Raw genomic sequence first — 72089 nt, 5'->3', positions numbered from 1 at the left:
GTTCCCTGGATCAACGCCTTATTAAGGAATCTAGTGTATATACCCTGTAACATTATACTTTTCCAGAAAGGTAGTCAGTCCCCTCTTAAATTTAATTAATGAATCACTCATTACAACATCATACGGCAGAGAGTTCCATAGTCTCACTGCTCTTACAGTAAAGAATCCGCGTCTGTTATTATGCTTAAACCTTCTTTCCTCCAGACGTAGAGGATGCCCCCTTGTCCCTGTCTCAGGTCTATGATTAAAAAGATCATCAGAAAGGTCTTTGTACTGTCCCCTCATATATTTATACATTAACATAAGATCACCCCTTAGTCTTCGTTTTTCCAAACTAAATAGCCCCAAGTGTAATAACCTATCTTGGTATTGCAGACCCCTCAGTCCTCTAATAACCTTGGTCGCTCTTCTCTGCACCCGCTCCAGTTCAGCTATGTCTTTCTTATACACCGGAGACCAGAACTGTGCACAGTATTCTAAGTGTGGTCGAACTAGTGACTTGTTTAGAGGTAAAATTATGTTCTCCTCATGAGCATCTATGCCTCTTTTAATACATCCCATTATTTTATTTGCCTTTGTAGCAGCTGCCTGACACTGGCCACTGAATATGAGTTTGTCATCCACCCATACACCCAGGTCTTTTTCATTGACGGTTTTGCCCAGAGTTTTAGAATTAAGCACATAGTTATACATCTTATTACTTCTACCCAAGTGCATGACCTTACATTTATCCCCATTAAAGCTCATTTGCCATTTATCAGCCCAAGCTTCTAGTTTACATAAATCATCCTGTAATATAAAATTGTCCTCCCCTGTATTGATTACCCTGCAGAGTTTAGTGTCATCTGCAAATATTGAAATTCTACTCTGAATGCCCCCTACAAGGTCATTAATAAATATGTTAAAAAGAAGAGGGCCCAATACTGACCCCTGTGGTACCCCACTGCTAACCGTGACCCAGTCCGAGTGTGCTCCATTAATAACCACCCTTTGTTTCCTATCCCTGAGCCAGCTCTCAACCCACTTACACATATTTTCCCCTATCCCCATTACTCTCATTTTATGTAACAACCTTTTGTGTGGCACCGTATCAAAAGCTTTGGAAAAGTCCATATATACTACGTCCACTGGGTTCCCTTGGTCCAGTCCTGAACTTACCTCTTCATAGAAGCTGATCAAATTAGTCTGACATGAACGGTCCCTAGTAAACCCGTGCTGATACTGGGTCATGAGGTTATTCCTCTTCAGATACTCCAGCATAGCATCCCTTAGAATGCCCTCCAGGATTTTACCCACAGTAGAGGTTAAACTTACTGGCCTATAATTACCGAGTTCAGTTTTTGCCCCTTTTTTGAATATTGGCACCACATTTGCTATACACCAGTCCTGTGGTACAGACCCTGTTATTATTGAGTCTTTAAAGATTAAAAATAATGGTCTATCAATGACTGTACTTAGTTCCTGCAGTACTCGGGGGTGTATCCCATCCGGGCCCGGAGATTTGTCAATTTTAGTTATTTTTAGACGCCGCTGTACTTCCTGCTGGGTTAAGCAGGTGACATTTAATGGGGAATTTTTATCACTAGTCATTTTGTCTGCCATGGGATTTTCTTTTGTAAATACTGATGAAAAAAAGTCATTTAGCATATTGGCTTTTTCCTCATCCTCATCCACCATTTCACCCAGACTATTTTTAAGGGGGCCAACACTGTCATTTTTTAGTTTCTTACTATTTATATAGTTAAAGAATATTTTGGGATTATTTTTGCTCTCTCTGGCAATGAGTCTCTCTGTCTCAATCTTTGCTGCCTTGATTTGCTTTTTACAGAATGTATTTAATTTTCTGTATTTATTTAATGCCTCCTCACTACCTATTTCCTTTAATTCTCTAAATGCTTTCTTTTTGTCCCTTATTGCGCCCCTTACAGCTCTATTTAGCCATATTGGTTTCCTCCTATTTCTAGTATGTTTATTCCCATACGGTATATACTGTGCACAGGTCCTATCCAGGATGCACAGTGGCAAGCTGCAAGCTGGCTATTAGCACAGTGGCGGCTGCAGTCTCCCTCCTGCAGTGAATGGTTTCGCCCCTCTGACCTGATCATGAAGCTTTTCCTCGGCTGCAGTTTTTCTTCACTCTGTGCACGCTGGGATTGGCTCAGGCACGCTGTGTCCTAGTGCCCACACCTTGCATTTCAACACTTCCTGGTCCTGCCTGCAAACTTCATCAGTAAGTGCTGGGGATGGAACTTATTAGGTTTATTAAATTCAGGTATGTCAGTGTTAGACCATTGGGGTATTGTGGGGGCTGAAAGTGAGTGAGGCGGGACAGGACACTGGGGGGTGAATGTAAGACCATGGGGGTGTTGTGAGGGCAGAAGGTGGGTGAGGTGAGACAGGGCACTGAGGGGTGGATGTGAGATGATGGGGGTATTGGGGCTGAAGTGGGGGAGGGGGGACAGGGCACTGGGGGCTGAATATTATAATGTTTTGTTATGATATTATATGTGCTCCATCACAGGTAATATTTGCTGTCTGGGGAGGCTGGAGATGGGGGGTAGGGGGCTTTTGATACGTACCACCTGGGTCTTTTATGAGTATTAGTATAAGGAGCCCCCATACAGTAACCAAGAGCTGCATCACATTTACAGCACCACTCCAGCATTATTTTTTTTATTTCATTGCTGGAGCGGTGCTGAAAATCCCCGTCCCCTGCCCCCTGTCTGATACTCACCTTCTGTCGTTTTCATCTGTTTTTGTCTCCGCTCTGCTCCGTCTCCTGCAGTTTGTGACCTGTCCGAGGCTCCAGTGTTTCATGGAGCAGCACAGAGGTCACTGATCAATGTAAGTCTATGGGAGCCTTGATCTGGCCTCTCTCTTACTCTCAGGCTATGTGCACACGGTGCAGATTCACAGCAGTTTTCCATCTGGTTTACAGTGCCATGTAAACCTATGGAAAACCAAATCCGCAGTGCCCATGGTGCGGAAAATACAGCGCGAAACGCTGTGTTGTATTTTCTGCAGCATGTCAATTCTTTTGCGGATTCCACAGCATTTTACATCTGCTCCTGTATAGGATTCCGCAGGTGGTAAAACGCAGGTGAAATCTGCACAAAAAACACAGGAAATCCGCGGTAAATCTGCACACGAATCCGCAACAAGTGCACATAGCCTCATAGTCTTACATTGAGCGCTTGTGACATAGCTTCTAACTTCTGGCCTGTCAGAAGCTGCGCTCACAAGTTTGAGCAGCGGCACTGCAGCAGTGCCACAAAATAGTGAATACGCCGGAGGATGAGTAAATGACCGGGGCATCCAAATCATGACAGGAAGCTGTGCACACATCATACTGTGTATATGGGAGCTGTGAGTCCATCATACTGTGTATAAGGGAGCTGCGGGTCAATCATACTGTGTATAAGAGAGCTGCGGGTCCATCATACCGTGTATAAGGGAGCTGCGGGCTCATCATACTGTGTATAAGGGAGCTGCGGGCCAATCACACTGTGTATAAGGGAGCTGTGCACACATCATACTGTGTATAAGGGAGCTGCGGGCCCATCATACTGTGTATACGGGAGCTGCGGGCCCATCATACTGTGTATAAGGGAGCTGCGGGCCCATCATACTGTGTATAAGGGAGCTGCGGGCCAATCACACTGTGTATAAGGGAGCTGTGCACACATCATACTGTGTATAAGGGAGCTGTTGTGAATTTGCTTTTTGCTCCCTCTAGTGGTTACTAGTTTTTTGACTCTGGTTTTTCTGTCATTCCTTTTATCCGCACCTGGGTCGTTAGTTAGGGGTGTTGCTATATAAGCTCCCTGGACCTTCAGTTCAATGCCTGGCAACGTAGTTATCAGAGCTAGTCTGCTGTGCTCTTGTCTACTGATCCTGGTTCCAGTTATATCAGCTAAGTTTGCCTTTTGCTTTTTGCTATTTGTTTTGGTTTTGTATTTTTGTCCAGCTTGTTCCAAATCTATATCCTGACCTTTGCTGGAAGCTCTAGGGGGCTGGTGTTCTCCCCCCGGACCGTTAGACGGTTCGGGGGTTCTTGAATTTCCAGTGTGGATTTTGATAGGGTTTTTGTTGACCATATAAGTTACCTTTCTTTATTCTGCTATCAGTAAGCGGGCCTCTCTGTGCTAAACCTGGTTCATTTCTGTGTTTGTCATTTCCTCTTACCTCACCGTCATTATTTGTGGGGGGCTTCTATCCAGCTTTGGGGTCCCCTTCTCTGGAGGCAAGAAAGGTCTTTGTTTTCCTCTACTAGGGGTAGCTAGATTCTCCGGCTGGCGCGTGTCATCTAGAATCAACGTAGGAATGATCCCCGGCTACTTCTAGTGTTGGCGTTAGGAGTAGATATATGGTCAACCCAGTTACCACTGCCCTATGAGCTGGATTTTTGTATTCTGCAGACTTCCACGTTCCTCTGAGACCCTCGCCATTGGGGTCATAACAGGGAGCTGCGGGCCCATCATACTGTGTATACGGGAGCTGCGGGCCCATCATACTGTGTATAAGGGAGCTGCGGACCCATCATACTGTGTATAAGGGAGCTGCGGGCCCATCATACTGTGTATAAGGGAGCTGCGGGTCCATCATACTGTGTATAAGGGAGCTGCGGGTCCATCATACTGTGTATAAGGGAGCTGTGCACACATCATACTGTGTATAAGGGAGCTGTGGGCCCATCATACTGTGTATACGGGAGCTGCGGGCCCATCATACTGTGTATAAGGGAGCTGCGGACCCATCATACTGTGTATAAGGGAGCTGCGGGCCCATCATACTGTGTATAAGGGAGCTGCGGGCCAATCATACTGTGTATAAGGGAGCTGCGGACCCATCATACTGTGTATACGGGAGCTGCAGGCCCATCATACTGTGTATAAGGGAGCTGCGGGCCAATCATACTATGTATAAGAGAGCTGCGGGCCCATCATACTGTGTATAAGGGAGCTGCAGGCCAATCATACTATGTATACGGGAGCTGCGGGCCCATCATACTGTGTATAAGGGAGCTGCGGGCCCATCATACTGTGTATAAGGGAGCTGTGGACACATCATACTGTGTATAAGGGAGCTGTGGGCCCATCATACTGTGTATAAGGGAGCTGCGAGCCCATCATACTGTGTATAAGGGAGCTGCAGGCCCATCATACTGTGCATAAGGGAGCTGCGGGCCCATCATACTGTGTATACGGGAGCTGCGGGCCCATCATACTGTGTATAAGTGAGCTGTGGGCCCATCATACTATGTATAAGGGAGCTGTGGGCCCATCATACTGTGTATAAGGGAGCTGCGGGCCCATCATACTGTGTATAAGGAAGCTGTGCACACATCATACTGTGTATAAGGGAGCTGCGGGCCCATCACACTGTGTATAAGGAAGCTGTGCACACATCATACTGTGTATAAGGGAGCTGCGGGCCCATCATACTGTGTATACGGGAGCTGCGGGCCCATCATACTGTGTATAAGGGAGCTGCAGGCCAATCATACTGTGTATAAGGGAGCTGCGGGCCAATCATACTGTGTATAAGGGAGCTGCGGGCCAATCATACTATGTATAAGGGAGCTGCGGGCCCATCACACTGTATAAGAGAGCTGCGAGCCCATCATACTGTGTATACGGGAGCTGCGGGCCCATCATACTGTGTATGAGAGAGCTGCGGACCCATCATACTGTGTATAAGGAAGCTGAGCACACATCATACTGTGTATAAGGGAGCTGCGGGCCCATCACACTGTGTATAAGGAAGCTGTGCACACATCATACTGTGTATAAGGGAGCTGCGGGCCCATCATACTGTGTATACGGGAGCTGCGGGCCCATCATACTGTGTATAAGGGAGCTGCAGGCCAATCATACTGTGTATAAGGGAGCTGCGGGCCAATCATACTGTGTATAAGGGAGCTGCGGGCCAATCATACTATGTATAAGGGAGCTGCGGGCCCATCACACTGTATAAGAGAGCTGCGAGCCCATCATACTGTGTATAAGGGAGCTGTGGGCCCATCATACTGTGTATAAGGGAGCTGCGGGCCCATCATACTGTGTGTAAGGGAGCTGCGAGCCCATCATACTGTGTATAAGGGAGCTGCTGGGCCCATCATACTGTGTATAAGGGAGCTGCAGGCCCATCATACTGTGTATAAGGGAGCTGCAGGCCCATCATACTGTGTATAAGGGAGCTGTGGGCCCATCATACTATGTATAAGGGAGCTGCGGGCCCATCATACTGTGTATAAGGGAGCTGCAGGCCAATCATACTGTGTATAAGGGAGCTGTGGACACATCATACTGTGTATAAGGGAGCTGTGGGCCCATCATACTGTGTATAAGGGAGCTGCGGGCCCATCATACTGTGTGTAAGGGAGCTGCGAGCCCATCATACTGTGTATAAGGGAGCTGCTGGGCCCATCATACTGTGTATAAGGGAGCTGCAGGCCCATCATACTGTGTATAAGGGAGCTGCAGGCCCATCATACTGTGTATAAGGGAGCTGTGGGCCCATCATACTATGTATAAGGGAGCTGCGGGCCCATCATACTGTGTATAAGGGAGCTGCAGGCCAATCATACTGTGTATAAGGGAGCTGTGGACACATCATACTGTGTATAAGGGAGCTGTGGGCCCATCATACTGTGTATAAGGGAGCTGCGAGCCCATCATACTGTGTATAAGGGAGCTGCAGGCCCATCATACTGTGCATAAGGGAGCTGCGGGCCCATCATACTGTGTATACGGGAGCTGCGGGCCCATCATACTGTGTATAAGTGAGCTGTGGGCCCATCATACTATGTATAAGGGAGCTGTGGGCCCATCATACTGTGTATAAGGGAGCTGCGGGCCCATCATACTGTGTATAAGGAAGCTGTGCACACATCATACTGTGTATAAGGGAGCTGCGGGCCCATCACACTGTGTATAAGGAAGCTGTGCACACATCATACTGTGTATAAGGGAGCTGCGGGCCCATCATACTGTGTATACGGGAGCTGTGGGCCCATCATACTGTGTATAAGGGAGCTGCAGGCCAATCATACTGTGTATAAGGGAGCTGCGGGCCAATCATACTGTGTATAAGGGAGCTGCGGGCCAATCATACTATGTATAAGGGAGCTGCGGGCCCATCACACTGTATAAGAGAGCTGCGAGCCCATCATACTGTGTATACGGGAGCTGCGGGCCCATCATACTGTGTATGAGAGAGCTGCGGACCCATCATACTGTGTATAAGGGAGCTGCAGGCCAATCATACTGTGTATAAGGGAGCTGCGGGCCAATCATACTGTGTATAAGGGAGCTGCGGGCCAATCATACTATGTATAAGGGAGCTGCGGGCCCATCACACTGTATAAGAGAGCTGCGAGCCCATCATACTGTGTATAAGGGAGCTGTGGGCCCATCATACTGTGTATAAGTGAGCTGTGGGCCCATCATACTGTGTATAAGGGAGCTGTGGGCCCATCATACTGTGTATAAGGGAGCTGTGGGCCCATCATACTGTGTATAAGGGAGCTGCGGGCCCATCATACTGTGTATAAGGAAGCTGAGCACACATCATACTGTGTATAAGGGAGCTGCGGGCCCATCACACTGTGTATAAGGAAGCTGTGCACACATCATACTGTGTATAAGGGAGCTGCGGGCCCATCATACTGTGTATACGGGAGCTGCGGGCCCATCATACTGTGTATAAGGGAGCTGCAGGCCAATCATACTGTGTATAAGGGAGCTGCGGGCCAATCATACTGTGTATAAGGGAGCTGCGGGCCAATCATACTATGTATAAGGGAGCTGCGGGCCCATCACACTGTATAAGAGAGCTGCGAGCCCATCATACTGTGTATAAGGGAGCTGTGGGCCCATCATACTGTGTATAAGGGAGCTGCGGGCCCATCATACTGTGTGTAAGGGAGCTGCGAGCCCATCATACTGTGTATAAGGGAGCTGCTGGGCCCATCATACTGTGTATAAGGGAGCTGCAGGCCCATCATACTGTGTATAAGGGAGCTGCAGGCCCATCATACTGTGTATAAGGGAGCTGTGGGCCCATCATACTATGTATAAGGGAGCTGCGGGCCCATCATACTGTGTATAAGGGAGCTGCAGGCCAATCATACTATGTATACGGGAGCTGCGGGCCCATCATACTGTGTATAAGGGAGCTGCGGGCCCATCATACTGTGTATAAGGGAGCTGTGGACACATCATACTGTGTATAAGGGAGCTGTGGGCCCATCATACTGTGTATAAGGGAGCTGCGAGCCCATCATACTGTGTATAAGGGAGCTGCAGGCCCATCATACTGTGCATAAGGGAGCTGCGGGCCCATCATACTGTGTATACGGGAGCTGCGGGCCCATCATACTGTGTATAAGTGAGCTGTGGGCCCATCATACTGTGTATAAGGGAGGTGTGGGCCCATCATACTGTGTATAAGGGAGCTGCAGGCCCATCATACTGTGTATAAGGAAGCTGTGCACACATCATACTGTGTATAAGGGAGCTGCGGGCCCATCATACTGTGTATACGGGAGCTGCGGGCCCATCATACTGTGTATAAGGGAGCTGCGGGCCAATCATACTGTGTATAAGGGAGCTGCGGGCCAATCATACTATGTATAAGGGAGCTGTGGGCCCATCATACTGTGTATAAGGGAGCTGCGGGCCCATCATACTGTGTGTAAGGGAGCTGCGATCCCATCATACTGTGTATAAGGGAGCTGCTGGGCCCATCATACTGTGTATAAGGGAGCTGCGGGCCCATCATACTGTGTATAAGGGAGCTGCGGGCCCATCATACTGTGTATAAGGGAGCTGTGGGCCCATCATACTGTGTATAAGGGAGCTGTGGGCCCATCATACTGTGTATAAGGGAGCTGTGGGCCCATCATACTGTGTATAAGGGAGCTGCAGGCCCATCATACTGTGTATAAGGGAGCTGCGGGCCCATCATACTGTGCATAAGGGAGCTGTGGGCCCATCATACTTTGTAAAAGGGAGCTGCGGGTCTATCATACTGTGTATACGGGAGCTGTGGGCTCATCATACTGTGTATACGGGAGCTGTGGGCTCATCATACTGTGTATAAGGGAGCTGTGGGCCCATCATACTGTGTATAAGGGAGCTGTGGGCCCATCATACTGTGTATAAGGAAGCTGCGGGCCCATCATACTGTGTATAAAGGAGCTGTGGGCCCATCATACTGTGTATAAAGGAGCTGTGGGCCCATCATACTGTGTACAGGGGAACGGTGAGGGACATCATACTGTTTGACGGGAGCTGCTGTCCCATCATACTGTGTATAGGGAACTGTGAATGCATATTGTGCATATGGGAGCTGTTGGCCCATTACACTGTATATAGGGGAGCTCTGGGGGGCATTATACTTTCTATAGTGGAGTTCTGTCAGCATTATACTGATACTGTGTAAAGGGGAGCATTGGGCTCATACTATCTATAGGGGAGCAGTGGTATCATACTGTGTAGAGGGGAGCAGTGGGAACATCATACGGTGTACAGGGGAGTTATAGAATCATCATACTGTGTATAGGGGAGCTGTGGGAGCCATAGACTGTGTATAGGGAAGCTATAAGTTCACGATACTGTGTATAATGGAGCAGTACATGGGGGAACTTAGGGGACATTATTATTGTGCATATGGTCCAATATGGCGGTAAAGTCAATGTTCGTTTTTGTATATAGATTTATTTTCAATAACAGTAGGGTCACATTATGAGGTTCCCCTATATTCACAATAAGTGCGCAACGGTAGCTGTAATCAGGGTTAGCTGGTTAGGGGCCCACTCAGATGTTTCGCTCCCCCTAAGCTGAAACCCTAGCTACGCCTCTGCCGTGAGGAGAGAGCTTTCCAGCTTCAGATGGCTCAACTAGAGCGGGTTTTCAGTCCTCAGATAACCCCCTCCCAGGACATAAATCCAAGGAGACCACGTCTAGAAAACTTCCCTGTGATGGAGAAGGATACGGACTTAGATACTTTCCTGCGGGGATTTGAAAAAACCTGCAGACAGTACCATCTACCCAGTGAGCAGTGGGCACAGTATCTAACCCCAGGGTTGAGAGGCAAAGCCCTGGAAGTTTTTGCTGGCCTCCCACCAGAGCTAGATGCGAACTATGAGGCCATAAAAGAGGCCCTGATCAGGAAATACAACCCGACACCAGAAGTGTATCGTAGGAAGTTCCGGAACCTACAACGTGGATCCACTGACAGCTATGCGGATGTTGTGAGCACCTTGAGGACCACGTTCCACCAATGGATTAGGGGACTTTCTGTTCACAGTTTTGAGGACTTAATGGCTCTTATGGTCAAGGATCAATTTCTTCACATGTGCCCCACGGATGTACAGTATGACAATTTGTGTGTGATCGGGAGCCACAAACTGCGGATCAGGCTGCAAGGATTGGGGACCGCTATGTGGCTAACAGGATGCCTGAGGTGCGGAAGCCATTCGGGTTCAGCTGGAGGGGAGGTAAGCCAAACGGGGACCCTTCTCCCTGTGCCGGCTGATCACCAGTGCTGTCCAAGCCCACCTTCTATGGGGCCCCGGGGAATAGACATTCTCTAGGCGATGCACGCCGGTGCTTCTCCTGCAACAAAGTGGGACATGTTAGCGCTGTCTGCCCTGATAGGGAGAAACGCCCAACTACCATCACAAAGCCGTCTGTGTTGTGTGTTGTGACACACCTCTGTAATTTAGATTCGTTGGTGATATTGACACTTGGTTATATTCTTGTGCTTGTTTTTTTCCTGCTATCATCTATGATTGCGATTCGCGTCTAGCGCGTGCGCCCAGCACCCATTAGATTGTGTCTTTTTATTAACATCACTTGTTGGGCTGAGTTATACCCCCTTTTTTCTTTTTGTAATACTTACATTTGGTTACATTCTTATATGCACTTTCCCCTTCTCCTTGCCATCATCCAATATGGCGGTGTATGTCTTGCGCGTGCGCCCTGCACCCACTGGGGGAGTCCTGTGTTTCCGGCTTCAACACTTCAAGTGCGCATGTCCGTTGACGTCACTAAGGGATTTCCCTTGACGTGCGCCCTTGATGAATGCCGGCGAGCAGGTACGCTGCTTCCTGTGGAGGCGGTGGTGCGCACGCGCACAATAGACAGGCCGCATATGAATGCCACTATTTAAGGGGGACCAGTTTGTTGGAGACTCATTACATTTCCCTCTTTGTGAACAAGCATACGCGAAACGCGCGTCAGGGGGGTCGATTTGGTACCTCGGCATCTGATTTATCTCCACCATGGGTAAGATGATGTTTTATTAGATAGATTGTCACTGCTCTATTTTTCTATTTGTGTGCAGGTCGCTATGACAGACATTGGGGCACACATCTATCTGTAGGCATTCAGTGATTTTTACACACACTGTTGTCATATGAACTGGGTGCAACATAATTTATACCATCATAGAGCAGTGCATATTAACACCATGGTGTGAGTCTATATTTACTCATTGGTTATGCCGAGGATTCACTTGTTTCCTCACTAGGTTTTCTTGTCCTTTTCATCTATTTGTTGTTATTTTAATGTATTTATGGTATTTTCAATAAAGTGTACAAAAAACTTTTTATAAACTATCTCTGTGTATGGAACTCCAATTTTTTCTGTGTTAAAAAATATCATCACAAAGCCGTCTGTGCCCCCACCGTCTGTCCTCTTTGTAGCCGGCTCTGATGCAAGGGCGAATGAGAACTGTCAATCTGTCACTGTTGGCAATAAAGTCACCATTGGTCTCAGAGACACTGGGGCAGAGGTGACCCTGGTGCGTCCAGCCATGATAACCCCTGCCGATATCATACCAGGAAAGACTATGTCTATAACCGGGATTGGAGGGGTCAGCCCTGCCGTGCCCATGGCCCGTGTGTACCTGGACTGGGGAGCAGGGAAAGGACTGAGAGAAGTGGGAGTATCAGAGGCTATTCCCACCAATGTGTTGCTAGGCACGGACCTGGGGAGGATAGTGTCCCACTATGTTCCTCCCTTGCAAGTAAATGATGCAGAGAAGGTGGAAGAAAGAGACCCACCTGAGATCCCGTGCAAGGAGGAAAAATGTCCCAATGTACAGGACTGTAATTATGTGGCAGCTGTGACCTGGAGTCAGGCTGCGGCTCGGACTCAGGCCCAGAGATTAGAAGATGTGTCTCAGACAGAACTGCCAGGACAGGAGGCCCATACTGTGGTCCCGGAGCCTCCATACATGGCAGACCCACCAAGGTCCCTGTTAACAGACACTGAAAACTCAGCTTCAGACCAGCGCCTGGCAGTCACACTAGGCCAGGGCCTGCAGGCTGACCGTCAGAGCTTCCAGGAGGCCCTGCAGACAGATGTCAGTCTGGAGGAGCTCAGATGTCTGGCAGACCAACCCCCTGCTGCTTCTGGCAAACAGAGAGTATACTGGGACCAGGGTAGACTGTATACAGAGACTATCCCCATGGATACTACAGAATCTTGGGACTATGAACGGCGGCTGATCGTCCCTTAAGGTACCGTCACATTTAGCGACGCTGCAGCGATCTAGACAACGATGCCGATCGCTGCAGCGTCGCTGTTTTGTCGCTGTGTGGTCGCTGGAGAGCTGTCACACAGACAGCTCTCCAGCGACCAACGATGCCGAGGTCCCCGGGTAACCAGGGTAAACATCGGGTTACTAAGCGCAGGGCCGCGCTTAGTAACCCGATGTTTACCCTGGTTACCAGTGTAAATGTAAAAAAAAAAAAACACTACATACTTACATTCCGGTGTCTGTCGGGTCCCCCGGCGTTCTGCTTCCCTGCACTGTAAGCGCCGGCCCTAAAGCAGAGCGGTGACGTTACCGCTGTGCCCTGCTTTATGGCCAGCCGGCGCTGACACAGTGCAGGGAAGCAGAACGCCGGGGGACCCGACAGACACCGGAATGTAAGTATGTAGTGTTTGGGGTTTTTTACATTTACACTGGTAACCAGGGTAAATATCGGGTTACTAAGCGTGGCCCTGCGCTTAGTAACCCGATGTTTACCCTGGTTACCAGTGAAGACATCGCTGAATCAGCGTCACACACGCCGACTCAGCGATGTCTGCGGGAAATCCAGCGACGAAATAAGGTGCTGGCCTTCTAGCTCCAACCAATGATGTCACAGCAGGATCCTGATCGCTGCTGCGTGTCAAACACAACGATATCGCTATCCAGGACGCTGCAACGTCACGGATCGCTAGCGATATCGTTGTTAAGTTGATCAATGTGAAGGTACCTTTATCCATTTAGGGAACAATTATTGAGAATTGCCCATGAAATTCCTTTGGCTGGACACCTTGGAATACAAAAGACTAAAGCTCGCCTGACACATAACTTCTATTGGCCCAAGATGGGGACAGATATTGCCAATTACTGCCGATCATGTGTAGTTCGTCAGAGAGTTGGAAAGTCTGGGAATATACAGAAAGCTCCATTGATACCACTGCCTGTGATCGATGAGCCTTTCCAGCGAGTGGCTGTGGATATCATAGGGCCACTTGCAATCCCTAGCAGCTCTGGCAAAAAGAACATCCTCACAGTGGTGGACTATGCTACAAGATATCCGGAAGCTGTGTCACTGTCCTCTATCCGAGCAAAGTGGCGGATGCTTTACTGACTGTGTTCTCTCGTGTGGGTTTCCCCAGGGAAATGTTGACCGATCAGGGAACCTGTTATGATCCTTAGTGGCTGAGGATCACGAATAGACCAGCAAGTGAATAAACTAAGGACAAGCTCTAGGGAGATGGTAACTGGACTGATCGCAAATCTGAACCTATCCAACACAACTAGAGGTAGCCGGTGAACGTGCCTAAATAATTCCTAGACGTCTCGAGCCAGCCTGAGGAACTAGCTACCCCTAAAGAGAAAGAAAGACCTCGCTTGCCTCCAGAGAAATAATCCCCAAAGATATAGAAGCCCCCAACAAATATTAACGGTGAAGTAAGAAGAAGGCACATACGTAGGGATGAAATCAGATTCAGCAAAAGAGGCCCACTAGTACTAGAAAGCAGAAAATAGAGCAGGGGTCTATGCGATCAATAAAAAACCCTTACAAAATATCCATCCTGAGATTTCAAGAACCCACACACCAACTAACGGTGTGTGGGGAGAAACTCAGCCCACTAGAGCATCCAGCAAGCGAGGGAATCACATTTTAGCAAGCTGGAACAGAAAACATGATAAACACTGCTGATCAAAAAATGAGCAAACAAAACTTAGCTTATCCTGGATGGACTGGGAGCAAGGTAGTCAGAAGGAATCTGAGTAGCACTGATTACATCGACAGCCGGCAACAAGTGAAAGTAAAACAGAGCTATATAGGAACCTCCCAGAGGATAACGAACCAGCTGATAGCCAGAGACCAGCAGGATAACAAACAAAGGCACCAGGGGGAGCCCAAAGCAAAAGTCACACCATACCACCAGTGACCACAAGAGGGAGCCTGAAAACAGAGTTCACAACAGTACCCCCCCCTTAAGGAGGGGTCACCGAACCCTCATGAAAACCCCCAGGGCGATCAGGATGAGCCACATGGAAGGCACGAACCAAATCGGCTGCATGAACATCAGAGGCGACAACCCAAGAATTATCCTCCTGACCATAGCCCTTCCACTTGACCAAATACTGGAGCCTCCGTCTAGAAACACGAGAATCCAAGATCTTCTCCACCACGTATTCCAATTCTCCCTCAACCAGCACTGGGGCAGGAGGCTCAACCGGAGGAACCACAGGTACCACATACCTCCGCAACAACGAGCGATGGAACACATTATGAATAGCAAATGATGCCGGGAGGTCCAGACGGAATGACAGGGCCAAGGACTTCCAGAATCTTATAAGGACCGATAAACCGAGGCTTGAACTTAGGAGAGGAGACCTTCATAGGAACGAAGCGAGAAGACAACCACACCAAGTCCCCAACGCGAAGTCGGGGACCCACACAGCGACGGCGGTTGGCAAAGAGCTGAGCCTTCTCTTGTGACAACTTCAAATTGTCCACCACATGGTTCCAAATCTGATGCAACCTATCCACCACAACATCCACTCCAGGACAGTCAGAAGGCTCCACTTGACCCGAGGAAAAACGAGGATGAAACCCCGAATTACAAAAAAAAGGAGAAACCAAAGTAGCAGAACTAGCCCGATTATTAAGGACAAACTCGGCCAACGGCAAAAAAGTAACCCAGTCGTCCTGGTCAGCAGAAACAAAACATCTTAAATAAGTCTCCAAGGTCTGATTAGTTCGCTCGGTTTGGCCATTCGTCTGAGGATGGAAGGCCGACGAAAAAGACAATTCAATGCCCAACTTAGCACAAAAGGTCCGCCAAAATCTAGACACAAACTGGGATCCTCTGTCAGAAACAATGTTCTCAGGAATCCCGTGCAAACGAACCACATTTTGAAAAAACAATGGAACCAACTCGGATGAGGAAGGCAACTTAGGCAAGGGCACCAAATGGACCATCTTAGAAAAACGATCACACACCACCCAGATGACAGACATTCTCTGAGAGACAGGGAGATCTGAAATAAAATCCATGGAAATGTGCGTCCAAGGCCTCTTCGGGACAGGCAAAGGTAACAGCAAACCACTGGCACGAGAAGAGCAAGGCTTCGCCCGAGCACAAATTCCACAAGACTGCACAAAGGAACGCACATCCCGCGACAAGGAAGGCCACCAAAAAGACCTGGCCACCAAGTCTCTGGTACCAAATATTCCAGGATGGCCCGCCAACACCGAAGAATGAACCTCGGAGATGACTCTGTTGGTCCATCTATCCGGGACAAACAGTCTCTCCGGTGGACAGCGGTCAGGTCTATCCGCCTGAAATTCTTGCAGCACACGTCGCAAATCTGGGGAGATGGCAGACAAAATCACCCCTTCTCTAAGGATACAAGCTGGCTCTGAATCTCCAGGAGAGTCAGGCACAAAACTCCTAGAAAGAGCATCAGCCTTCACATTCTTCGAACCCGGCAGGTACGAGACCATGAAATCAAAACGAGAGAAAAACAATGACCAACGAGCCTGTCTGGGATTCAGCCGCTTGGCCGACTCGAGATAAATCAAATTCTTGTGATCAGTCAAGACCACCACACGATGTTTAGCTCCCTCGAGCCAATGTCGCCACTCCTCAAATGCCCACTTCATAGCCAACAGCTCCCGATTACCGACATCATAATTCCGCTCGGCAGGCGAAAACTTTCTTGAAAAGAAAGCACATGGCTTCATCACAGAGCCATCGGGGCTTCTCTGCGACAAAACAGCCCCCGCTCCAATCTCGGAAGCATCAACCTCCACCTGGAAGGGAAGTGAGACATCTGGCTGACATAAGACCGGAGCCGAAGAAAACCGACGCTTCAGCTCCCGAAAGGCCTCCACAGCCGCAGAAGACCAATTAGTCACATCAGAACCCTTCTTGGTCAAATCCGTCAAAGGCTTAACAACGCCAGAAAAATTAGCTATGAAGCGACGGTAAAAATTAGCAAAACCCAAGAACTTCTGAAGACTCTTAACAGACGTAGGCTGCGTCCAGTCATGAATAGCCTGAACCTTGACTGGGTCCATCTCAATAGTGGAAGGAGAAAAAATGAAACCCAAAAAAGAAATCTTCTGGACTCCAAAAAGACATTTTGAGCCCTTCACAAATAAAGCATTGTCACGCAGGACCTAAAAGACCATCCTGACCTGCTTAACATGAGACTCCCAATCATCCGAAAAAAACAGAATATCATCCAGATACACAATCATAAACTTATCCAGATATTCACGGAAGATGTCATGCATAAAGGACTGAAAGACTGAAGGAGCATTAGAAAGTCCAAAAGGCATCACCAAGTACTCAAAATGGCCTTCAGGCGTATTAAATGCAGTTTTCCATTCATCACCCTGTTTTATACGCACAAGGTTATACGCACCACGAAGATCTATCTTGGTGAACCAACTAGACCCCCTAATGCGAGCAAACAAATCAGTTAACAATGGCAAAGGATACTGAAATTTGACCGTGATTTTATTCAAAAGGCGATAATCAATACAGGGTCTCAGGGAACCATCCTTTTTAGCCACAAAAAAGAATCCTGCACCAAGAGGGGATGAGGACGGGCGAATATGTCCCTTCTCTAAAGACTCCTTTATATAACTCTGCATGGCAGCATGCTCCGGCACAGATAAATTGAAAAGTCGTCCCTTAGGAAACTTACTACCAGGAATCAAATTTATAGCACAATCACAGTCCCTATGAGGAGGTAGAGAATTGAGTTTGGGCTCCTCAAATACATCCTGGTAGTCTGACAAAAACGTAGGGACTTCAGAAGGAGTGGACGAAGCAATTGACACCACAGGAGCGTCACCATGAATTCCCTGACAACCCCAACTTGACACCGACATAGCTTTCCAATCCAGGACTGGATTATGAGTCTGCAACCATGGTAGACCCAACACGACGACATCATGCAAATTATGCAGTACAAGAAAGCGAATCACCTCCTGATGAACAGGAGTCATGCACATGGTCACTTGTGTCCAGTACTGAGGTCTATTCGTAGCCAATGGTGTAGAATCAATTCCCCTTAGTGGAATAGGGAATTTTAAAGGCTCCAAATCAAAACCACAGCGCCTGGCAAATGACCAATCCATCAGACTCAGGGCGGCACCTGAATCTACAAAAGCATTAACCGGGTAAGATGACAGGGAACAAATCAGGGTAACAGACAAAATGAACTTAGGCTGTAAAGTACCAATGGTGACAGATTTATCAACCTTTTTTTTGCGCTTAGAGCATGCTGAGATAACATGAGCTGAGTCACCACAGTAAAAGCACAACCCATTTTGCCGTCTATAATTTTGCCGTTCACTTCTGGTCAGAATTCTGTCACATTGCATAGATTCAGGTGTCTGTTCAGAAGACACCGCCAAATGGTGCACAGGTTTGCGCTCCCGCAAACGCCGATCAATCTGAATGGCCAGAGTCATTGACTCATTCAGACCTGCAGGTGTAGGAAACCCCACCATGACATTCTTAATGGCTTCAGAAAGACCTTCTCTGAAATTTGCAGCCAGGGCACACTCATTCCACTGAGTAAGCACCGACCATTTCCGAAATTTCTGGCAGTACACCTCTGCTTCATCTTGCCCCTGCGAGAGGGCCAATAACATTTCTTCAGCCTGGTTCTCAAGATTAGGTTCCTCATAGAGCAATCCAAGGGCTAGAAAAAACGCATCTACACTAAGCAATGCAGGATCCCCTGGCGCCAATGCGAAGGCCCAATCTTGGGGGTCACCACACAAAAAGGAAATGATAATCTTAACTTGCTGAACGGCATCACCAGAGGAACGAGGTTTCAAAGAAAGAAACAACTTACAATTGTTCCTAAAATTCAGGAACCTAGATCTATCTCCAGAAAACAACTCCGGAATAGGTATTCTAGGCTCTGACATAGGACTGTGAACAACAAAATCCTGAATACTTTGAACCCTAGCAGCAAGATGATCCAGACTAGAAGCCAAGCTCTGGACATCCATGTCAGCAGCTGAACTCAGAGCCACACCAAGATTAAGAGGAGGAGAGAAGCTAGCCACAGCAGCTAGACACACGGCAACAACAACAACAACAAAAAAAAATTCTCAAGGCTTCTTTTCTCCTGCTTCTGCCATGCAATTAACACTTTACGGGCCGGCTGTACTGTTATGATCCTTAGTGGCTGAGGATCACGAATAGACCAGCAAGTGAATAAACTAAGGACAAGCTCTAGGGAGATGGTAACTGGACTGATCGCAAATCTGAACCTATCCAACACAACTAGAGGTAGCCGGTGAACGTGCCTAAATAATTCCTAGACGTCTCGAGCCAGCCTGAGGAACTAGCTACCCCTAAAGAGAAAGAAAGACCTCGCTTGCCTCCAGAGAAATAATCCCCAAAGATATAGAAGCCCCCAACAAATATTAACGGTGAAGTAAGAAGAAGGCACATACGTAGGGATGAAATCAGATTCAGCAAAAGAGGCCCACTAGTACTAGAAAGCAGAAAATAGAGCAGGGGTCTATGCGATCAATAAAAAACCCTTACAAAATATCCATCCTGAGATTTCAAGAACCCACCCACCAACTAACGGTGTGTGGGGAGAAACTCAGCCCACTAGAGCATCCAGCAAGCGAGGGAATCACATTTTAGCAAGCTGGAACAGAAAACATGATAAACACTGCTGATCAAAAAATGAGCAAACAAAACTTAGCTTATCCTGGATGGACTGGGAGCAAGGTAGTCAGAAGGAATCTGAGTAGCACTGATTACATCGACAGCCGGCAACAAGTGAAAGTAAAACAGAGCTATATAGGAACCTCCCAGAGGATAACGAACCAGCTGATAGCCAGAGACCAGCAGGATAACAAACAAAGCCACCAGGGGGAGCCCAAAGCAAAAGTCACACCATACCACCAGTGACCACAAGTGGGAGCCTGAAAACAGAGTTCACAACAGGAACCCAGTTCATGTCTGATCTGATGGAAAGCCTCTGTGAAAGAATACAAGTACAGCATTTTGTGGCCAGCGCCTATCATCCCCAAACCAACGGACTCTGCGAGCGTTTTAACGAAACATTAAAGCAAATGCTCAAAATGCTGGTGGAAACTGAAGGGAGAGACTGGGAGCGGTACCTCTCCCATCTGTTGTTTGCCTACAGAGAGGTACCCCAGGCGTCTACTGGATTCTCCCCCTTTGAACTGGTTTATGGGAGGAGGGTCAGGGGGCCACTTGATTTGATTAAGGACTGTTGGGAGGATGACTCCAGAACTACTGGAGTCTCAGTGGTCGAATATGTACTGCGGCTCAGAGAGAGAATGAAAAAACTGAGCAACCTGGCCCATGAGAACGTGACGCAGGCCCAAATCAACCAGAAGGTCTGGTACGACCATAATGCCAGACTGAGGGCCTACGAGGAGGGGCAGAAGGTTTGAGTGTTGGTCCCTATGTTACTGAATAACTTGCAGGCCGCATGGGAGGGACCATACACTGTACGTAAGCGGCTGAATGATGTTAATTATGTGGTGACACTAGATGAGCATGCAAAACGTCAGAAAGTATTTCATGTAAATATGTTGAAGGCAATCATGCCAGGGAGGCCTGTGTCTTACCTGTCTGTAGCCTGCCTGAAGAGGGGGAGGCTGATCTGTTACTGGATGTGGGGGCCGGGACTCAGTACGTGGAGTCCCTGGAGTCAGCAGAGTTTAACCCTGAGCTATCCCCCAGTCAGGGGTCTGAGCTGATGGGGGTGCTCAGCGAGTTCACCGAAGTCTTCACAGGGGAGCCTGGGAGGACACACTTAGCAGTTCACCATGTGGACACTGGTACTAATTCCCCAGTGCGGCAGTCTGCATACCGTGTGTCAGCAGAGGTGAAGGCACACATGAGGGAACAGGTAGAGGAGATGCTGAAACTCAAGGTGATACAAAAATCCCAGAGTGCCTGGGCCTCGCCTGTGGTTCTTGTCCTAAAAAAGGACCGTACTACCCGGTTCTGTGTAGACTACAGGAAATTAAATGTACTGACTACATGTTAGGTTTACCCTATGCCGAGGATAGATGAGCTGTTAGAGCAGCTTGCTAAAGCATCGTACCTTACCATCATGGACCTGAGTAGGGGATACTGGCAGATACCCCTGACCAGAGAAGCTCAGGAGAGGTCTGCCTTTATAACGCCATTCGGGCTGTTTGAGTTTCTGGTGATGCCCTTTGGTATGAAGAATGCCCCTGCGACCTTCCAGAGGTTGGTCAATCACTTATTGGAAGGATGTGATGGTTTGCCGTCGCTTATCTTGATGATATAGCCATCTTTAGTGATTCTTGGGAGGAACACCTCGTACATCTTTCGCAGGTGTTGCAAAAGCTTAAAACTGCAGGTCTTACTGTTAAGCCAGGGAAGTGTCAGGTAGCCATGCGGGAAGTACAATACCTGGGACACCGGGTGGGGGGAGGACTGCTAAAACCGAAGCCAGGGAAGGTAGAAGCCATTACAGCCTGGGCCACCCCACGAACCAAGAAGCAGGTACTGTCCTTCCTGGGTACGGCTGGCTACTATAAGAGGTTTGTACCAATCTACAGTGCTCTGGCCAAACTGTTAACTGATCTGACCAGGAAGAGACTTCCTAAAATTGTCTCCTGGAGTCCTCAGTGTGAGGAATCATTTTCTGCCCTAAAGTCGGCATTGGTTAGTTCACCCGTCCTGCAGGCCCCAGATTTCACTCGCCGGTTTGTAGTGCAGACAGATGCCAGCACCTATGGGGCTAGGTGCAGTTCTCAGCCAGGTGAACCAACAAGTAGAGGAACACCCAATTCTGTACCTAAGCAGGAAACTCCTGCCCAGAGAAGTGGCTTATGCCACCTTTGAAAAGGAATGTTTGGCAATTGTGTGGTCTCTGCAGAAGCTGCAACCATACCTCTATGGGCGCAACTTCACCGTGATCACAGATCATAACCCATTGAGTTGACTCAACAGAGTAGTTGGGGACAATGGGAAATTGCTTAGATGGAGTTTGATACTTCAGCAATATGATTTCACAATTCAGCACAAGAAGGGAGCTGATCATTGCAATGCTGATGGCCTGTCTCGCCAAGACGGGGCAGAACCAGATATGTGCTCAGGAGCTGACCTGTCAGTCAACCCCCATGCACGTTCATAAGGAGGGAGGTGTGGTGAAATATGTGTATATATATCTATATCTGTGTAGTGACATATGTCTAGGGTTATATGTGTGACTAGTGATAATGTAACATCTGTCCTGAAGGCAAGTTGCACCTAGGTGTTAACAGGTACTTCCTTGGGATTAGTAGACATTGTGTCTCCCTATCTCACCAGGAGGTCTGGCTAAGGCCAAGAACAAAGGAACACTTGACACCTCTGAGGTCTTGGAGGGGAGATGCTAAATGCGGCCTGAGGTGATCTATTCCTGAGGACCTTTTCACAAGTGTCTCAAAAGAGAAAATAATATATTCATTAGTAGAGCGGCCGTGCCCAATCAAACAGGCAGCAGTTATGATATTGGCCTGAGGGGCCGGTCTAGAAACCTGACCTCAGACCAAAGTTATAAATTTAGGCTGCAGACAGAGAATTGTGTTCACATGTTGGGGGCAGCCTGAGAAGCTGGTGTGATCCAATCTACATTCGTCCTACCCCAGGGAGCAGAAAGCAACTACCAGTTTGATAATTTCTGTAAGTTTCTCCTGTTTATTTTGATACTGTTTTGCATAAGTTGTATGTCTTTTTATTATCATATTTTTATACCTTTTCTTATTGTAAGCGCTGACCCTTTTGTTATTAAAGTATAAAACTTTAACAAGTTGAACCTTGAATGTTCTAAGGAATCCATAGCCTAAAGGTGTGTGAGCCTTGTGAGTGATAGACATATTTTTATTAGTATTATTATTAGTCCGGGACTCATTGCCCGTGTATTCGATGAGTGGTGGCAGCGCGTATGAGCGGGTGTGTGGCCTGGGTCGGTGTGTGATTTATGCCTCCATTACAGCATAGGACAGAGGTTGAATGCTGGACTGAGAGTGGGGAGATAGATTAACCCTTGCAGGCACAACCCCAAGTCACGTGTGAGAGCAGGCACGTGACGAATAAGTGACACCATGGAGTAGGGATCCGTGACAATTCATCAATGGAGAAATATTGATCAGTTAATGGACACAGAATGGTCAGTTTTTGGCTAGACAAAAGTTTTGTCGCCTGGTCATATAATGCACCCAATCCTAGTTTACATCCTCACCTGTGCTCAGTAAATGATTGGTTAATTAGTTTTTGTGTATAAAAAGAAACCCAGCACCCCAGACCTTCACTTGAACTGCAACTTGAGCTCTGACAACATGCCAAAAATCCACCCTGCGACCAAAGTCTGGATCCACTGCAGAGGTGGCTGGCACCTTTAATGTGTCTCAGCGTCAAGTACAAAGAATAAAAAAAAATTTAAAGAGACTGGAGATGTGTTTGACAACCCCAGGTCCGGCAGACCCCACAAGACAACTGCTCAGGAGGAACGTTTGTTGGTTAGAAAATCCAAAGCAAACCCCCTCTTCCACTGCAGCAGAGCTCCAACAGGCCTGGTCACCTCAAGTCCCTGTGTCAACTAGAACAGTTTGTAGGATTGTGTCTCGAAATGGCCTTCATGGTCGAATCAGTGCCCAGAAGCCAGCACTAAACAAAAGGCAAAACAAAAATCGTGTGGCATTTGCAAAGTCCCACAGCCTGCTAAACAGATGGACGCTGGAAAAGTGGCAGAAGGTGGATTTCTCCAATGAATCTTCAGTAGAATTACACCACAGCCACCACAAATACTGCAGGAGACCTACTGGAGCCGTAAGGATCCAAAATAGACCCAGAAAAGTTACATTTGGTGGTGGAAAGATCATGGTCTGGGGTTACATTCAGTATAGGGGTGTGCGAAACATTTGCAAGGTGGAAGGCAATATCAATAGCCTAAAATATCAAGAAGTATTAGCTACCTCTTATATTCCAAATCATAAAAGGGGTCAAATTCTGCAGCAGGATGGTGCTCCATCTCATACATCCATCTCTACACCAAAGTTCCGCCAGACAAAAAAGATCAAGGTGCTCAAGGACTGGCCAGCCCAGTCACCAGACATGAACATCATTGAGCATGTTTGGGGTAGGATGAAAGAGGAAACTTGGAAGACAAAACCAAAGAATCTAGATGAACTCTAGGAGGCTTGTAAGACTGCATTCTTTGCTATTCCTGATGACTTCATTAATAAATTGTATGAATCATTATTGAACCGCATGGATGCAGTCCTTCAAGCTCATGGAAGTCACACAAAATATTAAATATGACTAATAGCACCACAACTTCATTTACCAATGTTATGCAACATATATTTGTATTTTAAGTTAATTGTTTGATTATTATTATTTATTTATATAGCACCATTGATTCCATGGTGCTGTACATGAGAAGGGGTTACATACAAGTTACAGATATCACTTAGGCTACTTTCACACTAGCGTCGGGCTCGGCCCGTCGCCGTGCGTCGGGCCGAGGTCCCCGACGCTAGCGTTGTCCCCGCCGCACAACGGGGGCAGCGGATGCATTTTTCCCACGCATCCGCTGCCCCGCTGCCCCATTGTGAGGTGCGGGGAAGTGCGGGGAGGTGTGGGCGGAGTTCCGGCCGCGCATGCGCTGTCGGAAAAAGCGGACCGTCGGGAGCAAAAAACGTAACATGTAAGGTTTTTTTTTCCCGACGGTCCGCTACCACACGCTCAAGCGTCGCAAAACGGACGCGACGTTTGGCAATGCGTCGCAAATGCGTCGCTAATGCGTCGCTAATGTTAGTCTATGACGAAAAAACGCATCCAGCAAGAACTTTTGCTGAATGCGTATTTTCGGCAAAACGACGCATTTGCGACGTATTGCAGTTAACGCTAGTGTGAAACTAGCCTTACAGTAAACAAACTAACAATGACAGACTGATAGAGAGGGGCGAGGACCCTGCCCTTGCGGGCTTACATTCTACAGGATTATGGGGAAGGAGACAGTAGGTTGAGGATTGCAGGAGCTCCAGAGTTGGTGAGGCGGTAGCTTCGGTAGTAATGAGGAGGCAGCGGGGTCAGTGCAGGCTGTAGGCTTTCCTGAAGAGATGGGTTTTCAGGTTCCGTCTGAAGGATCCAAATGTGGTTGATAGTCGGACGTGTTGGGGCAAAGAATTCCAGAGGATAGGGGATATTCGGGAGAAGTCTTGGAGGCGATTGGATGAGGAGCGAATAAGTGTCAAGGAGAGAAGGAGGTCTTGGGAGGACCGGAGATTACGTGAGGGAAGATATCGGGAGATTAGTTCAGAGATATATGGAGGAGACAGGTTATGGATGGATTTGTAGGTCAGTATTAATAATTTGAACTAGATACGCTGAGGGAATGGGAGCCAGTGAAGAGATTTGCAGAGGGGGGAAGCAGAGGAGTAGCGAGGAGAGAGATGAATTAGTCGGGCAGCAGAGTTAAGGATGGACTGGATAGGTGCAAGGGTGTTAGCAGGGAGGCCGCAGAAAAGGATGTTGCAGTAGTCAAGGCAGGAGATGATGAGGACATGCACAAGCATTTTAGTAGATTGACGGTTGAGGAAAGGACGGATTCTGGAGATATTTTTGAGCTGGAGGCGACAGGAGGTGGAGAGAGCTTGGATGTGCGGTTTGAAGGACAGGGCAGAGTCGAGGGTTACTCCGAGGCAGCGGATTTCAGGTACAGGGGAAAGCGTGATGTCCTTTAATGCGATAGATATGTCAGGTAAAGAAGATCTATGAGATAGAGGAAAGATGATGAGTTCAGATTTGTCCACACTGAGTTTGAAGAAGCGAAAGAAGAAGGAGGATATGGCTGATAGACACTCCGGGATTCTGGACAGCAGGGAGGTGACGTCTGGGCCAGAAAGGTAGATCTGAGTGTCATAAGCATGAAGATGGTACTGGAATACATAAGACTTTATGAGTTGTCCCAGGCCGAGTGTATAGATTGAGAAGAGTAGGGGTCCTAGAACAGAGCCTTGGGGGACTCCAACAGAGAGAGGGTGGGATGAGGAGGTAGTGTGGGAGTGGGAGACGCTGAATGTGCGGTTGGAAAGATACGAGATCCAGGATAGGGCGAGGTCTTTGATGCCAAAGGAGGAAAGGATCTGTAGTAGGAGGCAGTGGTCAACTGTGTCGAAAGCAGAGGACAGGTCTAGAAGGAGGAGTACAGAGTATTGTCCTTAACTTTGGCTGTAAGTAGGTCGTTAGTGATTTTGGTCAGAGCTGTCTCAGTTGAGTGATGGGGGCGGAAACCAGATTGTAGATTGTCAAAGAGCAAGTTAGATGAGAGGTGGGAGGAAAGTTCAGTGTGGACGTGCTGCTCCAGGAGTTTGGAAGCGAATTGGAGCAGCGATATTGGGCGATAGCTGGACATAGCTGTTGGATCGAGGGTTGGCTTTTTAAGGATAGGCGTGATTGTGGCATGTTTGAAAGCAGTAGGGAAGGTGCCAGAAGTTAGTGATAGGTTGAAGAGGTGGGTTAGGGATGGGATGAGTGGTGGTAAGGTTGGGGAGGAGGTGGGATGGGGTCAAGCGCACAGGTGGTGAGGAGCAATTTGGAGAGGAGACAATTAAGCCCCCCTTCAGTGATGTTGGATAGGGAGGTTATGGGGTTTGGGCATTGGTCTGGTATACAAAGGGGTTGTGGTGGTTGAACAATAAAGACTTGCCTTGTTTGGTCAATCTTATTTTTAAAGTGTGTGGCAAAGTCCTCAGCAGAGCATGTCTATTGATATGTCGCACTCTGCCATGAGAAAGCAATGGCACTGTCTGTGTCGTGGAGTGAGCATATGGATGCCAGTGGTAGGATAGAGTCAGAGAGTGTGTGGGTGTTCACACGTTGCAGATTTCCTGCAGATCTGCAGCTTTTTTTTCCGCACAGAAAAGCTGCAGATCAGCAATTGATTTACAGTACAATGTAAATCAATTGCAAAAAAAAAAAGCTGTGCTAATGGTGCGGAAAAATCTGCGTGGAAAACGCAGCAGATTCAAAAAAGGACCATGTCAATTCTTTTTGCAGATCTTCAGGGTGCGCAATGGATAGCACATCCGTGATAATGGGGCTGACTGAAAACCCTGCACCCTTCCCTTGTGATATGTGGCCTTTGTACAGGAGATCAGGGCCTCTACGTCGCCTCCAGTCTGGCCTTTGTACAGATCATGGCCTCCAGTCTGGCCTTTGTACAAGAGGTTAGGGCCTCTACCTGGCCTCCAGCCTGACCTTTGTACAAGAGGTTATGGCCTCTACATGACCTCCAGCCTGGCCTTAGTATAGGTGGTTAGGGCCTCTACATGGCCTCCAGCCTGGCCTTTGTACAGGTTAGGGCCTCTACATGGCCTCCAGCTTGGCCTTTGTATAGGTTAGGGCCTCTACATGGCCTCCAGTCTGGCCTTTGCACAGATCAGGGCCTCTTCATGGCCTCCAGCCCGGCCTTTGTATGGGAGGTCAGGGCCTCTACATGGCCTCCAGCCCGGCCTTTGTACAGGTTAGGACCTCTACATGGCCTCCAGCCTGGCCTTTGTACAGGTCAGACATAAGGGCCTGTACATGGCCTCCAGCTTGGCCTTTGTACAGGAAATCAGAGCCTCTACGTCGCCTCCAGCCTGGCCTTTGTACAGGAGGTTAGGGCCTCTACATGGCCTCCAGCCTGGCCTTTGTACAGCAGGTTAGGGCCTCTACATGGCCTCCAACCCGGCCTTTGTACAGAAGATCAGGGACTCTACATGGCCTCCAGCCCGGCCTTTGTACAGGAGGTTAAGGCCTCCAGCCTGGCCTTTGTACAGGAGGTTATGACCTCCAGCCCGGCCTTTGTACAGGAGATCAGGGCCTCTACATGGCCTCCAGCCTGGCCTTTGTACAGGAGATCAGGGCCTCTACGTCGCCTCCAGTCTGGCCTTTGTACAGATCATGGCCTCCAGTCTGGCCTTTGTACAAGAGGTTAGGGCCTCTACATGGCCTCCAGCCTGACCTTTGTACAAGAGGTTATGGCCTCTACATGACCTCCAGCCTGGCCTTTGTATAGGTGGTTAGGGCCTCTACATGGCCTCCAGCCTGGCCTTTGTACAGGTTAGGGCCTCTACATAGCCTCCAGCTTGGCCTTTGTATAGGAGGTTAGGGCCTCTACATGGCCTCCAGTCTGGCCTTTGTACAGATCAGGGCCTCTTCATGGCCTCCAGCCCAGCCTTTGTATGGGAGGTCAGGGCCTCTACATGGCCTCCAGCCCGGCCTTTGTACGGGAGGTCAGGGCCTCCAGCCCGGCCTTTGTACAGGTTAGGACCTCTACATGGCCTCCGTACAGGTCAGACATCAGGGCCTCTACATGGCCTCCAGCTTGGCCTTTGTACAGGAAATCAGAGGCTCTACGTTGCCTCCAGCCTGGCCTTTGTACAGGTTAGGGCCTCTACATGGCCTCCAGCCTGGCCTTTGTACAGCAGGTTAGGGCCTCTACATGGCCTCCAACCCAGCCATTGTACAGAAGATCAGGGACTCTACATGGCCTCCAGCCCGGCCTTTGTACAGGAGGTTATGACCTCCAGCCCGGCCTTTGTACAGGAGATCAGGGCCTCTACGTGGCCTCCAGCCTGGCCTTTGCACAGGAGGCTAAGGCCTCTACATGGCCTCCAGCCTGGCCATTGTACAGGTTAGGGCCTCTACATGGCCTCCAGCCCGGCCTTTGTACAGGTTAGGGCCTCTACATGACCTCCAGCCCGGCCTTTGTACAGGAGGTTAGGGCCTCTACATGCCCTCCAGCCCGGCCTTTGTACAGGAGGTTAGGGCCTCTACATGGCCTCCAGCCCGGCCTTTGTACAGGAGGTTAGGGCCTCTACATGCCCTCCAGCCCGGCCTTTGTACAGGTTAGGGCCTCTACATGACCTCCAGCCCGGCCTTTGTACAGGAGATCAGGGCCTCTACATGGCCTCCAGCCCGGCCTTTGTGCAGGAGGTTAGGGCCTCTACATGGCCTCCAGCCCGGCTTTGTACAGGTTAGGGCCTCTACATGCCCTCCAGCCCGGCCTTTGTACAGGAGGTTAGGGCCTCTACATGGCCTCCAGCCCGGCCTTTGTACAGGTTAGGGCCTCTACATGACCTCCAGCCCGGCCTTTGTACAGGAGGTTAGGGCGTCTACATGGCCTCCAGCCCGGCCTTTGTATAGGTTAGGGCCTCTACATGGCCTCCAGCCCGGCCTTTGTACAGGAGATCAGGGCCTCTACATGGCCTCCAGCCCGGCCTTTGTGCAGGAGGTTAGGGCCTCTACATGGCCTCCAGCCCGGCTTTGTACAGGTTAGGGCCTCTACATGCCCTCCAGCCCGGCCTTTGTACAGGAGGTTAGGGCCTCTACATGGCCTCCAGCCCGGCCTTTGTACAGGTTAGGGCCTCTACATGACCTCCAGCCCGGCCTTTGTACAGGAGGTTAGGGCGTCTACATGGCCTCCAGCCCGGCCTTTGTATAGGTTAGGGCCTCTACATGGCCTCCAGCCCGGCCTTTGTACAGGAGGTTAGGGCCTCTACATGCCCTCCAGCCCGGCCTTTGTACAGGTTAGGGCCTCTACATGCCCTCCAGCCCGGCCTTTGTACAGGAGGTTAGGGCCTCTACATGCCCTCCAGCCCGGCCTTTGTACAGGTTAGGGCCTCTACATGCCCTCCAGCCCGGCCTTTGTACAGGAGGTTAGGGCCTCTACATGCCCTCCAGCCCGGCCTTTGTACAGGAGATCAGGGCCTCTACATGCCCTCCAGCCCGGCCTTTGTACAGGTTAGGGCCTCTACATGCCCTCCAGCCCAGCCTTTGTACAGGAGGTTAGGGCCTCTACATGGCCTCCAGCCCGGCCTTTGTACAGGAGGTTAGGGCCTCTACATGCCCTCCAGCCCGGCCTTTGTACAGGAGGTTAGGGCGTCTACATGGCCTCCAGCCCGGCCTTTGTATAGGTTAGGGCCTCTACATGGCCTCCAGCCCGGCCTTTGTACAGGAGGTTAGGGCGTCTACATGGCCTCCAGCCCGGCCTTTGTATAGGTTAGGGCCTCTACATGGCCTCCAGCCCGGCCTTTGTACAGGAGGTTAGGGCCTCTACATGCCCTCCAGCCCGGCCTTTGTACAGGAGATCAGGGCCTCTACATGGCCTCCAGCCCGGCCTTTGTACAGGAGGTTAGGGCCTCTACATGGCCTCCAGCCCGGCTTTGTACAGGTTAGGGCCTCTACATGCCCTCCAGCCCGGCCTTTGTACAGGAGGTTAGGGCCTCTACATGGCCTCCAGCCCGGCCTTTGTACAGGTTAGGGCCTCTACATGACCTCCAGCCCGGCCTTTGTACAGGAGGTTAGGGCGTCTACATGGCCTCCAGCCCGGCCTTTGTATAGGTTAGGGCCTCTACATGGCCTCCAGCCCGGCCTTTGTACAGGAGGTTAGGGCCTCTACATGCCCTCCAGCCCGGCCTTTGTACAGGTTAGGGCCTCTACATGCCCTCCAGCCCGGCCTTTGTACAGGAGGTTAGGGCCTCTACATGCCCTCCAGCCCGGCCTTTGTACAGGTTAGGGCCTCTACATGCCCTCCAGCCCGGCCTTTGTACAGGAGGTTAGGGCCTCTACATGCCCTCCAGCCCGGCCTTTGTACAGGAGGTTAGGGCCTCTACATGGCCTCCAGCCCGGCCTTTGTACAGGAGGTTAGGGCCTCTACATGGCCTCCAGCCCGGCCTTTGTACAGGAGATCAGGGCCTCTACATGGCCTCGAGTCTGCTCGTTCACCACTAGGGTTGAGCGAAACGGGTCGATCATTTTCAAAAGTCGCCGACTTTTGGCTAAGTCGGCGTCTCATGAAACCCGATCCGACCCCTGTGCTTGTCGGCCATGCGGTACGCGACTTTCGCGCCAAAGTCGCGTTTCAATGACGCGAAAAGCGCCATTTCTCAGCCAATGAAGGTGAACGCAGAGTGTGGGCAGCGTGATGACATAGATCCTGGTCCCCACCATCTTAGAGAAGGGCATTGCAGTGATTGGCTTGCTGTCTGCGGCGTCACAGGGGCTATAAAGGGGCGTTCCCGCCGACCGCCATCTTACTGCTGCTGATCTGAGCTTAGGGACAGGTTGCTGCCGCTTCGTCAGAAGCAGGGAGAGCGTTAGGCAGGGTCCACTAACCACCAAACCGCTTGTGCTGCAGCGATTTCCACTGTCCAACACCACCTTCGGTGTGCAGGAACAGTGGAAGCTATTTTTTTTTTTTTTTCCCCTCAGCGCTGTAGCTCATTGGGCTGCCCTAGAAGGCTCCGTGATAGCTGTATTGCTGTGTGTACGCCACTGTGGAAACCAACTGCTTTTTTCAAAGCACATATCCTCTTGTTCCTTCCTTTCTGCACAGCTATCTTTTTTGTTTGTCCACACTTTTTATTTAATTTGTGCATCAGTCCACTCCTATTGCTGCCTGCCATACCTGGCTTACATTACTGCAGGGAGATAGTAATTGTAGGACAGTTTTTTTTTTTTTTTGTTTTTTTTTTGTGGGAGATTAAGATTGGCATTTCTGCTACAGTGCCATCCCTGTGTGTGCCATCTCTCACTGAGTGGGCCATAGAAAGCCTATTTATTTTTTCCGTGATTTGTGTTCTAAAATCTACCTCAACACAGAAACACTACATCAATCAGTGGGAGAAAAATATTGGCCTCAGTCAGGGCTTGTGTGCCACTGCTGTGTGTGCGCTATCATTCAGTGGGCTATAGCAAGCCTATATTTTTTTTTTTTTTTTTTTTTTAATATTATTTGGTTTCAAAAGTCTCCCTGAAAAAAAAAAAAAACCTAAAAAAACAGTGGGAGAGTAATATTGCCCTTTCAGCTTGTGTGCCAGTCTTGACTCCTGGGTGTGCCACCTCTCTCCCTCTCATTCAGTGGGCCATAGAAAGCCTATTTATTTTTTTTTTTAAATATTATTGGGTTTCTAAAGTCTCCCTGAAAAAAACAAAAAATACATAAAAAAACAGTGGGAGAGTAATATTGCCCTTTCAGCTTGTGTGCCAGTCTTGACTCCTGGGTGTGCCACCTCTCTCCCTTTCATTCAGTGGGCCATAGAAAGCCTATTTTTTTTTTTTTAATATTATTTGGTTTCTAATTCTCCCTGAAAAAAAAAAAAAAACCTAAAAAAACAGTGGGAGAGTAATATTGCCCTTTCAGCTTGTGTGCCAGTCTTGACTCCTGGGTGTGCCACCTCTCTCCCTCTCATTCAGTGGGCCATAGAAAGCCTATTTATTTTTTTTTTTAAATATTATTGGGTTTCTAAAGTCTCCCTGAAAAAACAAAAAATACATAAAAAAACAGTGGGAGAGTAATATTGCCCTTTCAGCTTGTGTGCCAGTCTTGACTCCTGGGTGTGCCACCTCTCTCCCTTTCATTCAGTGGGCCATAGAAAGCCTATTTATTTTTTCCGTGATTTGTGTTCTAAATTCTACCTCAACACAAAAACACTACATCAATCAGTGGGAGAAAAATATTGGCCTCAGTAAGGGCTTGTGTGCCACTGCTGTGTGTGCTATCTCTCATTCAGTGGGCTATAGCAAGCCTATTTTTTTTTTTTTTTTTTTTTTTTTTAATATTATTTGGTTTCTAAAGTCTCCCTGAAAAAAAAAAAAAACCTAAAAAAACAGTGGGAGAGTAATATTGCCCTTTCAGCTTGTGTGCCAGTCTTGACTCCTGGGTGTGCCACCTCTCTCCCTCTCATTCAGTGGGCCATAGAAAGCCTATTTATTTTTTTTTTTAAATATTATTGGGTTTCTAAAGTCTCCCTGAAAAAAACAAAAAATACATAAAAAAACAGTGGGAGAGTAATATTGCCCTTTCAGCTTGTGTGCCAGTCTTGACTCCTGGGTGTGCCACCTCTCTCCCTCTCATTCAGTGGGCCATAGAAAGCCTATTTATTTTTTTTTTTAAATATTATTGGGTTTCTAAAGTCTCCCTGAAAAAAACAAAAAATACATAAAAAAACAGTGGGAGAGTAATATTGCCCTTTCAGCTTGTGTGCCAGTCTTGACTCCTGGGTGTGCCACCTCTCTCCCTTTCATTCAGTGGGCCATAGAAAGCCTATTTTTTTTTTTTTTAATATTATTTGGTTTCTAATTCTCCCTGAAAAAAAAAAAAAAACCTAAAAAAACAGTGGGAGAGTAATATTGCCCTTTCAGCTTGTGTGCCAGTCTTGACTCCTGGGTGTGCCACCTCTCTCCCTTTCATTCAGTGGGCCATAGAAAGCCTTTTTTTTTTTTGGTTTTTTTAATATTATTTGGTTTCTAAAGTCTCCCTGAAAAAAACAAAAAAAACATAAAAAACAGTGGGAGAGTAATATTGCCCTTTCAGCTTGTGCGCCAGTCTTGACTCCTGGTTGTGCCACCTCTCTCTCTCTAATTGTGGGCCATAGAAAGCCTTTTTTTTTTTTTTTTTAATATTATTTGGTTTCTAAAGTCTCCCTGAGAAAAAAAAATAAATAAATTAGGTGGGAGATTAATATTGACATTAGTGCTTGAGTGACAGTCCTGCGTGTGTGTCATCTCTGTGATTTTGTGCCACAGAAAACAGAGTGTGTAACATTGTGCCTGATTTTCCTTGTGGTCTCACCAACCTGTTAAGGGATATTGAAATCATACTGAAGTTATAGCTCACCGTGTAAGTTGTTTGATAGCAACAAATAAAGTTACTTTGGTTAAGATTTTAAAACAATGAGGAAGTCTGGTGCAAGAGGTCGTCGTGGGCGTTCATTGTCAGCTGGTAATGATGGTAGTGGTAGTGGAGCATCAGGTGGTCGTGGGGATAAAAATATTCCACCTAAGTCTGGAGCTGTGGAGCCAGTTTCGTCGTCAGGCTACACAAGGCCTCGAACGCTCTCTTTTCTGGGAGTAGGAAAACCGCTTTTAAAGGCGGAGCAGCAACAGCAAGTTTTGGCTTACATTGCAGACTCAGCCTCTAGCTCTTTTGCCTCCTCTTCCGAAACTGGTAAATGTAAAAGCAGCGCGTCGCTTGTGGATGTTCACGGTCAGGGACAAGTCGCTTCCTTGTCCTCCTCAGCAAAAACTACAACAAGAGAGAAGGATGCAGCAGGCGACACAACGGGTCACTCCATGGAGCTCTTTACACATACCGTCCCTGGCTTAGAAAGTGAAACATTTAACAGGCCATGCCCATTACAAGTATATTCTGACATGGAGTGCACTGATGCACAGCCACAGCCAGAGTACTATGCTGCTCCTTTGACTCAGACCACCACATTGCCCTCTCAGGGTACAGATCCACAATCAGACCCTGATGAGACTATGTTGCCCCGCCACGAACGCTATACCACCGACCGACACAGTGACACAGACGAAGTTGCACACGAGCTCGAAGAGGAGGTAATAGATGACCCAGTTATTGACCCCGATTGGCAGCCATTGGGGGAACAGGGTGCAGGCGGCAGTAGTTCAGAAGCGGAGGTGGAGGAGGGGCCGCAGCAGGCATCAACATCGCAACAGGTTCCATCTGCCGGGCCCGTATCTGGACCAAAACGCGTGTCAAAGCCAAAACCTGTTGGAGCACAGCGTTGCCATCCGGTTAAAGCTCAGTCTGCAATCCCTGAAAAGGGATCAGAGTCTAGGAAGAGTGCAGTCTGGCATTTTTTTAAACAACATCCAACTGATCAGCGCAAAGTCATCTGTCAAAAATGTTCAACTAGCTTAAGCAGAGGTCAGAATCTGAAAAGTCTAAATACTAGTTGCATGCATAGACACTTAACCACCATGCATTCTCAAGCCTGGACTAACTACCAAACGTCCCTCAAGGTTGTAGCACCCTCGGCCAATGAAGCTAGTCAGCAACGCAACATCCCTTCCGTCACTGTAAGGCCACCATTTTCCGCACCACCGGCAGTATCTGTGCAGGTTTCTTTGCCAGCCAAAAGCAGTCAGGGTCAGGGAATCACCAGTTTTGTAGGAGGAAATATTGCATGTAGGGCACCGGCGGAAACAATACCGTCTCCAACCGTCTCTCAGTCTGCCATGTCCACCGGCACACCCGAAAGTTCCACGATCTACAGCTCTCCAGTCCAGCTCACCCTACATGAGACTCTGGTTAGAAAAAGGAAGTACTTATCCTCGCATCCGCGTACACAGGGTTTTAACGCCCACATAGCTAGACTAATCTCGTTAGAGATGATGCCCTACCGGTTAGTTGAAAGCGAAGCTTTCAAAGCCCTGATGGAGTACGCTGAACCACGATACGAGCTACCCAGTCGACACTTTTTTTCCAGAAAAGCCATCCCAGCCCTGCACCAGCATGTTAAACAGCGCATCGTCCATGCACTCAGGCAATCTGTGAGTACAAAGGTGCACCTGACTACAGATGCATGGACCAGTAGGCATGGCCAGGGACGTTATGTGTCCATCACGGCACACTGGGTGAATGTGGTGGATGCAGGGTCCACAGGCGACATCAATTTAGGGACAGTTGTGCCTAGCCCACGGTCTAGGAAACAGTTGGCTGTAGGCGTTCGCACCCCCTCCTCCTCCTCCTCGTCCTCCTGCAGAAGCTACAGCTCTTCCACAGAACGCAGTCGGCCAACCACTCCATCGGCAGATGACACTGTTGCACACCAGTTGTCCCATTATGGGCCAGCTACTGCCAAGCGTCAGCAGGCTGTATTGGCTATGAAGTGTTTGGGCGACAACAGACACACCGCGGAAGTTCTGTCCGAGTTCTTGCAACAAGAAACGCAGTCGTGGCTGGGCACAGTAGATCTTGAGGCAGGCAAGGTAGTGAGTGATAACGGAAGGAATTTCATGGCTGCCATCTCCCTTTCCCAACTGAAACACATTCCTTGCCTGGCTCACACCTTAAACCTGGTGGTGCAGTGCTTATTGAAAACTTATCCTGGGTTCTCCGACCTGCTCCTCAAAGTGCGTGCACTTTGCTCACATATCCGACGTTCGCCTGTACACGCCAGCCGTATGCAGACCTATCAGCGGTCTTTGAACCTTCCCCAGCATCGCCTAATCATAGACGTTGCAACAAGGTGGAACTCAACACTGCACATGCTTCAGAGACTGTGCGAACAGAGGCGTGCTGTTATTTATTTGTGGGAGGATACACGGGCAGGCAGTAGGATGGCAGACATGGAGTTGTCAGGTGTGCAGTGGTCGAAGATACAAGACATGTGTCAAGTCCTTCAGTGTTTTGAGGAATGCACACGGCTGGTTAGTGCAGACAACGCCGTAATAAGCATGAGCATCCCCCTAATGCGTCTGCTGATGCAAAGTTTGACGCACATAAAGGAGCAGGCGTCTGCACCAGAGGAAGAGGGAAGCCTTGATGACAGTCAGCCATTGTCTGGTCAGGGCAGTGTACAGGACGAGGTAGCGGGCGAAGAGGAGGTGGAGGACGAGGAGGATGATGGGGATGAGTATATTTTTAATGCGGAAACTTTCACGGGGGCACAGGAAATTGGTTGCGTGTCACGGCCGGGTTCTGGTTTTTTGAGGGACACAAGTGACGTAGATTTGCCTGCAACTGCCCCTCAACCAATCACAACCGGAGATTTGACAAGTGGAACTTTGGCCCACATGGCGGATTATGCCTTACGTATCCTACAAAGGGACACACGCATTACGAAAATGATGAACGATGACGATTACTGGTTGGCCTGCCTCCTTGATCCACGCTATAAAGGCAAATTGCAAAATGTTATGCCACATGAGAACTTGGAACTAATATTAGCAACCAAACAATCAACTCTTGTTGACCGTTTGCTTCAGGCATTCCCAGCACACAGCGCACGTGATCGTTCTCACACGAGCTCCAGGGGGCAGCAGACTAGGAGTGTTAGGGGTGCACACATCAGAAGTGGCGTTGGACAGAGGGGTTTTCTGACCAGGTTGTGGAGTGATTTTGCTATGACCGCAGACAGGACAGGTACTGCTGCATCAATTGAAAGTGACAGGAGACAACATTTGTCCAGTATGGTTACTAACTATTTTTCATCCCTTATCGATGTTCTCCCTCAACCGTCATTCCCATTTGATTACTGGGCCTCCAAATTAGACACCTGGCCAGAATTGGCAGAATATGCATTGCAGGAGCTTGCTTGCCCGGCAGCAAGTGTCCTATCAGAAAGAGTATTCAGTGCTGCAGGGTCAATATTAACCGAAAAAAGGACTCGTCTGGCTACCCAAAATGTTGACGATCTAACATTCATTAAAATGAACCACAACTGGATTTCAAAATCTTTTGCCCCACCTTGCCCGGCCGACACCTAGCTTTCCTATGAAAAGCTCTTGCCTGTGAATTACTTTTCTAATGTCTAATTTGCTGCTGCAGATTGTACAGCATACGACATGTTTACACCTCCCTAAATGGCCAAACTCCCCACACGGGGCCGTGGTATCGCGACTTGGCGCAAGCACCCGTGAGACTGCTGTTTGTCTGAAGAGGTGGGTGTGCTCGCTTTTGGTTGACGGCATTGCTACTGGGTCCCTCATAGTACAATGTAGTGTCTCTGGCGGTGGTGGTGCGCACCCAACGTCAGACACACCGTTGTAACATGAGTGGCCCTGGGGCGGTCCCGCCGGCCTCAAGAGAGTTCCCCCCTACCCCAGCTCAAACTGGGCTGTACTACGTGCAAAATTATGTCGCACAGCTCCACCAATCTTTAGTCTATTCGCTGACATCATTCAATGTCTGGCACTGACAATACAAATTTGTAGACATCTATGATGCAACTTAAAGTAGTCTGTGTCTGTGTCCTATATTGGCACCATTAAATAGTTACTGCCAAATTACTATGTCAGAAACACAGCAGATGAGCCCACCCCTGTACCTAAGTATGCCATCTTTTTTTTTGTTTTGGTTGTTTTGCGAGACATTAACATCTATTTATATTTTGGGAGTACTGGGACAGACACTCCTTGCACTACTCCTCCACTCAGCACCAAGCTGCCTGCCCGTGTATCCATGTAACCGCTGTAAAACTGCCATGAGCCTATTGTTTGTTATTTTAGGCCTTTGATAGCCTGTCTGCGGTCCCTACTCCTCCACTGACCACCAAGCTGCCTGCCCGTGTATCCATGTAACCGCTGTAAAACTGCCATGAGCCTATTGTTTGTTATTTTAGGCCTTTGAAGCCTTTCTGCGCTCCCTCCTTCCACTAGTCCTCCACTGACCAGACCACTGCTGCCCGTGTACCCCTGGAACCAATTTTAAAGTGCCTACAGCCAGCCCATTTTATTGTGTTAGGCCTTCGAAGCCTGTCTGCGGTCCATACTTCCACTAGTCCTCCACTGACCAGACCACTGCTGCCCGTGTACCCCTGGAACCAATTTTAAAGTGCCTACAGCCAGCCCATTTTATTGTGTTAGGCCTTCGAAGCCTGTCTGCGGTCCATACTTCCACTAGGCCTCCACTGACCAGACCACTGCTGCCCGTGTACCCCTGGAACCAATTTTAAAGTGCCTACAGCCAGCCCATTTTATTGTGTTAGGCCTTCGAAGCCTGTCTGCGGTCCCTCCTTCCACTAGGCCTCCACTGACCAGACCACTGCTGCCCGTGTACCCCTGGAACCAATTTTAAAGTGCCTACAGCCAGCCCATTTTATTGTGTTAGGCCTTCGAAGCCTGTCTGCGGTCCATACTTCCACTAGTCCTCCACTGACCAGACCACTGCTGCCCGTGTACCCCTGGAACCAATTTTAAAGTGCCTACAGCCAGCCCATTTTATTGTGTTAGGCCTTCGAAGCCTGTCTGCGGTCCATACTTTAAATACTCCTCCACTCACCACCAAGCTGCCTGCCCGTGTATCCATGTAACCGCTGTAAAACTGCCATGAGCCTATTGTTTGTTATGTTAGGCCTTTGATAGCCTGTCTGCGGTCCTTACTTTAAATACTCCTCCACTCACCACCTAGCTGCCTGTGTATCCATGTAACCGATGTAAAACTGCCATGACTGCCTACTGTTTGTTATTTTAGGCCTTTGATAGCCTGTCTGCGGCCCCTACTTGCAATACTCCTCCACTGACCACAATGCTGCCTGGAGTGCCTGCCTGTGTATCCATGTAACCGATGTAAAACTGCCATGACTGCCTACTGTTTGTTATTTTAGGCCTTTGATAGCCTGTCTGCGGCCCCTACTTGCAATACTCCTCCACTGAGCACAATGCTGCCTGGAGTGCCTGCCTGTGTATCCATGTAACCGATGTAAAACTGCCATGACTGCCTACTGTTTGTTATTTTAGGCCTTTGATAGCCTGTCTGCAGCCCCTACTTGCAATACTCCTCCACTGACCACACCAATGCTGCCCGTGTACCCCTGGAACCTATTTAAAAGTTCATAGAGCCTAGTTATATATTTTATTTACTATTAATAAGGCCATGATGGACTACGCTGTACCACGCTACAAGCTAACCAGTCGACACTTCTTTTGCGAGAAAAGCCATCCCAACCCTCCACCAGCATGTAGAAGACCGCATTGTCCATGCACTCTGGCAATCTGTGAGTACAAAGGTGCACCTGACAACAGACGCATGGACCTGTAGGCATGGCCACGGAAGATTACGTGTCCATTACGGCGCAATGGGTTAATGTGGTGGATGCATGGTCCACAGGGGACAGCCTACTAAGTCTGTCTGCAGTCCCTAATTCAAATTGTCCTCCACTGTCTAAATCGGAACTTCCACCTTCTGGCTTTCGGCCTATAGTATCAGAAATTAAACTGCATTTGGCCTTCAACTTTGGTTAGGGCCTACTAACGGCTTCTGCCCCTCCCTGGTGTTGTCCTCAACTAAATAAAGCTGAGCTTCAACCTTCCGGCTCTCATTAAGTGGTTTTAAAAAAAAAAAAATTGGTGGTTAGGGCCTACTAACGGCTTCTGCCCCTCCCTGGTGTTGTCCTCAACTAAATAAAGCTGAGCTTCAACCTTCCGGCTCTCATTAAGTGGTTTTTAAAAAAAAATGGTGGTTAGGGCCTACTAACGGCTTCTGCCCCTCCCTGGTGTTGTCCTCAAGTAAATAAAGCTGAGCTTCAACCTTCCGGCTCTCATTAAGTGGTTTTAAAAAAAAAAAAATTGGTGGTTAGGGCCTACTAACGGCTTCTGCCCCTCCCTGGTGTTGTCCTCAACTAAATAAAGCTGAGCTTCAACCTTCCGGCTCTCATTATGTGGTTTAAAAAAAAAAAATGGTGGTTAGGGCCTACTAACGGCTTCTGCCCCTCCCTGGTGTTGTCCTCAACTAAATAAAGCTGAGCTTCAACCTTCCGGCTCTCATTAAGTGGTTTTAAAAAAAAAATGGTGGTTAGGGCCTACTAACGGCTTCTGCCCCTCCCTGGTGTTGTCCTCAACTAAATAAAGCTGAGCTTCAACCTTCCGGCTCTCATTAAGTGGTTTTTAAAAAAAAATGGTGGTTAGGGCCTACTAACGGCTTCTGCCCCTCCCTGGTGTTGTCCTCAACTAAATAAAGCTGAGCTTCAACCTTCCGGCTCTCATTAAGTGGTTTTAAAAAAAAAAAAAATGGTGGTTAGGGCCTACTAACGGCTTCTGCCCCTCCCTGGTGTTGTCCTCAACTAAATAAAGCTGAGCTTCAACCTTCCGGCTCTCATTATGTGGTTTTAAAAAAAAAAATGGTGGTTAGGGCCTACTAACGGCTTCTGCCCCTCCCTGGTGTTGTCCTCAACTAAATAAAGCTGAGCTTCAACCTTCCGGCTCTCATTAAGTGGTTTTTAAAAAAAAATGGTGGTTAGGGCCTACTAACGGCTTCTGCCCCTCCCTGGTGTTGTCCTCAACTAAATAAAGCTGAGCTTCAACCTTCCGGCTCTCATTAAGTGGTTTTAAAAAAAAAAAAATTGGTGGTTAGGGCCTACTAACGGCTTCTGCCCCTCCCTGGTGTTGTCCTCAACTAAATAAAGCTGAGCTTCAACCTTCCGGCTCTCATTATGTGGTTTAAAAAAAAAAAATGGTGGTTAGGGCCTACTAACGGCTTCTGCCCCTCCCTGGTGTTGTCCTCAACTAAATAAAGCTGAGCTTCAACCTTCCGGCTCTCATTAAGTGGTTTTAAAAAAAAAATGGTGGTTAGGGCCTACTAACGGCTTCTGCCCCTCCCTGGTGTTGTCCTCAACTAAATAAAGCTGAGCTTCAACCTTCCGGCTCTCATTATGTGGTTTTAAAAAAAAAAAAAATGGTGGTTAGGGCCTACTAACGGCTTCTGCCCCTCCCTGGTGTTGTCCTCAACTAAATAAAGCTGAGCTTCAACCTTCCGGCTCTCATTAAGTGGTTTTAAAAAAAAAATGGTGGTTAGGGCCTACTAACGGCTTCTGCCCCTCCCTGGTGTTGTCCTCAACTAAATAAAGCTGAGCTTCAACCTTCCGGCTCTCATTATGTGGTTTTAAAAAAAAAAATGGTGGTTAGGGCCTACTAACGGCTTCTGCCCCTCCCTGGTGTTGTCCTCAACTAAATAAAGCTGAGCTTCAACCTTCCGGCTCTCATTAAGTGGTTTTTAAAAAAAAATGGTGGTTAGGGCCTACTAACGGCTTCTGCCCCTCCCTGGTGTTGTCCTCAACTAAATAAAGCTGAGCTTCAACCTTCCGGCTCTCATTAAGTGGTTTTAAAAAAAAAAAAATTGGTGGTTAGGGCCTACTAACGGCTTCTGCCCCTCCCTGGTGTTGTCCTCAACTAAATAAAGCTGAGCTTCAACCTTCCGGCTCTCATTAAGTGGTTTTAAAAAAAAAATGGTGGTTAGGGCCTACTAACGGCTTCTGCCCCTCCCTGGTGTTGTCCTCAACTAAATAAAGCTGAGCTTCAACCTTCCGGCTCTCATTATGTGGTTTTAAAAAAAAAAAAAATGGTGGTTAGGGCCTACTAACGGCTTCTGCCCCTCCCTGGTGTTGTCCTCAACTAAATAAAGCTGAGCTTCAACCTTCCGGCTCTCATTAAGTGGTTTTAAAAAAAAAATGGTGGTTAGGGCCTACTAACGGCTTCTGCCCCTCCCTGGTGTTGTCCTCAACTAAATAAAGCTGAGCTTCAACCTTCCGGCTCTCATTATGTGGTTTTAAAAAAAAAATGGTGGTTAGGGCCTACTAACGGCTTCTGCCCCTCCCTGGTGTTGTCCTCAACTAAATAAAGCTGAGCTTCAACCTTCCGGCTCTCATTAAGTGGTTTTAAAAAAAAAAAAAATGGTGGTTAGGGCCTACTAACGGCTTCTGCCCCTCCCTGGTGTTGCCCTCAACTAAATAAAGCTGAGCTTCAACCTTCTGCTCCAAATTACCATTTTAAAAAATGCAATAGGCTTTTCCGGCCTACTAAAGGTGTCTGCCCCTCCCTGGTGTTGTCCTCAACTGAACAAAGCTGAGCTTCCACATTCTGGCTTTCGCCCTATACTATCAGATATTAAACTGCATTTGGCCTACTAGTGTGGTTAGGCCCTTGAAACAGTGTCTGCTGCTCTTGGGTTTGCTACTCCACTGAACAAAGCAATGCCGCCTGTTTAGTCCTGTTACCAATTTTGAACTGCATGTAGCCTACTTTATTCTTTGGCCCTATATCTGTTTCCTCCTCATCCTGCCCATTGCCCAGCCACTGCTAAATGAGTCTGCTGGTACATTGACCTAGACCACTACATTCCCCTTGTACTCTACACAGCCAGAATCTGACCCTGCTGAAAGTAAGGTTCCCCTTCCCGCATGTTATACCACCTTACACAGGGACAAAGAGGAAGGTGCAGATGAAAGTGCAGGTTCCTTCATCAGGTGGGGGGGCATACTCGTTGGCGACGTCACTGGCACAGGGCCCCTCAGAGTACGCAAAAGTGTCGCTGCTGGTGGGAGGCGCCCCCGCCATGCAAACACACCGCCGTACTTTGAGGGGCCCTGTGCCAGTGGCAATGCGAACGAGTGGGCCCCCCCTGCTTGCTCAGGATCACAGCACTTGCAACTTTTAAATACTTACCTTTCCCTGCAACACCGCCGTGACGTAGTCCGCATTTCCTGGGCCCACGAAAAACTTGAGCCAGCCCTACTCCCCCCACAACTTTCCCCCAATTCCTTATGCCCAACTATTATTATACAGTTAATTAAGATTGGCAAGCTTCAGAAACAAGAATGGATGTTTTTGGCATTAAAATGGGCACTGTAGGTGTTTTCCTGGCCTCCACTCACTGCCGACTATGCTTCCCCATTGACTTGCATTGGGTTTCGTGTTTCGGTCGATCCCCGACTTTTAGCGATAATCGGCCGACTGCACTCGACTCGACTCTGGACAAAATCGGGTTTCCCAAAACCCTACTCGATCTTAAAAAAATGAAAGTCGCTCAACCCTATTCACCACTGCTCATGAGACATAGACATGTGGAGCACGCACGGACCCTCAGATTTACGCCAGGCCTGCAGTGCATACACGTCTGTATGTCTCCGCTCCGCACGCAGCTGCCTCTCTACTTCCTTTCCACCATCTGTGAAAGACAGTGAAGGACATGACCGCACAGGTCACGCCGCTCATAAGCCCCGCCCCCTCCTGACTGCCATTCCTCCAGCGCCACATCCCGCCCCATTGCCATTTTGGCGTCCGGGCGCTCTTCTGATTAGCCAATGGGATTAGAGGAGCTTGAAGAGTGACATTGGTATAGTCCAATAAGGTTTGTAACACCTCCCCGTGACGTTACGCCTTCCTCTTTTGTACCCGCCCCAAGAGGTAGAGCTGCTGAGTGCGCCGTCTGCCCTGCTGCTCTCTCCTTCAGCTGCCGCCATGTTAGGAGCTGTCGGCCGCTGCACTGCGCGGGCCCTGAAGGCCTTTAAGCCCTCCGCCAGCTCTCAGCAGCTCGGACAGACCCTGCTGAGAGCCTCCCCTGCAGCGCTGCACGCCCGTAAGTAGCCGCCGGCGGCCTCTCTGGCTGTGACCTAGCGGTGTCATTGTGGCCAGGCCTGTGCTGTGCGGGGAGGGCCGGAGCCCGCCGCCCGAGTATGTGAGGACTGACAGCCGGGTGTGTGCTCGGCGGCGGCCTCATCCCCGGCTGACCTTGTGCTCGGCGCTGCCCCGCAGTGCGCACTGCTCGCCGCTCCCGGGACACATCACCGACCAGTGACCTTGTGCTCGGCCGCAGGGCGCGCTGCCCTTGTGTACAGCAGCGGAGGCTCCGCCATGTGCAGCGCCATTGTGGGGAATACCTTCCCGTGTCCGGGATCACTGGCGGCTCCATTCACTTCTATGGAGACAGCGGGCTCAGCTGTGGAGCAGCACACCTCCTCCTGCCTGGGGGTCGCGGCCCTGTGTCCTGGGAGGGGACCTGCAGACCTCGGGCACGGGTGGCCTTCTCTACCCATGGTCCCTGGGGCACAGACTGGCGATCTGTCAGTAATGCAGCAGGCTCATGCCTCACATGTAACTGTGCTTCTCGCTGCCGTCTAACCGTCTTTATTTCTCTTCCCAGGTAGAGACTATGCAGCCCCCGCTACAGCGGCCAAGCCGGGCGCAGCCAACGGCCGCATTGTCGCAGTCATCGGAGCCGTGGTGGATGTCCAGTTTGATGAAGGCCTGCCGCCAATCTTGAATGCTCTGGAGGTCCAGGGCAGGGACACCAGGCTGGTTCTGGAAGTAGCACAGCACTTGGGTAATTGATATAAATGTAACCCTTCTGACGTCCGTTACTTATAAATCCCTATACTATCACGTCATGAAGGTTTGACCCTGTTCTCCTTGACGATGCTGATGTCCTCGAAGACTTGATGACCCCATGATTGGGCATGTTACTGAAAAAAAAATGCAGTGTCTGTGGCTTAGTATCATAAGATGGTTCTGCACCTCAGCCTTGATGTAGGGTCTGCTGGAGCAAAATGCGCCAAATTAAGTGTTCCCATCTCCAAGCTTCTATCCCAATGTGTATTAATATTAGGGAATTCCTCCAATTAGCAATGTAGTATAGTTTTTCTGATTAGCTATGTCTTTCCTCATGAGCAGGCATTGCAGGACCCTAAGTATCCATGGTTACATCCACTGATGGTGGCATAGTTACTAGTAGCGTGTGCATGTGCGATGCCTGCACATGAGGAAAGAGACATAGTGAATCATAAACTGTACACTTCTAATAGGACATATTTGCTGATACTATTATTACACATATTGGGATAGGATCTTGGAGATGGGAATACCCCTTTAGGAATTTAGCATATCTCTGAGCACCCATGTGTCAAGAGTAAAATGTGGTTGTCATGGACTAGAGTAATTCTAGGCACTTCTGTGGGGTAAATTACGATACATTTGTTGGCTCACTGTTTCAAACACTGATGAATTGGTGTCTGTGGGACAAGTCATTGTATACACTGGATAACATGGGTATACCTGGAAGACCTCCTTCTGTGATGATCAATCATGACTTTCGTTCTTCTGAGTCTTCTGAAGCAACTTGTTAATCTGAGAAGGATGTGATCAACAGCTCAAAATTACCAATTCTTTAGATATTGTGGGGCTTATGCTGTCCCATAGTAACTAGTGACCAGGAGATCTGTGGGCAAATCCTTGGCTTGAAGGTGTGCATTTTTTTTTACATGGACCTTTCCTCTTGGAATAGGTGAGAACACTGTCCGTACCATTGCTATGGATGGTACCGAAGGTTTGGTCAGAGGGCAGAAGGTTCTTGATGCTGGCACACCAATCAGAATTCCTGTCGGTCCTGAGACCCTTGGAAGGATCATGAATGTCATCGGTGAACCTATCGATGAGAGAGGCCCTATTACAACAAAACAGTAAGTTCAAATTATTATTATTTTTTTTTTGTTACTACACTTCTGAGACTTTTTTTTTTGTTTTTTTTAAGCTTTGTGGGAATTAGTATGTTGGCTCTTATTTTCTCGGCATACAATTGACAGATTCTCTTTAGTTATGTTGATAGACATTGTACCCCTAAGTTAGTAGTATGGTGCTTAAATGCTGCTGCCATCGGTCCTTGATCAGACTTGCCAAGAGAGGAACGACAGTGGCAGCTTTGGTTAGAACTGAATTCTGAAAGTGGTTCTGCCACAATGGATATTTACCACTTCTGTATGGGATGGATATTAAATGTCTGACTGCTGGGGACCTCCTGCTGCTAGATTACTGATCCCATGCCCCTTTTAGCTTCACTACCACTGTTCTTGGTGACTTTCATTAGCGATATAGACATTGGGTTAACCAAGTGCCTGCTGCTCCCTACTTCTGTTGTGTAGTGATGGCCTACATTTCCTTGTCTAATTTCTTATGTCTTCATGTCCTTGCAGGTTCGCTGCCATCCATGCTGAAGCCCCAGAGTTTGTTGAAATGAGTGTTGAGCAGGAAATTCTTGTTACTGGAATCAAGGTGGTAGATCTCCTTGCCCCCTATGCTAAAGGAGGAAAAATCGGTATGTCGAATGTTAAGTGATTTGTTCCTTCTAATGATCTTATCTTTCATCTTGTGTGTGACATCTGGGACACTTAATTTCATATGCTGTTCTAAATAGAGTTGATCCTGCATGTACAAAAATGAACATAAAGTACACAGATGGTAATTACACCTGTGTAAAATGTCACTTTAACAGCAAAGTTTAATAAAGTATAAAAAGGCAATCTTTAAAGGGAACCTGTCACCCCCAAAATCGAAGGTGAGCTAAGCCCACCAGCATCAGGGGCTTATCTACATCATTCTGTAATGCTGTAGATAAGCCCCCGATGTATCCTGAAAGATGAGAAAGAGGTTAGATTATACTCACCCAGGGGCGTGCGGTTGGTCCCCGTCCGATGGGCGTCCGGGGCCTCCCATCTTCTTACAATGACGTCCTCTTCTTGTATTCACGCTCCGGCGCAGGTTTACTTTGTCTGCCCTGTTGAGGGCAGAGCAAAGTACTGCAGTCCGCAGGCGCCGGGAAAGGTCAGAGAGGCCCTGCGCACTGCAGTACTTTAATCTGCCCTCAAGGGGCAGACAAAGTGCATCGGTGCTGCAGCGTGAATACAAGATGTCATCGTAAGAAGATGGGAGGCCCCGAACCGCGGCGCCCATCGGACCAGAACCAGACAGGGACTGCCCCTGGGTGAGTATAATCTAACCTATTTTTCTCATCTTTCAGGATACATCGGGGGCTTATCTACGGCATTACAGAATGCTGTAGATAAGCCCCTGATGCTGGTGGGCTTAGCTCACCTTCGATTTTGGGGGTGACAGGTTCCCTTTAAGTCTTTAAACACGTTACCACATGGCCCAACCTGTGGTATCTGGCCTACAAGCTGCCCAAGAATGGTTTTAAGAGACCTTTTCACCGGTTGCATGATATAATTGTGTAGAAAAGAGGGAGTTGGGAGCCTAAATGCCAGTACTAAGCAAGGTATTCAAATAATATAAAAGGAACATGTAAAGTATAACAATCCAAAAAGAAAGTATACAGACCAAGTATGCACTTGACTAGGGGTACAGCACACTGGCAAAGTCTTTTGATTTGTGTTAACATGTTGTTTTCAGACTAGCTTCATTGGGTAGCATACACAGATGTATCTTACTTGAGAAGGTTTGTGTCCATCTTCAAAATGCATTGTAATCTCCAGCTTCATAATAAAGTAATAACTCATCTTACGGTCTTTAGACTTGTCAATCTTCGGGCACTGGCAGACTAGTAAAGAGTGCATCAAAATCCATATGTATTGGTATAAACCAGCCCCTTCTACTCGCCTGTCGTAGAGATGGTGAGCTGTATGAAGACCATGTGTAATGAAAGGCAGCAGTTATGTTTCCCCACACTTTTTGGCAGATATTTGTTCACTGTTTTTTGCAGTTGCTAAATTGTCATGTCTACAAGCACTAAACACAATGTTAAGGTGTCTCCTGGGTTCTTTTTCATGGAAACTGCTTTGTCCTGTAACTGTCTATTTCACACCCTCCTAAAGTTTCTTATGATGAGTTACTTTGACTTTCGTTCTTCTGAAACTTCTGAAGACGTCTAATCAATCTGAAGAAACTGTTAAAGAATGACTCTGCATCACGTGTTAATTTTGATTTCTTGTCAACTTTTTTTTTTTCTTTTTCTCCTATCTTTTCCTTTAAGGTTTGTTTGGCGGTGCTGGTGTAGGTAAAACTGTGCTAATCATGGAGCTGATCAACAATGTGGCTAAAGCCCATGGTGGTTACTCGGTGTTTGCAGGAGTGGGAGAGCGTACCCGTGAAGGAAACGACTTGTACCATGAAATGATTGAGTCTGGTGTCATTAACCTGAAGGACACAACATCAAAGGTTTGCTCAGTTTTTTTGAGGTTATATGTTAATATATACAGCACTGTTATATGCAGAGCCCCAGTTTTGAGCAGTTTCCACAAAGCTTCAAGCCTCTGCACATCCATGCACCAGATACTGCATGGGAGAGGTTATTTCATGCACCTACTATTAGTGTGGACTTGCGCCATAACGCCGAGTGATACTGTAGTGGAGTTGATGAGTTTTGTCGAGCAAGACCTCATGTGTACTCGACTTCTGACAAATCTTAAAATGCAGCTTTCTCATGGTCTGTCACTCTATTAAATCATGGCTTTATCTATAGCCAAGTAGGAAGTCACATCTTCATCTGATCTAGGGGAACATGTCTCCTTGAGACTGTCGAGGCTGTGTAGGGGGATTTATAGGCTATGCAGTGCTTCGTTTGGGAATATAAAGATCCAAATAGCCTCTTCAGAGAGTAGGAGGGCTAGCACTCTAGTTCCACCCATTAGGGGTAGCAATCCTGTGTCAGTAACGACCCTCTAACAAGCCTGATTATGTGGCTTGGAACTAGACTTCATGTTCTTTTCTTCTCTGAAGAGGCTATTACCATGTTGTCATCTAGTACAGTTTTTGCTGTCATCAAAGGATGTGGCTGACATAGCACCCTCTGCTTTGTCTCCATGTCATTTACCTGATTTGGCTGTTTGCATGCTTGTTACTTGACAGGTTTTTATATATCTTTTATTCTTTCCCCATCCCTTTCATAGGTAGCCCTGGTATATGGACAGATGAATGAACCACCAGGTGCCAGAGCTCGTGTTGCGTTGACTGGTCTGACTGTTGCTGAATACTTTAGAGATCAAGAAGGACAAGATGTGCTGCTTTTCATTGATAATATCTTCAGGTTTACTCAGGCTGGTTCAGAGGTAAACCCCCAGTCTTATTTTATTTTTTTTTTACATTTGGTCCAAATCATAAATGCTAAACTTTTACTTTTCTCTTAGGTATCAGCCTTACTGGGTCGTATTCCCTCTGCTGTCGGTTACCAACCAACCCTGGCTACAGACATGGGTACTATGCAGGAGAGAATTACCACCACAAAGAAGGGATCCATTACCTCTGTGCAGGTTTGTATCCGGCTCCTGAATTAAAGTCTCTAGGCGTTGAAAAGGTATTTAAATTTAAAAGGTGCTATATAAAATACCACCCCCATCCCCCTTAGTGCAAAGTTAAGCAACTTTAAAAAATGGTCTACATTAAACTTTACTATGTCGCTGCTACAGAGTATAAATCCTTTATCTAGCGGAGTGCTCTGTAAGGCTATGTGCACACGTTGCGGTTTTTGCTGCGGATCCGCAGCGTTTTTGACGCTGCCGATCCGCAGCAGTTTTCCATGCGGTGTACAGTGTTAACCTATGGAAAACAAAAACTGCAGTGCACATGCTGCAGAAAAAACCGCGCGGAAACGCAGCGGTTTATTTTCCGCAGCATGTCAATTTTGTGCGGAATCCACAGCAGTTTTACACCTGCCCCATTATAGAAACCCGCAGGTGTCTAAAACCGCAGTGGAAACTGCACAAAAAAAGCGATAAAATCCGCAGTACTTTTGGCACTGCGGATTTATCAAATCCCCTGCGGAAAATTCCGCAATGGAATCCGCAGCGTGTGCACATGGCCTTATAGTTAGAAATCTATGCTCTCCCACACCCTTCTGTTAGATGTGGCAACAGGGAGAGGTTGGGGTCGTACAACGATCTCCACAGCATGGACCGAGGCGGAAATATAGCAGAGGAATGCCTGTGGAAAAGGTGGAACGCGCATGAAATATCGGATTACTCACCGGTAATGCTCTTTTATAGAGCCCACGACAGCACCCACTGAGAGAGGGGATCCGCCCCTAGGAACAGGAAACCTACAGAGAGATAAAAGGGGCGGCCCCCCCTCGCTCCTCAGTTGTTTTACAGAGAAAAAGGAGGAACCGCCGCCAGGTTTTTTAGTTTACCAGGTTTAGGCATATATACATATTTACAACTTCATATCATATTACTCTATCATATACATCTCCCTATTAAGACACCACGTGCAACTAAATAAAGAAAAGGGAGGGAATCGAATGGGTGCTGTCGTGGGCTCTATAAAAGAGCATTACCGGTGAGTAATCCGATATTTTCTATTCGCCACGACAGCACCCACTGAGAGATTTTCAGAGACTATATAGTGGGTGGGTTAACTGAATCAAGAACCGAAACCCCAAAGGTTAGGTCAGAAGCAGCAGATAGATCTAATCTATAGTGTCTATAGAAGGTGTTTGGTGAAGACCAGGTTGCAGCCTTACATATAAGGTCTATCGGCACATTCGCCCTCTCTGCCCAGGAGGTCGACACGGCTCTTGTGGAGTGTGCTCCCACATGCATTGGAGGATCTCTTCCTCCAGCTTTATACGCCAGGATTATGGCATCTCTAATCCAGCGTGATAGCGTGTTCTTTGTAACTCTGGAACCCTTGGTTTTCCCCTGGAAAGAGACAAAGAGAGCCCTACTCTTCCTCCAGTCCCTAGTCCTTTCTAAGTAGGCTAGAATAGTTCTCTTAACATCTAGGGTATGAAGCCTGGCTTCTTCTGGAGTCGAGTGGTCTTCATAGAAGGTAGGTAACAAGATCTCCTGGGATCTGTGAAAACTAGTGGCTACCTTAGGGAGATAACAAGGGTCCGTCTTTAAAATTATTCTATCAGATGTCACGGATAGATAAGGAGGGTCAATAGACAAGGCATGGAGATCACTCACTCTTCTAGCGGATACTAACGCTACTAACAGTATTGTTTTTAGCGAGATGTTCTTTAATGAGGCCTCATGTAGCGGCTCAAACGGGCTTTGTGTCAAGGCATCTAGGACCAGAGATAGATCCCACTGAGGCACCTGTGGTATATGAATAGGTTTTGATCGTTCACATGCTGATATAAAACGAGAAACCCATCTATCTCCCGCCACATCATAACTAAAGAGGGCTCCTAGAGCTGAAACCTGGACTCTTAGAGTATTTACAGACAGTCCCAATTCAAGTCCTTTTTGTAAGAACTCCAATATTGCAAATATAGGAACTTCAGCGGAAAGTTGTGCAGTATGAAATTGAAGGAATTTTTTCCAAACTCTGACATAGATTTGGGTAGTGGAAGGCTTTCTACTCTTCATAAGAGTATCTATAAGCCCACTGGAAAAACCCCTTAGAGTTAGTAAGTGCCTCTCAAATTCCATACCGTCAGATTCATGCCTTTTACCCGAGGATGGAAAAACGGTCCCTGAGACAACAGGTCCTTGGTCTGAGGCAGGATCCAAGGGTCTGTAGTCGACATCGCCCTGAGCCAGGAGAACCATGGCCTTTTGGGCCAGAATGGGGCTACCAACAGAACTCTTGCCCCCTCCTCCCTTATTTTTCTTATTACTATAGGTAATAGATTCCATGGAGGGAATGCGTAGGCCAGGTCGAATGTCCATGGCACCTGAAGGGCATCGAATATGTCGGGGTTGTCCAGTCTGCAAAGGGAAGCAAATGTTTTGACCTGACGGTTGGACCTTGTTGCGAATAGGTCTATTTGTGGCACGCCCCATCGGTCTGTTATCAGCCGGAAAACCTCTCTGCTGAGCATCCATTCCCCTTGATGAAGGGTATGGCGACTGAGGAAATCGGCACGAAAGTTGTCTATACCTCTGATGTGCACCGCTGACAAGGACAACAGATGACTTTCGGCTAACATCATGATGTCCGAAGAGACTTTCATAAGATTTTCTGACCGTGTACCTCCTTGATGATTTAAATAGGCTACTGCCGAGGTGTTGTCTGAGAGGACCCTTGTGTGAGAGCCTCGTAGCTGGGGAAGAAAGTGGAGTAGGGAATAATATATAGCCCTTAATTCTTTTACATTAGAGGAATTAGCTAATTCTGACCTGGACCAAAGGCCCTGAACTACCTGATCATCAAAATGTGCTCCCCAGCCCTCCGGACTAGCATCTGCTGTCACTATGGAAGAAGGGGTAATGACCCATGGTACCCCCTCTGATAGATTTCCCCAATCTAACCACCATGTAAGGGAGTGTACTACCTCTGTCGTTAAGAAAATTGTTCGATCTAAATGTACCCTATTTTTTGTGTCCTCCTGTAATACCAATTTTTGCAGCTGCCTGGTATGGAATTGAGCCCATTTAACCGCAGGGATACATGATGATAGTGAACCTAACAATGACATGGCATTTCTCAGTGACATATAACGATTTTTGATAGCTAAATCTACCTTACTAATGATCGAATGCTTTTTATCATCAGGCAACCAACATTTTTGGTCTACTGAATCCAAGAGGAGACCTAAAAATTTCTGACAAGTGACGGGTTGGAGTCTGGATTTTTCCCAGTTAATAATCCAACCCAGCCTTTGTAAAGAGGATACCACCTCCTCCAACCTTTGCTCACACTGTAAGAAATTTTTCCCCACAATTAGTAGGTCGTCCAGATATGGGATGACCAATGTGTCTTTTAATCGTAGGAAGGACATTACTTCCAAAAGTAACTTAGTAAAGACTCTAGGAGCCATAGACAGACCAAAGGGCATTGCTCTATATTGAAAATGACGAACTTGACCGTCTATAACTACTGCTACCCGAAGAAACTGCTGGTGCGACTGGTGTATAGGAAGATGATAATAGGCATCTTTGAGATCAAGTACTACCATGTAACAGTTAGGGAACAAATTTTTAATGGCTGATCGAATGGATTCCATCTTAAATGTTGTGGGTTTTATGAACATATTTAGTTTTCTTAAATTGAAAATAGTTCTATAGGATCCGTCGGGTTTTGTAATCAGAAACAAGGGGGAGTAGAACCCCTGCCCCGATTGAGATGATGGAACCTCTATTAAGACCCGTTTTGCAAGAAGGGACTTAACTTCTACTTCCAATGCTTCTTGTTGTAGTTTGGAGTTTAGGGAGGTGAGCCGAAAGGAATCCGGAGGTTTTCGGATGAAGTCTAGGGTGAGGCCTGAGGATATTAATTTTATGGCCCATGGGTTAACAGTTATTTCTCTCCACTGATTGATAAATCCCAGTAGTCTACCGCCCACTGGTGGAATAGGGTTCCCGGGATTTTTCGGCCGGTTTGAAGGGACGTTTGTTAAATAAATTGCCTTTCTGCCTGAAGTCTTTGTTCCTCCATTGCTCTTTAAAGCTTCCCTTTCTGCCAAATGCTGGCCTCCTAAATGCCCTTCTGTAAGCAGGAACAAAGGGATTAGGAAAACCTTTTTTACGCTCACCCGCCTTAGTGAGTATCTCATCCAGAATAGTTCCAAAGAGGTACTCACCCTGACAGGGTATGGCACACAACTTGGCTCTGGACTGGGCATCCCCCTTCCAGTTCTTTAACCATAAGGCTCGGCGGGCAGTATTTGCGAGGCTGGCTGTCCTGGCCGCCAGGCGGAGAGAATCCACGGAGGCATCGGATATAAATGCCGCAGCGCTCTTAATTAAGGGGATGGCTGCCCTCAATTTCTCTCTAGATATACCACTCTTGATATTCTGGTCCAGCTGGTCTAACCAAACCAGCATAGATCTACTGGTACATGTGGTGGATATTGCCGGCCTAAATGCAGTGACACAGGCCTCCCATGATTTTTTCAATAGTGCATCCGATTTCCTATCCATGGGATCAGATAAGGAGCCTGAATCTTCCACTGGTAGGGAAGAACGGCGGGAAGTGGATGCGACAGCCGCATCGACCTTTGGAACTTTAGTCCAGGTGTTTAAATCTTCGTCCTCAAAGGGGTAACGTCTCTTACAGGATACTGGTGTAAACCCCTTCTGCCCCTTGCTCCACTCTTTTTTAATGAGGTCTTTTATAGTCTGGTTTACTGGGAATACGTGGCCCTTTCGCTGAGATAGACCTGCGAACATAACCTCCTGGGCCGTTTGGGGTTCTTTAACCTCCGACACCCCCATCGTTTTCCTCACTGATTTAACTAGACTATTTACTCCCTCAGTCGGGAAACAGACATATTCCTCTTCATCTGAGGAACCAGACAAGTGGGAGACGTCTGAATCAATTTCCCCACTTTCCGCCGACGTGTCAGCATTAGGTGAGGATTTTCTCCTACTTCTTTTCTCAACACTGCCTGAGGGACCACCACTCAACGATTGGAGTTCCTCCCGAATCATGAGCCGTATTTCGTCCATTTTAACGGACTCCTCCTGCCGCAGGGTATTATCTATGCATGCCTGACATAACGTTTTTGAATAAGAGTCAGGCAGGGGCTCAATACATATAGCACACTGCTTGTGCTTGGTCTTCTCCTTGCTTTTTGCCTATAGGGACATGAGCAGAGGAGACCAATGTAAGCTCTGAAGGAGCTGAATACCCAAACATTCTGAAGCATACTATACCGATTGTTGGGTGGATCGTCCGGTCTGGGATGTGGAACGGGATGATCTCCTTCCTGATTTTTCAGTGGAATCACTCTTCCTGGAGTGTCCACTATTCTTTTTTGCAGCATTACCACTTTGCTTTTGTGGCTCTTCTACAGGGTGCTCACTGACTTCCTCGTGGGACGACATAATGCGCACTGTTTTTCCCTTCCTATCGGACCTTTATAGTGCGCCTATCAATCCAGCCCCCCAGCAGCTGCAACCCATTTTTTTTTTTTTTTTTTTTCATTACCTGCCTCAGGACACCTGCGAACACCGCCAGGAGGAATCCAAGATGGCGGTTACCCCGGAAATGCAATGCCGACCTCCTGGGGTCGGCCATACTACATCCGGGATTCCGGACGCACTGCGCATGCGCCGGCGTCTGCCGCATTTTTCCGGCATTACAACCCCACACATCGTACCTGAGGGACCGGGGGGAGCCACCGCTGTTCCGTGCCACACCTTCCAGACCGGGATTGACCAGGTAACCATACCGCCATGGTCGTCCTTCCACAACGATGTCCCAGCAGGGAGATCGTTGGACTTTGCAGGCCCCACTATTTGGCCGCTGCAGACGAGGAGGGAACCAGCAGGAATCCTCGACTCTGCTTCCACTCGCTCTGGAGCCCCTGCCGCTCAGCAGAGACGTACAGGCGGCGTCCAGGCGAGTTTTTTTTTTTTTTTTTTTTCCAGACACCGCTGTTCAGTGTCTACAGAGATCTTCTCTGTGGGCTTCCTTCTAGGAACAGGAAACCAACTGAGGAGCGAGGGGGGGCCGCCCCTTTTATCTCTCTGTAGGTTTCCTGTTCCTAGGGGCGGATCCCCTCTCTCAGTGGGTGCTGTCGTGGCGAATAGAAAAAGCAAATTAGTTTATTAGAAATGGCTGTGATAAATGTGTGGGTCTCGGCACTCAGCATACAGACCTTGCATCCAGCCAGTATTAATAGACTTCACCCTCTCCTTCCCCCACAAGCGAGATCCCAAACTACAAACTGCATTATAAGGGGGCTTGAAAAGCAATGAATGAAGGCAGTGTGACATTTAATGCAGTTTTAGTGAAAATAAACGCTTGGAGAAAGTCAAGTGTCCATAACTTAATTAGGTAAATGTCTTTTATGCCCCACAAAACCCTCACAGGGTTGGTTTTACTATTATGTGTACAGTTTTACACAGTGCCTGAAATGATGAGTAACTTCAGACTTTCGTTCTTCTGACTTTGCTGAAGCCATATTTTTCTATCTGAGCAGGCATTTATATCTGATCACTATTCTTGTGTAGTAAAAAATATAATTTATAAAACAAAATTTGACGTGTTCCTCCTTGTGTTCTAGGCTATCTATGTGCCTGCTGATGACTTGACAGATCCTGCCCCTGCTACCACATTTGCTCACTTGGACGCTACCACTGTATTGTCGCGTGCAATTGCTGAGCTTGGAATCTACCCAGCTGTGGATCCTTTGGATTCAACCTCCCGTATCATGGACCCCAATATCGTGGGCCAGGAGCACTATGATGTAGCTCGTGGTGTGCAGAAGATCTTGCAGGTTTGTTCTGTCTAAAATAAAATAACTTGTGTGCCTTTTTCAGCATTGTTAGGCTTGAGTTATGATTCCTATTTATTATTTTTTTTTTTATAGGACTACAAGTCACTGCAGGATATTATTGCTATCTTGGGTATGGATGAATTGTCAGAGGAAGATAAACTTACTGTAGCCAGAGCCCGGAAGATCCAACGTTTTCTGTCCCAGCCATTCCAGGTTGCTGAAGTCTTTACCGGACATATGGGCAAACTGGTTCCACTTAAAGAGACCATCAAGGGTTTCAAGCAGATCCTGCACGGTAATATAAATGTGGCAATCAATTTATTTATAATCAACCTGAATTGTTTGCTATAGCCAAGACTAGATCATTGATGGAACCAGTCATTCCTAAAGTTGATGTCAGCCCCTACAGAGTTGTAGAGTGTCCCAGTGATATGACAACTTTAATTTGTGTGAAGAGAACTGATGTTGCCCTGCCAAGGCAAATTTACAACTAACTTTTTTTTTTTTTTCCCTCATCCTTGCAGGAGAATACGATAACCTGCCTGAACAGGCTTTCTACATGGTAGGCCCTATTGAAGAAGCCGTAGCAAAGGCTGAGAAACTGGCAGAAGAGCACTCTTAAAGACTTGATAAAATGTTTCCATGAAAGCACTCATCCACAACACCTTCATCCTCAGTAATGCTTTTTGCCTGTCTGTAATGGATCCTGTCGGCAAAGCGTATTTAAAATTTACAATAAAACTTCTGTGTAAAGACCATGTGTGAGATAATGGCTTCATAGTGAACATGCAATCGACTGTAGCTGTATGAGTTTAAACTGAAATAGTTCTAATCCCATGTTCAATCTCTTGTGAGCCTATATAGCTAATGCACCCCATGTGGTATATTACCCTTAATGGGATTCTGACAATCGCCAAATTGCAAATTAAACTGTTAAATATAGTAGTCAATTTTCCTACATAATCTATATCATGCCTGCAATATATAGATGGATACAAATGTATATAAAGTGTTGTAGTAACTCTCTCCTGGAGCTCCATGCACAATGCCTTTCACTTCTCTGTATCATTGGATGTGTTGATGAAAGGGAAATTGCCCTGCGATACCCTGCTGGCTTCTTCAGTCAGTGTTCCCATTTCACGTTGCTGTTTGCGTTCAGGCAGCACTCGCTTGACTAATCTGAATAAGGAACTTCTGATAATGCAAAATGAAGGGTTGTAATGGTGCATTGAACCCTTGGCTACACCAAAGGTGCACTGAAGCCTCTTTATTTACATATGCAAATACAGGGAGTCTTCAAAGTAATTGCAACAATGAAATAAAATCGTACCTGTATAATAAGGTTTAAGTTCTCCAATACAACTTTTGAGTGGTCTATTCTGCAAAAGCATTCCATGCTTGCACTTGACATTTACTTTGTAGGCTCAGGATTTAGAATTTCATACCTGAAATACTTACCGTATATACTCGATTTTCAGCCTTTTTCTCTAGTAACCCCCCACGACAGCACACCTGGAGGATGTTACCCCTTTCCTAATAGGGACAGGAAATGACAAGAGGTTAAATAACCCCTCCCTCATCCTCCCCTCAGTGTTCTTTCCTGTCCCTACTAGGGATGAAGAGGTCATCCCAGGTGCACTGTGCCGGCAGCGGTCACCGGGGGGGAATACAGATAGTTTGGCCGGGCAGCTGGGATCAGACTTACGTCCATTCCCTGTCGCTGCTCCCGTCTCCTCCGACTCGGGACTCTTCTCCGCCGCCATTCCGCGCCTGCGGGTAAGGTCTGGGGCGTTCTTCGGCTGGAGGCCTCTCTGAGCTCTCCAGCCCTTCTCCTCCTCCGTACCACGCGCGCGTGTAGGTACTTCCGGTCTGAAGCCGGCGGCCGGCTTCTCTGAATCAGGAAGTTCCTCGTGCGTTCCAGCCAGGAACGCTAGGCAGATTACATGGAAGACGTCGGCGTTTTCCCCCCACGTACTTCCGGACATCGGAGGAGGAGGTCCTCATGCAGAGGACAGGTGCTGCGTCCGGTCGCCTATATATTCAGGCCCTGGACAGGAAGACATCGCAGGTAGGACCACTGTGTGGTGAAGACTATGGAAATGTCTACTTCCTCGCGCTCTGCACCTGCAGAACACAGCACCATCCCGGCCCCAGTGAGTAGTCTGGCCCCGGTTGTCCACTCCCTGATGTGGGTTGTAGTCTTATGATTCCTTCTCCCCTTCCTTTTAGGGGGACAGGGAATCCACATCAGGAAGTAAAACAAAAGCCCGCAAATGTGCAGTTTGTATGAAGAAGCTATCCTCTTCATACAAGAAATCATTGTGCAAGGAATGCACAGACAAAATTGTCAGCGAGGAACGGCCATCCCTGATAGAGGAGATTAAAACCTTAATCCAGCAGGAGATTAAAACATCTCTGGCCACTTTTTCCCAACCTACACCATCTCCTAGTGCCCCTCCTGAGACTAAGAAAAGAAAACTCAATCCACAGGAGGAAGAGCAGGAGGACTCTCAGGGAGAGACGTCGGACGAACCCCCAGAGGAAGGTGAATTATCCCTGGACTCTGAAACTGTCCAGCAAGAGAGATACTACTTCTCTTCATCTGATATAGAAGAACTCCTTACGGCTGTAAGGAAAACTATGGAGGTTGAGGAAGAAAAGACGGCCCAGTCGGTGCAAGAAGAGATGTTTGGAGGACTTCGTTCTAGGAAGCGTCAGGTATTTCCTATTCACCAAAACATCCGAGATTTAGTTCTGGACGAGTGGGAATCCCCAGAAAAGAAGCTGACTACTCCAGCAGAAATTAAAGACAGATTTCCTGTGGATGCCGAAACAGCGTCATGCTGGTCAGAAATCCCAAAAGTGGACGTCCAGATTGCCAGAGTAGCCAAGAAGACCACGCTACCGTTCGAGGATGCCTCTCAACTAAGAGACCCTCTGGAACGTAAGATGGACGGACTACTAAGGAAGTCGTGGGAAACGTCAGCATCTTTACTGAACATCAATTCAGTATCCACTTGCGTAGCTAGATCTATGCATCGCTGGCTGGGGCAGCTAGAGGAGCACTTATCCTCAGGTACTCCGAGAGAAGATATTCTGGCCTCCTTGCCTATCTTCCAGAAAGCAACAGGCTTTTTAGCAGATGCTTCTGCAGAATCCGTCAGAGTGACGGCGAGATCATCCGCACTGTCAAACTCAGTAAGGCGTGCACTCTGGCTAAGATCCTGGTCTGGAGATATGACTTCCAAGATGAGGCTGTGTTCCATTCCCTTTAAAGGAAAGTATATGTTTGGACCAGCCTTGGATGATCTTTTGGAGAAAGCTTCAGACAAGAAAAAGACCTTACCGGAACCTAGAAACCCAAGAAAAAAACCCTTCCGCGCTCAGCAGGAGCATACCCCTCAATACAGGGGAAAGGGTAAGACAGGTCGCTGGAGCTATCCAAAAGGAGGGAAGGACAGGAATCTTTTTCTTTCACAACCCCAAAACCAGAGAAAGCAATGACGCCGTCATAGTGGGGGGTCGGATTTCGAACTTCCTCCCAGTCTGGCAAAAGATCGGGGTGGATCAGTGGACCTTAAAATTGGTCAAAGAGGGGATGAAAATAGAGTTTACATCATACCCCCAAAAAAGAATGAAAACTACAACGTTATCAACACCAAAGCTACAGTCCACCCTGATAACTGGGATAGAAGATCTCTTAATCAACAAGGTGATCTCCCCAGTCCCAAAAAACGAAAGAAACAAGGGCCATTATTCCAGCCTATTTCTGATAAGAAAACCAAACGGAACCCATCGGATGATAATCAATCTAAAACCGCTGAATCAATATGTAACCTACAGAAGATTCAGAATGGAGTCCATCAGATCAACAGTACCCTTAATAGGGCAAGACTTCGTCATGGCAACCATCGATTTACAGGACGCATATTACCACGTCCCAGTCCATCCAACCTATCGGAAATTCCTAAGGTTTGCAGTCACCAGGGGAGAAGTTATAGACCACTTCCAGTTCAATGTCCTCCCATTCGGACTATCAGCAGCTCCAAGGATCTTCACAAAGGTCATGTCCGAGGTGATGGCGTACATCAGAAGTCGGCAGATATGCATAATCCCATACCTCGACGACCTCTTGGTAGTGGGCCCCACGGTTCCAATTCTACAGGAACACCTTCAGACAACAGTCCAGATCCTGTCATCCCTGGGTTGGGTGATAAACCCCAAAAAATCGGATATGGTTCCGTCCACAACAAAGATCTTTTTAGGGGTCTTATTAGACTCCCAAAGACAAACCTCTTTCTTGCCCGAACAAAAACGATCCCTGCTTACATCAAAGATAAGAACATTACGGGACAAGAAGTGTGTATCTCTAAGATGGGCCATGTCGGTTCTAGGTACCATGACATCTTGCATCCAGATGGTGGCATGGGCTCAAGCCCACACCAGGATACTTCAGACATATATTCTGTCAAGCTGGGACGGATCCCCAGGTTCTCTAGACAAAAAGATCCGGATACCACCGCATGTAAAGTCCTCATTAACATGGTGGCTACAAAAAGAGAACCTAATAAGAGGAGTTCCCTGGTTGCAGGTCCCAGCAGTGACCATAACAGTAGATGCCAGTGGAAAAGGTTGGGGAGCCACGGTAGACCAGCACATATTCCAGGGATCCTGGTCAGCCGAAATAGCACAAAAATCCTCAAATTTCAAAGAGCTAAAGGCAGTGGAAGAAGTCCTCAAAGCAGCGGTAATTCTTGTACAAAATTCCCACATAAAAATATACTCAGACAACATGACAACAGTTGCCCACCTTCGCCACCAGGGAAGTACAAGACACGAAGATCTAAAGACAATATCAGCAAGAATATTTTCGTGGGCCGAAGAACATGTTCTCTCCATATCCGCCCTACACATAAAAGGGGAGATAAACGTACAAGCCGACTTCTTGAGCAGAACAGAGGTCCATCCAGGAGAATGGAGCCTAAACCCAGAAGTCTTTCAGATACTAGTCAAAAGATGGGGTCAGCCAGAAGTGGACTTGTTCGCAAACAGCCAGAACACAAAGGTAGACCAGTTCTTCTCGCTAGATCCGATGAATCCGGGGTTAGCTGTGGACGCATTGGTCCAACCATGGACATTCACGCTAGCATACGCTTTCCCGCCATTGCCAGTCCTACCAAAAGTCCTGCAGAAAATAAGGGCAGAAAAACTCAAGGTGATCCTAGTGGCTCCACTTTGGCCCAAAAGAGGTTGGTTTGGGGCCCTCATCAGTCTGAAGATAGATGGGCCAATAGCACTTCCACCGGTCAAAGACCTTCTCTACCAGGGGCCAATACTGCATCCAGATCCCGAGAGGCTACACCTAAACGCCTGGCTTCTGAATTCTCAATTTTGAGAACTAGAGGACTATCAAAGAGGGTAATTAAAACATTACAAAAAAGCCGCAAAACGGTTACTAATTCTATTTACCATAAGATCTGGAAGACGTTCATCACATGGTGTGCTCCTGAACAACCTAACCCAGATAAGCCAAACCTAGCCAAGATCCTGGATTTTCTACAAGATGGGCTGGAGAAGGGTCTCAGACCCAGCACCCTCAAGGTACAAGTAGCAGCCTTGAGCTCTTATTTTGACCAGTCTTTAGCTGAACATAGATGGGTAAGAAGATTCATGACGGCGGCATCCCGCATATCTCCAAGACCTATAAATATAGTTCCATCCTGGGACCTGAATATAGTCCTGAAAGGACTTACACTGCCACCGTTTGAACCCTTATCTTACATAGCTATGGATAAACTCGCTTGGAAAACCACCTTCCTGGTAGCCATAACAACAGCCAGAAGAGTGGGTGAACTACAAGCCATGTCAATCAATGAGCCCTACATGAAGATTCTTCAGGACAGGCTTATCCTGCGATTAGACCCATCCTTTCTCCCAAAGGTAGTCTCCGATTTCCACAAATCACAGGAGATAATTCTTCCATCATTCTATCAAGAACCAAAGAATGAGGAAGAGGAACATTTCCATACCTTGGATGTTCGAAGAATGGTACTCTATTATCTTCATGCATCAGAGAAGATTAGAAAGGATCAAAATCTGTTTGTTCACCTCCTCGGCCAGAATAAAGGGAAGAAGACTTCCAGATCCACAATTGCAAATTGGATCAAAAGAGCAATCCTGGAGGCTTATCAAATTCAAGGCCTTCCACCACCAAGAAAGCTCACAGCCCATTCTACTAGAGCAACAGCTGTCTCCTGGGCCGAGAAAGCCAGTGCTTCCATCGAGCAAATTTGCAGAGCGGCTACGTGGTCCTCGGTCCACACGTTCTCCAAACATTACAGGCTTGACCTGATGTCAAAAGAAGACTTAGCCTTCGGAGAAAAAGTCCTTAGTGCTGTAGTCCCTCCCTAAAAATTACTCTTGGGTACTGCTCCAGGTGTGCTGTCGTGGGGGGTTACTAGAGAAAATAGAATTATTCTTACCGTTAATTCGGTTTCTAGTAACCCACCACGACAGCAGGAGTAATCCCTCCCTTTGCTTAATATACGTTCTGAAAAGAATAAATATAATTTGAAGCATTCATTCTCCTGTGGTCCTTTATAATAACACTGAGGGGAGGATGAGGGAGGGGTTATTTAACCTCTTGTCATTTCCTGTCCCTATTAGGAAAGGGGTAACATCCTCCAGGTGTGCTGTCGTGGTGGGTTACTAGAAACCGAATTAACGGTAAGAATAATTCTATTTTTTTTTGGGGGGGGGGGGGGGGGGCTGAAAGTCCCCCTCGACTTATACTCAAGTCATGCCCAGGGGTCGGCAGGGGAGCGGGGTCTGTCTAATAATACCTGCTCCTGGTGCGGTCCCTGGTTCTCCCGGCGCCTCAGCTTCTTCCTGTATTGAGCGGTCACATGGTACCGCTCATTACAGTAATGAATATGTGGCTCCAACTCCCATAGGGGTGGAGCTGCATATTCATTACTGTAATGAGGGGTACCATGTGAACGCTCAATACAGGAAGAAGCTGTGGCGCCGGGGAACCAGGGACTGCACCGCGCCAGGAGCAGGTGAGTATAATGAGGAGCGCAGCGCTGCGCGATATTCACCTCTCCTCGTTCCAGCTGCCGATCCATCTTCTGCAGTGACGCTCAGGTCAGAAGGCGTAATGACGTGGTTAGTGCGCGCCCTCTGCCTGAACGTCAGTGCTGAAGACGGAGCGGTGGCCGGAAAGAGGAAAGGTGAATATTTAAAGTGCTGGGGGCCTGAGCGACGAGAGGTGAGTATGTGATTTTTATTTATTTTTTTTATCGCAGCAACAGCAAATGTCTGTATGGAGCATCTTATGGGGCCATAATCAACATTTGTGCAGCATTATATTGGGCAAATGTGTCTATGGAGCATCTTATGGGGCCATTATTAATCTTTGCAGGATTATATGGGGCATATTTTAATATGGAGTATCTTATGGGGCCATCATAAACTTTATGGGGCATTATATGGGGCTCCTGATTCAATATGGATATTCAAAAACACTTAACCTACTGATGTCTCAATTTTACTTTTTATTGGTATCTATTTTTACTTTTGAAATTTAGCGGTAGCTGCTGCATTTCCCACCCTAGGCTTATACTCGAGTCATTAAGTTTCCCAGTTTTTTTTTTTGTGGCAAAATTAGGGGGGTCGGCTTATACTAGAGTATATATGGTAATTGAAGAAGATTAGTATTGAGACCCAAATGCCTGTCCTTGACAGTCAGGAATTGGGGTCTCAACTTAGAATAGTCAAATTTATTGAACACGTTCAAGAAGCTGGGCAGTTCAATTAAGGTGGAGAAACGTCTACCAAACTGTTCTTCTGTTCCAGTGGGAGTGGATAGCTTTTTCCAAACATAGGTAGGGTCTAATTTAAGTGGCTTCCATCCAAAGCTATAAAGTGCCAATGTCGTTCTGACAAGGAATATGTGGAGCAACTTCTTCTAGAAAATGGGTAAAGTTACACAGGACAGAAATGATGTGGATCTGCAACAGGCTAGGTAATGTTTTAATTGAAAAAAAATACTGTTTTTTTTTTTTTTTTTAGAAATTTGGTATAAAAGTTGTTAGCCAGTTTCTGAGACCTGTAACCTTTTATTTTCCAGGATACCACTCCTGAGGAGCACACTAGGAGGTAGTCCTTCTGAACCTCTAGGGACAGGAAACACCGTTAAAAGCCACCCTCGGTGTTTTGGTTTTTTTTCTCTGTCCCTAGGAGGATAGATGCAGAGCAGATGCACAGGAGTTACCTGGAACAAGCTCAGGGGGATTGGAGGCAGTGAAGTCCCTCGGCATGCTTATAATTACACACATGGCATATACTTCCAGAGCGGGACGCATTTCCTGTTTATAGGGGGAAGGCGCAGGATGATCTGCAGGCAGGGCTGTGGAGTCGGTAAGCCACAGTTGCGACTCCTGGATTTTATCAGCCTCCGACTCCTTCATAAATGGCCAATTCGTAACAATAAATTTACTGTTGTAAAATATTAACATCGTGCTTATTCAGTTTCTCACCATCATATAAGTAATCAGACCACTTAGAGCAAAAACTATATTTATTAGAATATAGCAAATAACTGTTATAAACTTTTCTAAAGTCTTGTAAGTAAATATGCAATAAACACTGTTATGCAGTTAATAAGAAGAAATCTATAAATTTGTCCTCAGAAAAAGTATTGCCTCTGTCAGATCCTCCTTCATGGATGCCCTCAAATCTGATCTAATTATTTTGAGAGCAGAGAACAACCTCTTTACACTAACTTGGGTTGGTGGCAAAGCAGTAACCACTCGGGCAACATCTCTGACAATGTCAGGATACAGAGGAATCGCTTGTTGCACTGTTATTTTTGATGAACGGTCAAATTTCTCAATTTCTTTTAGTGGACATGAAAAATTCTGCTGAAATGTACTGGCTGTGTTCTTTGATGGGGATGACTCTTCTTCTATGCGGGAACGCTTTGCACGGTCCTTGTGATCCAAATATTTTTCGAAATTAAATTCTTCATCAGTTGATGAGGGTGAAGATGTGGCAGGACGACCAAATTCTTCTTGTTCCTCCTGACTGTTCTGCAACCCTTTCATCCTTAATGCTATTTCAAACAGAGCTTCTTTTCCTTTAGTTAGCTGTTGATCATCTAGAAGAATCCGATGCATTGGGTCTACATAAACAGCTGCCAAAAGAATGTTATTTTGTAATAGTAGCTCCTCTCTCCGTTTCATTGATGTAGCAATGCCACTTGCAATTAACCCTCCTCTTTGGGACAGGCGAAACATCAGGTTCTTCCACTCCTTCAAGAAAATACCTGGAGTTAAGTCCTCTGCTTGTAATTTTTTAGTCACTGTAAATGGGTGCTCTAGTAATTTTTCCAGCTCAGTCACCTGATTCCACTGACTTTCATTTAGTGTCAGTTGAGGGTTAGCCATGTCTACAAGAAAGGTTTTCAGTTCAACCAAGCGCTGAATCATTAAGTAAGTACTGCCCCATCGTGTGGCTTGATCAATAATTGCCCCTTTTCCAGCACGTCTCTTCAAAATTGAGTCAACTGTAGGAGTTCTGGCAACAGTAGCCAATTTTCTCACCTTGCCAATCAGTGCAGCAGCATGTCCTTCTTGCAGACTGTCTCTTATAGCCAGCTGTAGCGTATGCACAACATTGCACATGTGATGGATGAAAGAACGTATTGACACTGTTTCAACAAGATCATCTAAACCAGGGGTGTCAAACTGCATTCCTCGAGGGCCTCAAACCATGCGTGTTTTCAAGATTTCCTTCTCATTGCACAAGTTGCTGGAATCATTCTGTGCAGGTGATTAAATGATCACCTGTGCAATACAAGGAAATCCTGAAAACATGACCTGTTTGCAGCCCTTGAGGAATGCAGTTTGACACCTCTGATCTAAACTATCATGTTGCTGTTCATCTGAAGCAACTTCAGTTTGCTCCTCAGTTACAATACTATGTTCCTCTATTTCAAACATTTCTGTGTCTGTGGACCCAGAATGTTCTTCTAGCTGCTGGTCACCATCATTACTCTCATTCATTAGCTTAATAGTACTTATATTTGAAGCATTGTCAGTTACGACAGAAAGAACTTGCTCTTTTTTAAGTTCATAGTCTTGCAGAACCTTTTCCACCAAGACCTGGAGAAACTCACTGGTGTGATGAGCTTTGGTGTCTTTTACTGCCAATGTCTCGGTAACTATTTCATTTTTGTCACAAACAAATCGGACATTGATGACAAAATAGTTCACTCTGTGACGTGTGCAGGCATCCATTTTAAGAAACAGAAAGCGTCCCTTGAGAGTTTTTTTAAGTTCTTCCTTTTGTTTAAAAGCTTCTTTGATTACTAATTTTCTAATACTCTCTCTCTCCAGAGAAACACCGAGCTTGCGGGCCATTTCCCCATTCAGACACACAAAAGCTGGTCGTGAAAATAATGAAATAGGCACACTATCCTTTACAACAAGCTCTATGATCTGTTTTTTAAATGTATCTGTTACTGTAAAAGTCAGAAGGACGGTAAAACCTAGGATTTACCGGTCAATCTGGACATTGACCGAGGCCGTCGGTAAAAGCTCAAAATGAAAAGTAAAATTGGACTTTTACCGGTGAAGTCTTGGTAAATGTTAACATTTCTCAACAGCGTTGGTAAAAGTCAGAAATATATGGTGTGAAGATGGAACATCTGACTTTAACCAAGCGCAGTTGGTAAATGTGCACATTTACCACGGCTTCTTGGTAAATGTAGCTGAGAAGGGTGTAATAAAAAGTGTCTGTTCATTTGCATTTGCATTTTGAAGAATAAAAATATTTCTAATGATTAAGGCCTTCATCAGAGTCGGAAATTGCGTTTATTTAACTTTTACCACCATCATCTGCTGGTCAGAGTCAGAATTCTCTGACTCAAAGTTACTTTTACCAACACATGCTGGTAAATGTAAAGATTTACCAAATCGCCCATGTAGAAGTCCAAAATCGTTCGTTTATATGGAATACATCTGACTTTTACCAACGCTGTTGAGAAATGTTAACATTTACCAAGACTTCACCGGTAAAAGTCCAATTTTACTATTCATTTTGAGCTTTTACTGATGGCCTCGGTGAATGTCCAGATTGACCGGTAAATCCTAGGCTTTTACCGGCCTTCTGACTTTTACAGTAACATATCTACTGTCATTGTCACAGTAACTTTGTCACTGACAAAATATCTTGAAACTGATGGCTGCAAAGTTCTCTGCTCCTTTGTTTGCCTGCAAGAGCTGGGTACTGGTTCATTGGTTTGGATGCAGTCTTTCTCATCCACTGCTTTCAGTACTTCTGGATGAAAGCCCTGTAAATGTCTCTTTAGATTAGAAGCTCTGGTAGGAGCATTTTTATCTTTGCCTGAATGTGCACTGATCTTGGCTTCACAGCATTTGTTTTCATCTGGATCATTTGTCATACACTGACAGACATGTTTTCTATCTTGAGTGATGGTGAAATGTTCAAATACAGCTGATTTAATGTGACGCTTCTTTGACATTCTCAGGTTTTTAATTCTGCATTCACAATCCAAATGACAATTGTTTTTCCTAAAAACAATTGTACAAAATTATTGCCAGGTCGTACAACTGATATAGTGGTCAGTAATACTGTTATTCCTCATGTACTCACAGTTAACTGATGCAAAGTTTGTTGAAAGGATAATACTTCTTACAGTCTTCCTCTTCTGAGTAGCAGCTGTCAGATGCTTGGAAGACACACACCTAGTAAACATCTAGTCTAGAGGAGGAGCTTTACTACTAAGAATTTGCAACACATTTTCACTTTCAGTTTCATACATTGTAAGTAGGGGGGTTGGGGCACCATGAGGTTAACCAAGTATAAGATTAGATAAGGGCAGTGGAGCACAGTGACACACAAGAAGTAAGAAATGTATCTCCAGCAGAACTGCTTATCACTGTTGTTCATAGTTTGATAGAACATATATATTTGAGTAACATTTATAAAATTCATATGAAAGTTCAATTATAAAATATTAATACATTTTTTTTAAAGCTGGAGTCGGAGTCTGTACATTTCTTCCGACTCCACGACTCCGACTCCACAGCCCTGTATGCAGGTGCAACTTTTGTTCTAGGGTGGAACTCGAGGGATTATGGATGGTTATGTCGAGGCATACTCCTAGTGGAAGGCCAGGTAAGACACTAACGGCACCTTGTGCACATCAGGAACCCAATGCAGAGTCTGCTCATGGAGTCTAACCCTATCCATTCAGAGACACCGTCCCCTAAAGGTAAAGATAGTTAGAACAATGAGTGCATAATTTCATGAATCCTAAAAAACATGTACATATGATGTGCTGCCAATATTTCTCTAATAAAATTTAACATCTATATGACCACATCTTGGTTTGTTCTCCATGTGGTTTTCACTTGTGAAGTCCAGAAGTTTTTAGGATAGAATTTAATTTTAGGACCGAGGAATCCCTATGGGGTCTGGTTCTTCCACCAGGGAATAAAAAAACATGAAAAGCCTGTTTCACACATCCTGATATTTCCGGTACCAGAGCTATTCATGTACGTGTGTAATGCATCAGTACCACACATACAGGTGTCGGAGAAGCAGCGGTACAGTTAGAGCTGTTCACCGCCGGTTGCTGAACACTGCTCTCATTCTCCCCTGCTCTGTCGGTGATCAGCATGAGCAGGGGAGAATAAGAGTTCTATTCAACTAATAACTGTGAGAGCAGGTGGCTGCTGGGAGTACTCATGAGCCTGCACTAAAATAAATAACAAACTGGTTCCTCTGTATTTTTTTTTTGCAACCAGCCTTGCTAAAGCAAACGGTTGGGGCTAGTATTCTCAGGCTGATAAGGGGCCATGGCTTTTGACCCCCTCAGCCTAAAAATAGCAGCCCACAGATGTCCAGGAAAGGCACATTTATTAGATGTGCCAATCTTCCCACTTGCCCTGTCATCCGAGTGTCATTACTGTGCATGCGTGTGGGATACTTTGCGGCCCCTTCTTGCAGTTAAAAGAAAAAAAACTGATATTTCAATGTATTTTGCCCATGGTCTGTGGAAAAGCAGACAGGTGCACATACCCATTCACTTGAATGGGTCTACGTGTGTAAGTGTCTTCGGAACGTGTGAAAACTGTCACCACACGTACTGGAGACAGACATCTGAAAGAGGCCTAATGCTAAATTACCTGAGATACATAAACAGCTGTATTACAAAAATCGTAAAGGCGGAGCAGACCTCATTCATGGCTGACATGAGAATAATATATAATAAAGGAAAAAGTGCAACAGTTTCCAGTCAAGTTCCACCTCAGACAGTACAGGTCTTGTCCTGTTGTAAGAGAACCAAATGGGAAATGGAAGTTTAATCAGAGGAAGATGAAGGCTCTTTTTTTCTCTTCGCCACGACAGCACCCACTTGAGAGAGGGGATCCGCCCCTAGGAACAGGAAACCCTATGGAGAGATAAAAGGGGCGGTCCCCCTCGCTCCCACAGTTGGTTTCCTGTTCCTAAGGGAACTCATGGAGAGAAGAGGATGCCTAGCCTGGATGCCGCTTGCGCGGTTTCCTTGAGCAAGGGCTCCAGAGCTGGAAGCAGCGTCAGGGGTCCTGTCTTCAGATCCCCCCTCTGCTGGCAGGTGCCGTGAGGCCAGGTTCGGGGAGTCGCCTGGCTCACAGAGGATGAGCATCTTCTCGTGGCCTGCGGAGGGCGAAAACACGCAGGTAAGCGCGTCACCACACCATGCTCGGCGGGTGCACGCACAGTCGTGTGGCCTGGTGCGTCTTCCCCCGGAAGTGATGCGAAAGCTTCCGGGGGAATGAGGAGGAGAGACGGCGCTTGAGCTGGGGACAGCGGCAATGCGCAGGCATGTACAACCTGGCCGCGACCTGGAAGTGACAAGTATATCCGGGTGCAACAGGAAGAAGATGGCGGCTTCCATTATAAAAAGACACCGGCGGTAATACTCTGGTGTCCAGCATGGCTTCTCCTAAGATATCAGCTGTGCCTTCTTTAGAAGACACAGCAGTTGCAGCTCGCAGCCATACAAGCAGCAGCAGCACACTCCACCAGGGCGATAGCATCATCCTGGGCTGAAAGAGCGGAGGTCCCAATAGAACTAATATGTAAGGCCGCAACTTGGTCTTCTACCTTTTATAGTCACTATAGATTGAACTTGTCCTCCTCCACTGACTTATATTTCGGTAGATCAGTTAACACGGTGATCCCCCCAAGTGACTATCTCTGAAAGTCTCTCAAGTGGGTGCTGTCGTGGCGAAGAGAAAAAAACGGATTACTTACCGGTAATACTCTTTTATAGAGCCACGACAGCACCCCTTCACTTCGCTCCCTAATAAGTTATTTTGCATAAGAGCACTGATAAGGGTGAATAGTTCTTTAGTTACTCATACTTAACCCATTATCTACCAATGTCCTTAATTTGGGACGCCTAATCTTTAGCTTCTAGCAACTAAGATTTTATAATTTTTATAATTCGGTCCAATTTTTTGTGTTGTGTTTGTAAAATGAATGTTTTCAAAATAGGAAATCATGTCATTGTCATTTTTAATTGAATGTTGGGACGCCCTTTTCTGAAAAATCCATACTTGTAAAAATTTTGATTTGGCAAGTAATGGGTTAAATAAGTTAACTAAATTTAAATAACAATATTGGATTGTCTACTAAAACTGGTGGACAGTTCCTCTCATTCTCTGTAACCCAACTGTGGTAGCGAGGGGGACCGCCCCTTTTATCTCTCCATAGGGTTTCCTGTTCCTAGGGGCGGATCCCCTCTCTCAAGTGGGTGCTGTCGTGGCTCTATAAAAGAGTATTACCGGTACGTGATCTGGTTTTTCTGTCCAGGAGCTGGAGGGTGAAGAAGAAATGCCTCAGGTTCTTCCAGAGGAAAGGGAACTGAATACAATGAAATTTGAGGACGCACAAGTGGCTTATTTGATATAGGGTGAAATGTTTGGGGGCTTGGGAACCCAGAGAAAGTCTGTCCCATTAACAAGCACATTAAAGCCATGATAATGAAAAAGTGAGAATAAGTTCAATATACCTAAAAACGTTGTCCACCAGCCCCTCAAAATAGATGTCCGAAAACTAATAGCATGGGCTGTTAATCCTATTCCCCACTCAGAATAATAGCAGGGACAATACTTTAGTCTCTTTTCCATTAAGGGGAACCTGTCACCCCCAAAATCGAAGGTGAGCTAAGCCCACCAGCATCAGGAGCTTATCTACAGCATTCTGTAATGCTGTAGATAAGCCCCAGATGTATCCTGAAAGATGAGAAAAAGGTTAGATTATACTCACCCAGGGGCGGTCCCGGTACGATTGGCGTCGCGGTCTGGTCCGGGGCCTCCCATCTTCTTACGATAACGTTCTCTTCTTGTAGTCACGCTCTGGTGCAGGCGTACTTTGTCTGCCCTGTTGAGGGCAGAGCAAAGTACTGCAGTGTGCAGGCGCCGGGCCTCTGACCTTTCCCTGCGCACTGCAGTACTTTGCTCTGCGACTCCTATCGAACGGGACCGCCCCTGGGTGAGTATAATCTAGCCTCTTTTTCTCATCTTTCAGATGATACATCGGGGGCTTATCTACAGCATTCCAGAATGCTGTAGATAAGACCCTGATGCTGGTGGGCTTAGCTCATCTTTGATTTTGGGGGTGACAGGTTACCTTTAAAAAAAAAAAAATAACATGCCCGGGGGAGGGGGAAATGTTGTACCATCATAAATTTAAAGCCCTTAAACCAGTGGGTCAGGTGCAGGAAATTCAGAATGGAGACTATAAGATCAACAATCCCTTTAATAGGGAAAGCTATGCTAATGTGCACCTTGGATTTAAAAGATGCGTATTATCATATAGCAATCCAGCCATCTAGTCAGCGGCTCCTGAAATTTGCGCTAAAACATGAAAAGGCAGTTCATAATTTTCAGTTCCAAGGCCCAATGGTAGGCACATCATCTGCCCTTCAGATAGTCACAAAATGACAGAAGTAGTTGCCCATCTGAGGAATAAAGGGATAATCACTGTCCTGTACTTGGACAATCTCCTTTTAGTGGCAGACTCGGTTCAACAACTCGACCACCATCTCTCAAGAACTATTCTCTCCTTGAGAAAGTTGGGTTGGTTCGTCAATTGGGAGAAGTCCAATTTGGAGCCAGGGACACAGTTTTTCTGGGGGTACTCCTGGATTTTCACCTCCTGACATACTTTCTACCCCAATAAAACAGGAGGAAGTCAAGAACAAGGTTCAGTCTTTCCAGGGGAAAAAGCTAATGTCAATCAGACTCTTGAGAGTGCTGCGA

At 47.2% G+C, this 72089-nt stretch overlaps 1 protein-coding gene and 3 non-coding genes across 4 annotated transcripts; all 4 read left to right on the top strand.

The window, feature by feature from the left end:
* Nucleotides 1–43236: 43236 nt before the first annotated feature.
* Nucleotides 43237–56505, top strand: ATP5F1B (ATP synthase F1 subunit beta). The gene is made up of 10 exons (XM_077297619.1): nt 43237–43434; nt 43999–44178; nt 45136–45310; nt 45821–45942; nt 47614–47798; nt 48530–48688; nt 48767–48889; nt 55537–55749; nt 55843–56044; nt 56274–56505. Exons 1-10 carry the CDS (start codon nt 43317–43319, stop codon nt 56369–56371), a joined length of 1575 nt encoding a protein of 524 aa, XP_077153734.1. The 5' UTR covers nt 43237–43316; the 3' UTR covers nt 56372–56505.
* Nucleotides 44918–44987, top strand: LOC143764106 (small nucleolar RNA SNORD59). The gene has a single exon (XR_013213066.1). It is a non-coding gene; the product is annotated as a small nucleolar RNA SNORD59 (small nucleolar RNA).
* Nucleotides 47456–47526, top strand: LOC143818657 (small nucleolar RNA SNORD59). The gene has a single exon (XR_013224651.1). It is a non-coding gene; the product is annotated as a small nucleolar RNA SNORD59 (small nucleolar RNA).
* LOC143764107 (small nucleolar RNA SNORD59) lies at nt 55381–55453 on the top strand. The gene has a single exon (XR_013213067.1). It is a non-coding gene; the product is annotated as a small nucleolar RNA SNORD59 (small nucleolar RNA).
* Nucleotides 56506–72089: the final 15584 nt, after the last annotated feature.

The sequence above is a fragment of the Ranitomeya variabilis genome, chromosome 3, assembly GCF_051348905.1.
Source record: "Ranitomeya variabilis isolate aRanVar5 chromosome 3, aRanVar5.hap1, whole genome shotgun sequence".
Taxonomy (NCBI): Eukaryota; Metazoa; Chordata; class Amphibia; order Anura; family Dendrobatidae; genus Ranitomeya; species Ranitomeya variabilis.
The sequence above is the reverse complement of the archived record's forward strand: the minus strand, read 5'-3'. Positions and strand labels throughout refer to the sequence as shown.

Excerpts from the sequence above, each read along its gene's own strand:
- ATP5F1B (XM_077297619.1), top strand. The coding sequence starts at position 43,317 with ATGTTAGGAGCTGTCGGCCGCTGCACTGCGCGGGCCCTGAAGGCCTTT. Across the intron at positions 43,435-43,998 it reads CCCTGCAGCGCTGCACGCCC|GTAGAGACTATGCAGCCCCC; the intron begins GTAAGTAGCCGC and ends TTCTCTTCCCAG. Across the intron at positions 45,311-45,820 it reads GGCCCTATTACAACAAAACA|GTTCGCTGCCATCCATGCTG; the intron begins GTAAGTTCAAAT and ends ATGTCCTTGCAG.